This window comes from Vicugna pacos, unplaced genomic scaffold (genome assembly GCF_048564905.1).
Source record: "Vicugna pacos unplaced genomic scaffold, VicPac4 scaffold_20, whole genome shotgun sequence".
Lineage (NCBI taxonomy): Eukaryota > Metazoa > Chordata > Mammalia > Artiodactyla > Camelidae > Vicugna > Vicugna pacos.
The window spans coordinates 95,977,228-96,049,036 of record NW_027328741.1 but is presented as its reverse complement, the minus strand read 5'-3'; the positions used below and the strand labels follow the sequence as shown (position 1 = coordinate 96,049,036).

The following is a 71,809-nucleotide window of genomic DNA, read 5'->3' as shown; positions in this document are numbered from 1 at the left end:
AATGGTACTTCCTTTTCCTTTTACTGTATTTCTTCATCTCTACTGGTCAGGTAATTTCAGGTATCTAATGTAGACTTCTAGGGCTTGGTTAAGTGAAAACTTTAGACACTTGGCTCTACACAATTGCATGGGATTTCTGTGAGGACAAATTTTCCTAGACATTGATGCCATGTCCTGTTCCTGTGTGTGTTGTCTGGTCTATCTCCAATTGCTGGTGTTGCCTTTGTTGTGATGAACCCCCCATACTATTTCGATTAGGATAACCTCATTTTGATTACGCTTATCTCACAAATCTGAAAGAGCACAGGACACTTCCTCTGGTGGAAATGGAGCTTCTAAAGGTTCTCAGCTCTGCATTCTACTCTCTGTTATTTTGGAGTGTTTCCAGAAGAGCAGAGTGTGAGTGCGCTTGTGCTTTGTAGTGCCACGGGAATGTCCCACTGAAACCAGTTCTTCCAAGAGCTTCTCTGTCTACAGAAACACCAGTGGAAGCATATCTATGGATGTCACACATCAGGGCCTGCTGGAATGATCCCGCAGCCCGAACTTGGTGTCCTCGCTGCCGAACCGTGCCGGTGCCATCCAAAATGTAGCATCCGCTTTTGAGAGATAAACTGAAGGAAATCCTTCCTCTTCTCACGCTGTGGTCTTGGACCACACTTCCTTGTCCTCTCATCCTTGTGGCACGGGTGCACGAAGCCAACCACAGAGCTGTTGCACATCCTGTGCCTCAAACCAAACCATAATCACAGCCCAGGTTATGAATGTAGCAGATCCTAAGGCTTTTCATTCTGAATTCAAACCCAAGGCCCCCTGGATCCCTCAGACCCGATGCACAATATCTCTGATTCAGCCCCACACATGCTCTATTGGCAAAATGCCAAATTGGTCTCTGGTCCTGCAGATGCACTGGGTGTGGCCATGGGACATATCGATAATTTCAACTGCGCGCGCCAGGGTGGTTGCTTGCTCATTGGGGCCACAGGTCGGTTTGCTCTCTTGATAGGACCCACCACATCCCACAACGCACTCCAGATCCCTGAGACTCAGCGTGTGCCACCATCCGTAGCCCTATCCCTCCCTGAACGCTGCCTCTGCTACCTCAAATTTGGCAGCTCGGAGCTTGGTCTCAGAATCAACTGTGGGGATGTTTTGCACTGGATTCTTTGAGTTCTGTCAGCCAAGCATCTGCTGTGCACTCTTCTAACACTCAGCGCATCACCTTCAATCCCATGTCTCCTGTCCGCTTGTGAGTGTGCGTCCAAGTTAAAGAGAGTTTCACCTTTACTGCTCCATCAACAGGGCTCAGACCATGCACTGGTATCCATTCCCTGCTTTTCCTTCTCCTGCTTCCAGGTGTTCTGAGGCCTCATCCTGTCTTTGGAAGTAACAGACCTCTCTTCGGCAAGTGTCCTGTGCCAAGGGCTGGGTGAGTGGATGTTTCCATTGCTGTGTTCATGGGAGCGAGTGAGCGCAGGTTGCACTGCTTCTCTGTCAACTGGGCATCGATGAATCAACACTTTCCAGATACATTTCACAGAAATGTGATTTCTTTTTATCTCTTTGTTTCTATACAGCCGTGGTGGGAGGGATTGTCCGAAGACTCCAGTTTTGACATTGTGTTGATATCTCATTTGCAGTCTTTAAAAATTTAATAGAATTGATATAAATGTTTTGGGAGTTATACGAAAGTGAAGTTAGTTTCTGAAACATACTAAATCGACCTAGAAGCCAGACTTGTCAATTTCGGTAACATTTTGTCAGCTCTAAGGAAAACATAGACAGATAGAATGCAAACTAGCAGTCCGAACTGTTAAAGGGGTCATGTCAGCTCTTTACTGTTGAAGCCTCCGAAACCAACAGGAACCATGAAATAACTAATGGAAACATGAAATAACCCCCAAGCTTGGATTCCCTTGTGCATGTGGTGCCCTTTACTCCCGATGACACCTACTGGTCAATGTTGGCATTTCAAGGTGTAACATCCCTCTCAAGGAAAATACAAGAGGAAACGAACTAAATATATACATTTAGCTTTGAATCCAAAGAACCTAGAGGCATTATAGCTATGAGAACCCTGCTGCAGCTATGCTAGGCTACTGAGAACCAGGTGTTCTTCTATCAGTGATGAGAACGCTTAATCATCCGATCATGTTGGGTAAAGCACTTGAATGCAACCAAGTCTGCACCCCCATGATAGATTGCCCCCGGGGGCTTGACTCAATTGAAAGACGGTCCACATAAGCTGTGTCTTTCATGTCATTGGCGACTTTTACAGTTCCGTTCACTATCTGACTTCTAATATTTACCTAGACTGTCTTGAAAAACGGAGGCCTAATACAGATTCAAGTTCAGTCAAAGATTCCCCTCACTTACCACACTCCCTTCACCCCAGAGAGGACATAATCCCAGCATTTGCTGAATCTAGCGGAAGGCCATCGTTTCTTTGTGGGAGCTAAGTATTCAATTCCTATCTATTTCATACGAGAGTATTTGACCTTTATGGGGTTCCCTGTTGTTCACAGAGGATGAAGCTAGAGGAACTCTGATTCTAGGAGGGGCTTGCTCTTCTCTTACTGGCTTCATTGCAGCTCAGGTACTGATCCCTCAAAATGGATGCCTGAGTGGAGGGGAGGGAAGAGCAAGTGCTTGATAGCTAGGCCCAAACCTGGGAAAAGGCATACCTGGGCTTGGTGCACTTTGATCTGAATGGCTTGGAATTGCCCCTTGGGTCGTGTGGATTATCTGACCTCTTTCAAGAACATGAGCGTTTTTATCATCTCTGCCATCTCTTCTCTTTAGACGTCAGGGATCTTGGACCCGTTCTTGGAGCAGAGAATTGAGGAACTTCCTCCAGTCCACGGTGGCCCTCCGTATGTTTCTGCTAGTATCAGCGAGGTTCAATATGTCTCATGAATGCCTTTCGAGCCTGCTATCCTCTACAGCTGTCTCCAGGCCAGTATTCTCTATTGTAGCAGAACATCTCTCATCAATGTGTTCGCATCTCTCCTCAATCCGTGCAGCCATGTTTTCGGCCAGCTTCTCTTCGTGTCTCCCATAAAGTCGACTTCAACAGGACTGGGCAAGTCTGAAAGGACCTCGGAGCCTCTCCAGTAAGCTGAAGACAGGCAGATCTTCCACTGTCTGCCCTTTCAGGTTCTGGAAACTGACCCGTGAACTCAGGTCTTTGGGCAGCAGCAGTATCTCGAACTGACACAGCTTCCCGGACCAAAGACCTAAGCCAAGCTCCACAGAGGGCGGCAGCCCCTCCATCGCACTGATCCACCCACAGAACTCTGCCCGGTTACCTAGGATCCACCAGCCACAACAAGCCTCGCGGTACACACCAACATTCCACCTGGAATCCAACCGCTAACTGCCATCCCCAATGGCTGCTGCATCTTGTCAGTGTTGGGGGAGGGGCTGCATCCGACGAGAGGTTCCTAAGGTAAATGTGATTCTACCCACTAGCGTCCCATGGGCCTTTGTTCTTCCCTCTTTCCTTTTGTTCAGATCTGTATGCACTGTAGCAACGGAGGGAAGTGTGTCCATTTTCAGTTGAATGTTTCACACGTCTTTAAACTTTCTAACAGTTCACAGTACACAGAGACCCACTAAGGGAAACTATTGTTCCTGTAATATGGGCACACCCGCAATACATAGCCGTCGGTTGATTTCTGCTGAAACACCCGCATTCACGGGACATCTATCCATTTGTTTCAAGGGGGCTGAAATTCCTAGGAATGATACAATCCCCAATGTGCACTTTACTGCCTGTCTCTTTTGATCTTAGTACACTTTTGCGGAGCTACTTTTCCTTGTTATAGGCTTGTGCCATTTCTTCTCGACGTAGTGTAGAATATGGCATTCATTCATCCTGTTGGAAGACTTGCAAGTCTATATCACGGACTAGGAATCCATTGGATTCCAAATCGGCATTTGGTTTAGGTCACGATATGCTCATATGAATCAATATTTACGAATATAAATGCACGCCTCTGATTTCCGAATACAGGTGTGCTGAGTACATTCAAGCCGCGATACTGGGTCGATGCGTACTGAATGATCCTTGACATCACCTTGAGTAATTTCTTTTGAATATTCATGTTACCCTACCCTTTTTGTGTTGTTTGTTTGTTTGATTCTTTCTTGGTCTGCTTCTCGTTTGCTTTGCAAACACGTCAGGCCATGCATCTCTCCGTTTGCTTCCAACAGAGAGTCATATAAGCTGACTCCCTTAAGATAGTGCTTCCAATCCCCTATGATTTCCTGCTTCCCTCTCCCATCTTTAGGGTTTTGATGTCCTCCTTGCCTTCTTCTTGTTTCTTCTTTTCCACTCATGCTCTTCTTGCATTTCCAATAAGGGTTTTCTTCTTTCCATTTCATCTTGCTGCTTATCCCTTCAGGGGAGAATCCTCAACCTTTCTTTTAGGATAAGTTTCGAACTGCTGAATTCTTTTAAGATTTGCAGGTCTGTGGCATTCTCTAGCTCTGCTGTTATTAGAAATGGTGGTCATGTGGCATAGGCTACCCTAGATGGCAGCATTTTGCCATTCAAGCTATGGTCTATGTCCTGGCACTCCTCCCTGTCCTGCAATATTGCTGCTGAGATAGCAGCTGAAACCCCTCTGGAGGTTCTCTTGTGACTATGTTGCTTTCCTCCAGGCGCATTTTAAATCACTGGGATGCTCATGAACTTTGTTGATTTGGATCATACAGCTGCTGCTAAGTCTATTGGGATTCCACCTCTTTTGGACGCTGTGTACTTCCTGAATTCGCCTAGATGATTCTATCTTGGCTTTCAGCAAGTTTCAGTCTGATTTTTCTACACATAACTTTTCAAACATTGTTTGTTTCTTTATCTCTTGCTTTTCCATCTGGGACTCTTTCGAATTTTAGTCTTTCATGCCTTGTCTTCAACCAGGATTCAACAGCAATGTTTTCATTGGTTTGCACTTGCTTTCCTATGTGTGCTTCTGACCGAGGGATTTCTGTTCCCCTGTCTTCAAAGTCATTCACGCGTCCCTCTGCAATATCTCGTCTGCTTAGGACGGAATGTTAGCCCTGATATTTTCTCATCCACTGAGTTTTCTGATATTATTTGGCTCGTCTTTAGGCTTTCTCTTCCCCTTTTCTGGTATTCTGCCTTTTGTGATTCTGAGACACTGTTGTTCTTCAGTGTTTCCCTCACCTCCATTTTCAATACTTGCTCTGGAGAGCGTTTTGCAGTCTAGTTGTCTGAAAGCTTATCTTTAGGGCCTTCAATCTCTTTGGAACTGAAAATGGTACTTCCTTTTCCTTTTACTGTATTTCTTCATCTCTACTGGTCAGGTAATTTCAGGTATCTAATGTAGACTTCTAGGGCTTGGTTAAGTGAAAACTTTAGACACTTGGCTCTACACAATTGCATGGGATTTCTGTGAGGACAAATTTTCCTAGACATTGATGCCATGTCCTGTTCCTGTGTGTGTTGTCTGGTCTATCTCCAATTGCTGGTGTTGCCTTTGTTGTGATGAACCCCCCATACTATTTCGATTAGGATAACCTCATTTTGATTACGCTTATCTCACAAATCTGAAAGAGCACAGGACACTTCCTCTGGTGGAAATGGAGCTTCTAAAGGTTCTCAGCTCTGCATTCTACTCTCTGTTATTTTGGAGTGTTTCCAGAAGAGCAGAGTGTGAGTGCGCTTGTGCTTTGTAGTGCCACGGGAATGTCCCACTGAAACCAGTTCTTCCAAGAGCTTCTCTGTCTACAGAAACACCAGTGGAAGCATATCTATGGATGTCACACATCAGGGCCTGCTGGAATGATCCCGCAGCCCGAACTTGGTGTCCTCGCTGCCGAACCGTGCCGGTGCCATCCAAAATGTAGCATCCGCTTTTGAGAGATAAACTGAAGGAAATCCTTCCTCTTCTCACGCTGTGGTCTTGGACCACACTTCCTTGTCCTCTCATCCTTGTGGCACGGGTGCACGAAGCCAACCACAGAGCTGTTGCACATCCTGTGCCTCAAACCAAACCATAATCACAGCCCAGGTTATGAATGTAGCAGATCCTAAGGCTTTTCATTCTGAATTCAAACCCAAGGCCCCCTGGATCCCTCAGACCCGATGCACAATATCTCTGATTCAGCCCCACACATGCTCTATTGGCAAAATGCCAAATTGGTCTCTGGTCCTGCAGATGCACTGGGTGTGGCCATGGGACATATCGATAATTTCAACTGCGCGCGCCAGGGTGGTTGCTTGCTCATTGGGGCCACAGGTCGGTTTGCTCTCTTGATAGGACCCACCACATCCCACAACGCACTCCAGATCCCTGAGACTCAGCGTGTGCCACCATCTGTAGCCCTATCCCTCCCTGAACGCTGCCTCTGCTACCTCAAATTTGGCAGCTCGGAGCTTGGTCTCAGAATCAACTGTGGGGATGTTTTGCACTGGATTCTTTGAGTTCTGTCAGCCAAGCATCTGCTGTGCACTCTTCTAACACTCAGCGCATCACCTTCAATCCCATGTCTCCTGTCCGCTTGTGAGTGTGCGTCCAAGTTAAAGAGAGTTTCACCTTTACTGCTCCATCAACAGGGCTCAGACCATGCACTGGTATCCATTCCCTGCTTTTCCTTCTCCTGCTTCCAGGTGTTCTGAGGCCTCATCCTGTCTTTGGAAGTAACAGACCTCTCTTCGGCAAGTGTCCTGTGCCAAGGGCTGGGTGAGTGGATGTTTCCATTGCTGTGTTCATGGGAGCGAGTGAGCGCAGGTTGCACTGCTTCTCTGTCAACTGGGCATCGATGAATCAACACTTTCCAGATACATTTCACAGAAATGTGATTTCTTTTTATCTCTTTGTTTCTATACAGCCGTGGTGGGAGGGATTGTCCGAAGACTCCAGTTTTGACATTGTGTTGATATCTCATTTGCAGTCTTTAAAAATTTAATAGAATTGATATAAATGTTTTGGGAGTTATACGAAAGTGAAGTTAGTTTCTGAAACATACTAAATCGACCTAGAAGCCAGACTTGTCAATTTCGGTAACATTTTGTCAGCTCTAAGGAAAACATAGACAGATAGAATGCAAACTAGCAGTCCGAACTGTTAAAGGGGTCATGTCAGCTCTTTACTGTTGAAGCCTCCGAAACCAACAGGAACCATGAAATAACTAATGGAAACATGAAATAACCCCCAAGCTTGGATTCCCTTGTGCATGTGGTGCCCTTTAGTCCCGATGACACCTACTGGTCAATGTTGGCATTTCAAGGTGTAACATCCCTCTCAAGGAAAATACAAGAGGAAACGAACTAAATATATACATTTAGCTTTGAATCCAAAGAACCTAGAGGCATTATAGCTATGAGAACCCTGCTGCAGCTATGCTAGGCTACTGAGAACCAGGTGTTCTTCTATCAGTGATGAGAACGCTTAATCATCCGATCATGTTGGGTAAAGCACTTGAATGCAACCAAGTCTGCACCCCCATGATAGATTGCCCCCGGGGGCTTGACTCAATTGAAAGACGGTCCACATAAGCTGTGTCTTTCATGTCATTGGCGACTTTTACAGTTCCGTTCACTATCTGACTTCTAATATTTACCTAGACTGTCTTGAAAAACGGAGGCCTAATACAGATTCAAGTTCAGTCAAAGATTCCCCTCACTTACCACACTCCCTTCACCCCAGAGAGGACATAATCCCAGCATTTGCTGAATCTAGCGGAAGGCCATCGTTTCTTTGTGGGAGCTAAGTATTCAATTCCTATCTATTTCATACGAGAGTATTTGACCTTTATGGGGTTCCCTGTTGTTCACAGAGGATGAAGCTAGAGGAACTCTGATTCTAGGAGGGGCTTGCTCTTCTCTTACTGGCTTCATTGCAGCTCAGGTACTGATCCCTCAAAATGGATGCCTGAGTGGAGGGGAGGGAAGAGCAAGTGCTTGATAGCTAGGCCCAAACCTGGGAAAAGGCTTACCTGGGCTTGGTGCACTTTGATCTGAATGGCTTGGAATTGCCCCTTGGGTCGTGTGGATTATCTGACCTCTTTCAAGAACATGAGCGTTTTTATCATCTCTGCCATCTCTTCTCTTTAGACGTCAGGGATCTTGGACCCGTTCTTGGAGCAGAGAATTGAGGAACTTCCTCCAGTCCACGGTGGCCCTCCGTATGTTTCTGCTAGTATCAGCGAGGTTCAATATGTCTCATGAATGCCTTTCGAGCCTGCTATCCTCTACAGCTGTCTCCAGGCCAGTATTCTCTATTGTAGCAGAACATCTCTCATCAATGTGTTCGCATCTCTCCTCAATCCGTGCAGCCATGTTTTCGGCCAGCTTCTCTTCGTGTCTCCCATAAAGTCGACTTCAACAGGACTGGGCAAGTCTGAAAGGACCTCGGAGCCTCTCCAGTAAGCTGAAGACAGGCAGATCTTCCACTGTCTGCCCTTTCAGGTTCTGGAAACTGACCCGTGAACTCAGGTCTTTGGGCAGCAGCAGTATCTCGAACTGACACAGCTTCCCGGACCAAAGACCTAAGCCAAGCTCCACAGAGGGCAGCAGCCCCTCCATCGCACTGATCCACCCACAGAACTCTGCCCGGTTACCTAGGATCCACCAGCCACAACAAGCCTCGCGGTACACACCAACATTCCACCTGGAATCCAACCGCTAACTGCCATCCCCAATGGCTGCTGCATCTTGTCAGTGTTGGGGGAGGGGCTGCAACCGACGAGAGGTTCCTAAGGTAAATGTGATTCTACCCACTAGCGTCCCATGGGCCTTTGTTCTTCCCTCTTTCCTTTTGTTCAGATCTGTATGCACTGTAGCAACGGAGGGAAGTGTGTCCATTTTCAGTTGAATGTTTCACACGTCTTTAAACTTTCTAACAGTTCACAGTACACAGAGACCCACTAAGGGAAACTATTGTTCCTGTAATATGGGCACACCCGCAATACATAGCCGTCGGTTGATTTCTGCTGAAACACCCGCATTCACGGGACATCTATCCATTTGTTTCAAGGGGGCTGAAATTCCTAGGAATGATACAATCCCCAATGTGCACTTTACTGCCTGTCTCTTTTGATCTTAGTACACTTTTGCGGAGCTACTTTTCCTTGTTATAGGCTTGTGCCATTTCTTCTCGACGTAGTGTAGAATATGGCATTCATTCATCCTGTTGGAAGACTTGCAAGTCTATATCACGGACTAGGAATCCATTGGATTCCAAATCGGCATTTGGTTTAGGTCACGATATGCTCATATGAATCAATATTTATGAATATAAATGCACGCCTCTGATTTCCGAATACAGGTGTGCTGAGTACATTCAAGCCGCGATACTGGGTCGATGCGTACTGAATGATCCTTGACATCACCTTGAGTAATTTCTTTTGAATATTCATGTTACCCTACCCTTTTTGTGTTGTTTGTTTGTTTGATTCTTTCTTGGTCTGCTTCTCGTTTGCTTTGCAAACACGTCAGGCCATGCATCTCTCCGTTTGCTTCCAACAGAGAGTCATATAAGCTGACTCCCTTAAGATAGTGCTTCCAATCCCCTATGATTTCCTGCTTCCCTCTCCCATCTTTAGGGTTTTGATGTCCTCCTTGCCTTCTTCTTGTTTCTTCTTTTCCACTCATGCTCTTCTTGCATTTCCAATAAGGGTTTTCTTCTTTCCATTTCATCTTGCTGCTTATCCCTTCAGGGGAGAATCCTCAACCTTTCTTTTAGGATAAGTTTCGAACTGCTGAATTCTTTTAAGATTTGCAGGTCTGTGGCATTCTCTAGCTCTGCTGTTATTAGAAATGGTGGTCATGTGGCATAGGCTACCCTAGATGGCAGCATTTTGCCATTCAAGCTATGGTCTATGTCCTGGCACTCCTCCCTGTCCTGCAATATTGCTGCTGAGATAGCAGCTGAAACCCCTCTGGAGGTTCTCTTGTGACTATGTTGCTTTCCTCCAGGCGCATTTTAAATCACTGGGATGCTCATGAACTTTGTTGATTTGGATCATACAGCTGCTGCTAAGTCTATTGGGATTCCACCTCTTTTGGACGCTGTGTACTTCCTGAATTCGCCTAGATGATTCTATCTTGGCTTTCAGCAAGTTTCAGTCTGATTTTTCTACACATAACTTTTCAAACATTGTTTGTTTCTTTATCTCTTGCTTTTCCATCTGGGACTCTTTCGAATTTTAGTCTTTCATGCCTTGTCTTCAACCAGGATTCAACAGCAATGTTTTCATTGGTTTGCACTTGCTTTCCTATGTGTGCTTCTGACCGAGGGATTTCTGTTCCCCTGTCTTCAAAGTCATTCACGCGTCCCTCTGCAATATCTCGTCTGCTTAGGACGGAATGTTAGCCCTGATATTTTCTCATCCACTGAGTTTTCTGATATTATTTGGCTCGTCTTTAGGCTTTCTCTTCCCCTTTTCTGGTATTCTGCCTTTTGTGATTCTGAGACACTGTTGTTCTTCAGTGTTTCCCTCACCTCCATTTTCAATACTTGCTCTGGAGAGCGTTTTGCAGTCTAGTTGTCTGAAAGCTTATCTTTAGGGCCTTCAATCTCTTTGGAACTGAAAATGGTACTTCCTTTTCCTTTTACTGTATTTCTTCATCTCTCCTGGTCAGGTAATTTCAGGTATCTAATGTAGACTTCTAGGGCTTGGTTAAGTGAAAACTTTAGACACTTGGCTCTACACAATTGCATGGGATTTCTGTGAGGACAAATTTTCCTAGACATTGATGCCATGTCCTGTTCCTGTGTGTGTTGTCTGGTCTATCTCCAATTGCTGGTGTTGCCTTTGTTGTGATGAACCCCCCATACTATTTCGATTAGGATAACCTCATTTTGATTACGCTTATCTCACAAATCTGAAAGAGCACAGGACACTTCCTCTGGTGGAAATGGAGCTTCTAAAGGTTCTCAGCTCTGCATTCTACTCTCTGTTATTTTGGAGTGTTTCCAGAAGAGCAGAGTGTGAGTGCGCTTGTGCTTTGTAGTGCCACGGGAATGTCCCACTGAAACCAGTTCTTCCAAGAGCTTCTCTGTCTACAGAAACACCAGTGGAAGCATATCTATGGATGTCACACATCAGGGCCTGCTGGAATGATCCCGCAGCCCGAACTTGGTGTCCTCGCTGCCGAACCGTGCCGGTGCCATCCAAAATGTAGCATCCGCTTTTGAGAGATAAACTGAAGGAAATCCTTCCTCTTCTCACGCTGTGGTCTTGGACCACACTTCCTTGTCCTCTCATCCTTGTGGCACGGGTGCACGAAGCCAACCACAGAGCTGTTGCACATCCTGTGCCTCAAACCAAACCATAATCACAGCCCAGGTTATGAATGTAGCAGATCCTAAGGCTTTTCATTCTGAATTCAAACCCAAGGCCCCCTGGATCCCTCAGACCCGATGCACAATATCTCTGATTCAGCCCCACACATGCTCTATTGGCAAAATGCCAAATTGGTCTCTGGTCCTGCAGATGCACTGGGTGTGGCCATGGGACATATCGATAATTTCAACTGCGCGCGCCAGGGTGGTTGCTTGCTCATTGGGGCCACAGGTCGGTTTGCTCTCTTGATAGGACCCACCACATCCCACAACGCACTCCAGATCCCTGAGACTCAGCGTGTGCCACCATCCGTAGCCCTATCCCTCCCTGAACGCTGCCTCTGCTACCTCAAATTTGGCAGCTCGGAGCTTGGTCTCAGAATCAACTGTGGGGATGTTTTGCACTGGATTCTTTGAGTTCTGTCAGCCAAGCATCTGCTGTGCACTCTTCTAACACTCAGCGCATCACCTTCAATCCCATGTCTCCTGTCCGCTTGTGAGTGTGCGTCCAAGTTAAAGAGAGTTTCACCTTTACTGCTCCATCAACAGGGCTCAGACCATGCACTGGTATCCATTCCCTGCTTTTCCTTCTCCTGCTTCCAGGTGTTCTGAGGCCTCATCCTGTCTTTGGAAGTAACAGACCTCTCTTCGGCAAGTGTCCTGTGCCAAGGGCTGGGTGAGTGGATGTTTCCATTGCTGTGTTCATGGGAGCGAGTGAGCGCAGGTTGCACTGCTTCTCTGTCAACTGGGCATCGATGAATCAACACTTTCCAGATACATTTCACAGAAATGTGATTTCTTTTTATCTCTTTGTTTCTATACAGCCGTGGTGGGAGGGATTGTCCGAAGACTCCAGTTTTGACATTGTGTTGATATCTCATTTGCAGTCTTTAAAAATTTAATAGAATTGATATAAATGTTTTGGGAGTTATACGAAAGTGAAGTTAGTTTCTGAAACATACTAAATCGACCTAGAAGCCAGACTTGTCAATTTCGGTAACATTTTGTCAGCTCTAAGGAAAACATAGACAGATAGAATGCAAACTAGCAGTCCGAACTGTTAAAGGGGTCATGTCAGCTCTTTACTGTTGAAGCCTCCGAAACCAACAGGAACCATGAAATAACTAATGGAAACATGAAATAACCCCCAAGCTTGGATTCCCTTGTGCATGTGGTGCCCTTTACTCCCGATGACACCTACTGGTCAATGTTGGCATTTCAAGGTGTAACATCCCTCTCAAGGAAAATACAAGAGGAAACGAACTAAATATATACATTTAGCTTTGAATCCAAAGAACCTAGAGGCATTATAGCTATGAGAACCCTGCTGCAGCTATGCTAGGCTACTGAGAACCAGGTGTTCTTCTATCAGTGATGAGAACGCTTAATCATCCGATCATGTTGGGTAAAGCACTTGAATGCAACCAAGTCTGCACCCCCATGATAGATTGCCCCCGGGGGCTTGACTCAATTGAAAGACGGTCCACATAAGCTGTGTCTTTCATGTCATTGGCGACTTTTACAGTTCCGTTCACTATCTGACTTCTAATATTTACCTAGACTGTCTTGAAAAACGGAGGCCTAATACAGATTCAAGTTCAGTCAAAGATTCCCCTCACTTACCACACTCCCTTCACCCCAGAGAGGACATAATCCCAGCATTTGCTGAATCTAGCGGAAGGCCATCGTTTCTTTGTGGGAGCTAAGTATTCAATTCCTATCTATTTCATACGAGAGTATTTGACCTTTATGGGGTTCCCTGTTGTTCACAGAGGATGAAGCTATAGGAACTCTGATTCTAGGAGGGGCTTGCTCTTCTCTTACTGGCTTCATTGCAGCTCAGGTACTGATCCCTCAAAATGGATGCCTGAGTGGAGGGGAGGGAAGAGCAAGTGCTTGATAGCTAGGCCCAAACCTGGGAAAAGGCATACCTGGGCTTGGTGCACTTTGATCTGAATGGCTTGGAATTGCCCCTTGGGTCGTGTGGATTATCTGACCTCTTTCAAGAACATGAGCGTTTTTATCATCTCTGCCATCTCTTCTCTTTAGACGTCAGGGATCTTGGACCCGTTCTTGGAGCAGAGAATTGAGGAACTTCCTCCAGTCCACGGTGGCCCTCCGTATGTTTCTGCTAGTATCAGCGAGGTTCAATATGTCTCATGAATGCCTTTCGAGCCTGCTATCCTCTACAGCTGTCTCCAGGCCAGTATTCTCTATTGTAGCAGAACATCTCTCATCAATGTGTTCGCATCTCTCCTCAATCCGTGCAGCCATGTTTTCGGCCAGCTTCTCTTCGTGTCTCCCATAAAGTCGACTTCAACAGGACTGGGCAAGTCTGAAAGGACCTCGGAGCCTCTCCAGTAAGCTGAAGACAGGCAGATCTTCCACTGTCTGCCCTTTCAGGTTCTGGAAACTGACCCGTGAACTCAGGTCTTTGGGCAGCAGCAGTATCTCGAACTGACACAGCTTCCCGGACCAAAGACCTAAGCCAAGCTCCACAGAGGGCGGCAGCCCCTCCATCGCACTGATCCACCCACAGAACTCTGCCCGGTTACCTAGGATCCACCAGCCACAACAAGCCTCGCGGTACACACCAACATTCCACCTGGAATCCAACCGCTAACTGCCATCCCCAATGGCTGCTGCATCTTGTCAGTGTTGGGGGAGGGGCTGCATCCGACGAGAGGTTCCTAAGGTAAATGTGATTCTACCCACTAGCGTCCCATGGGCCTTTGTTCTTCCCTCTTTCCTTTTGTTCAGATCTGTATGCACTGTAGCAACGGAGGGAAGTGTGTCCATTTTCAGTTGAATGTTTCACACGTCTTTAAACTTTCTAACAGTTCACAGTACACAGAGACCCACTAAGGGAAACTATTGTTCCTGTAATATGGGCACACCCGCAATACATAGCCGTCGGTTGATTTCTGCTGAAACACCCGCATTCACGGGACATCTATCCATTTGTTTCAAGGGGGCTGAAATTCCTAGGAATGATACAATCCCCAATGTGCACTTTACTGCCTGTCTCTTTTGATCTTAGTACACTTTTGCGGAGCTACTTTTCCTTGTTATAGGCTTGTGCCATTTCTTCTCGACGTAGTGTAGAATATGGCATTCATTCATCCTGTTGGAAGACTTGCAAGTCTATATCACGGACTAGGAATCCATTGGATTCCAAATCGGCATTTGGTTTAGGTCACGATATGCTCATATGAATCAATATTTACGAATATAAATGCACGCCTCTGATTTCCGAATACAGGTGTGCTGAGTACATTCAAGCCGCGATACTGGGTCGATGCGTACTGAATGATCCTTGACATCACCTTGAGTAATTTCTTTTGAATATTCATGTTACCCTACCCTTTTTGTGTTGTTTGTTTGTTTGATTCTTTCTTGGTCTGCTTCTCGTTTGCTTTGCAAACACGTCAGGCCATGCATCTCTCCGTTTGCTTCCAACAGAGAGTCATATAAGCTGACTCCCTTAAGATAGTGCTTCCAATCCCCTATGATTTCCTGCTTCCCTCTCCCATCTTTAGGGTTTTGATGTCCTCCTTGCCTTCTTCTTGTTTCTTCTTTTCCACTCATGCTCTTCTTGCATTTCCAATAAGGGTTTTCTTCTTTCCATTTCATCTTGCTGCTTATCCCTTCAGGGGAGAATCCTCAACCTTTCTTTTAGGATAAGTTTCGAACTGCTGAATTCTTTTAAGATTTGCAGGTCTGTGGCATTCTCTAGCTCTGCTGTTATTAGAAATGGTGGTCATGTGGCATAGGCTACCCTAGATGGCAGCATTTTGCCATTCAAGCTATGGTCTATGTCCTGGCACTCCTCCCTGTCCTGCAATATTGCTGCTGAGATAGCAGCTGAAACCCCTCTGGAGGTTCTCTTGTGACTATGTTGCTTTCCTCCAGGCGCATTTTAAATCACTGGGATGCTCATGAACTTTGTTGATTTGGATCATACAGCTGCTGCTAAGTCTATTGGGATTCCACCTCTTTTGGACGCTGTGTACTTCCTGAATTCGCCTAGATGATTCTATCTTGGCTTTCAGCAAGTTTCAGTCTGATTTTTCTACACATAACTTTTCAAACATTGTTTGTTTCTTTATCTCTTGCTTTTCCATCTGGGACTCTTTCGAATTTTAGTCTTTCATGCCTTGTCTTCAACCAGGATTCAACAGCAATGTTTTCATTGGTTTGCACTTGCTTTCCTATGTGTGCTTCTGACCGAGGGATTTCTGTTCCCCTGTCTTCAAAGTCATTCACGCGTCCCTCTGCAATATCTCGTCTGCTTAGGACGGAATGTTAGCCCTGATATTTTCTCATCCACTGAGTTTTCTGATATTATTTGGCTCGTCTTTAGGCTTTCTCTTCCCCTTTTCTGGTATTCTGCCTTTTGTGATTCTGAGACACTGTTGTTCTTCAGTGTTTCCCTCACCTCCATTTTCAATACTTGCTCTGGAGAGCGTTTTGCAGTCTAGTTGTCTGAAAGCTTATCTTTAGGGCCTTCAATCTCTTTGGAACTGAAAATGGTACTTCCTTTTCCTTTTACTGTATTTCTTCATCTCTACTGGTCAGGTAATTTCAGGTATCTAATGTAGACTTCTAGGGCTTGGTTAAGTGAAAACTTTAGACACTTGGCTCTACACAATTGCATGGGATTTCTGTGAGGACAAATTTTCCTAGACATTGATGCCATGTCCTGTTCCTGTGTGTGTTGTCTGGTCTATCTCCAATTGCTGGTGTTGCCTTTGTTGTGATGAACCCCCCATACTATTTCGATTAGGATAACCTCATTTTGATTACGCTTATCTCACAAATCTGAAAGAGCACAGGACACTTCCTCTGGTGGAAATGGAGCTTCTAAAGGTTCTCAGCTCTGCATTCTACTCTCTGTTATTTTGGAGTGTTTCCAGAAGAGCAGAGTGTGAGTGCGCTTGTGCTTTGTAGTGCCACGGGAATGTCCCACTGAAACCAGTTCTTCCAAGAGCTTCTCTGTCTACAGAAACACCAGTGGAAGCATATCTATGGATGTCACACATCAGGGCCTGCTGGAATGATCCCGCAGCCCGAACTTGGTGTCCTCGCTGCCGAACCGTGCCGGTGCCATCCAAAATGTAGCATCCGCTTTTGAGAGATAAACTGAAGGAAATCCTTCCTCTTCTCACGCTGTGGTCTTGGACCACACTTCCTTGTCCTCTCATCCTTGTGGCACGGGTGCACGAAGCCAACCACAGAGCTGTTGCACATCCTGTGCCTCAAACCAAACCATAATCACAGCCCAGGTTATGAATGTAGCAGATCCTAAGGCTTTTCATTCTGAATTCAAACCCAAGGCCCCCTGGATCCCTCAGACCCGATGCACAATATCTCTGATTCAGCCCCACACATGCTCTATTGGCAAAATGCCAAATTGGTCTCTGGTCCTGCAGATGCACTGGGTGTGGCCATGGGACATATCGATAATTTCAACTGCGCGCGCCAGGGTGGTTGCTTGCTCATTGGGGCCACAGGTCGGTTTGCTCTCTTGATAGGACCCACCACATCCCACAACGCACTCCAGATCCCTGAGACTCAGCGTGTGCCACCATCCGTAGCCCTATCCCTCCCTGAACGCTGCCTCTGCTACCTCAAATTTGGCAGCTCGGAGCTTGGTCTCAGAATCAACTGTGGGGATGTTTTGCACTGGATTCTTTGAGTTCTGTCAGCCAAGCATCTGCTGTGCACTCTTCTAACACTCAGCGCATCACCTTCAATCCCATGTCTCCTGTCCGCTTGTGAGTGTGCGTCCAAGTTAAAGAGAGTTTCACCTTTACTGCTCCATCAACAGGGCTCAGACCATGCACTGGTATCCATTCCCTGCTTTTCCTTCTCCTGCTTCCAGGTGTTCTGAGGCCTCATCCTGTCTTTGGAAGTAACAGACCTCTCTTCGGCAAGTGTCCTGTGCCAAGGGCTGGGTGAGTGGATGTTTCCATTGCTGTGTTCATGGGAGCGAGTGAGCGCAGGTTGCACTGCTTCTCTGTCAACTGGGCATCGATGAATCAACACTTTCCAGATACATTTCACAGAAATGTGATTTCTTTTTATCTCTTTGCTTCTATACAGCCGTGGTGGGAGGGATTGTCCAAAGACTCCAGTTTTGACATTGTGTTGATATCTCATTTGCAGTCTTTAAAAATTTAATAGAATTGATATAAATGTTTTGGGAGTTATACGAAAATGAAGTTAGTTTCTGAAACATACTAAATCGACCTAGAAGCCAGACTTGTCAATTTCGGTAACATTTTGTCAGCTCTAAGGAAAACATAGACAGATAGAATGCAAACTAGCAGTCCGAACTGTTAAAGGGGTCATGTCAGCTCTTTACTGTTGAAGCCTCCGAAACCAACAGGAACCATGAAATAACTAATGGAAACATGAAATAACCCCCAAGCTTGGATTCCCTTGTGCATGTGGTGCCCTTTACTCCCGATGACACCTACTGGTCAATGTTGGCATTTCAAGGTGTAACATCCCTCTCAAGGAAAATACAAGAGGAAACGAACTAAATATATACATTTAGCTTTGAATCCAAAGAACCTAGAGGCATTATAGCTATGAGAACCCTGCTGCAGCTATGCTAGGCTACTGAGAACCAGGTGTTCTTCTATCAGTGATGAGAACGCTTAATCATCCGATCATGTTGGGTAAAGCACTTGAATGCAACTAAGTCTGCACCCCCATGATAGATTGCCCCCGGGGGCTTGACTCAATTGAAAGACGGTCCACATAAGCTGTGTCTTTCATGTCATTGGCGACTTTTACAGTTCCGTTCACTATCTGACTTCTAATATTTACCTAGACTGTCTTGAAAAACGGAGGCCTAATACAGATTCAAGTTCAGTCAAAGATTCCCCTCACTTACCACACTCCCTTCACCCCAGAGAGGACATAATCCCAGCATTTGCTGAATCTAGCGGAAGGCCATCGTTTCTTTGTGGGAGCTAAGTATTCAATTCCTATCTATTTCATACGAGAGTATTTGACCTTTATGGGGTTCCCTGTTGTTCACAGAGGATGAAGCTAGAGGAACTCTGATTCTAGGAGGGGCTTGCTCTTCTCTTACTGGCTTCATTGCAGCTCAGGTACTGATCCCTCAAAATGGATGCCTGAGTGGAGGGGAGGGAAGAGCAAGTGCTTGATAGCTAGGCCCAAACCTGGGAAAAGGCTTACCTGGGCTTGGTGCACTTTGATCTGAGTGGCTTGGAATTGCCCCTTGGGTCGTGTGGATTATCTGACCTCTTTCAAGAACATGAGCGTTTTTATCATCTCTGCCATCTCTTCTCTTTAGACGTCAGGGATCTTGGACCCGTTCTTGGAGCAGAGAATTGAGGAACTTCCTCCAGTCCACGGTGGCCCTCCGTATGTTTCTGCTAGTATCAGCGAGGTTCAATATGTCTCATGAATGCCTTTCGAGCCTGCTATCCTCTACAGCTGTCTCCAGGCCAGTATTCTCTATTGTAGCAGAACATCTCTCATCAATGTGTTCGCATCTCTCCTCAATCCGTGCAGCCATGTTTTCGGCCAGCTTCTCTTCGTGTCTCCCATAAAGTCGACTTCAACAGGACTGGGCAAGTCTGAAAGGACCTCGGAGCCTCTCCAGTAAGCTGAAGACAGGCAGATCTTCCACTGTCTGCCCTTTCAGGTTCTGGAAACTGACCCGTGAACTCAGGTCTTTGGGCAGCAGCAGTATCTCGAACTGACACAGCTTCCCGGACCAAAGACCTAAGCCAAGCTCCACAGAGGGCGGCAGCCCCTCCATCGCACTGATCCACCCACAGAACTCTGCCCGGTTACCTAGGATCCACCAGCCACAACAAGCCTCGCGGTACACACCAACATTCCACCTGGAATCCAACCACTAACTGCCATCCCCAATGGCTGCTGCATCTTGTCAGTGTTGGGGGAGGGGCTGCATCCGACGAGAGGTTCCTAAGGTAAATGTGATTCTACCCACTAGCGTCCCATGGGCCTTTGTTCTTCCCTCTTTCCTTTTGTTCAGATCTGTATGCACTGTAGCAACGGAGGGAAGTGTGTCCATTTTCAGTTGAATGTTTCACACGTCTTTAAACTTTCTAACAGTTCACAGTACACAGAGACCCACTAAGGGAAACTATTGTTCCTGTAATATGGGCACACCCGCAATACATAGCCGTCGGTTGATTTCTGCTGAAACACCCGCATTCACGGGACATCTATCCATTTGTTTCAAGGGGGCTGAAATTCCTAGGAATGATACAATCCCCAATGTGCACTTTACTGCCTGTCTCTTTTGATCTTAGTACGCTTTTGCGGAGCTACTTTTCCTTGTTATAGGCTTGTGCCATTTCTTCTCGACGTAGTGTATAATATGGCATTCATTCATCCTGTTGAAAGACTTGCAAGTCTATATCACGGACTAGGAATCCATTGGATTCCAAATCGGCATTTGGGTTAGGTCACGATATGCTCATATGAATCAATATTTACGAATATAAATGCACGCCTCTGATTTCCGAATACAGGTGTGCTGAGTACATTCAAGCCGCGATACTGGGTCGATGCGTACTGAATGATCCTTGACATCACCTTGAGTAATTTCTTTTGAATATTCATGTTACCCTACCCTTTTTGTGTTGTTTGTTTGTTTGATTCTTTCTTGGTCTGCTTCTCGTTTGCTTTGCAAACACGTCAGGCCATGCATCTCTCCGTTTGCTTCCAACAGAGAGTCATATAAGCTGACTCCCTTAAGATAGTGCTTCCAATCCCCTATGATTTCCTGCTTCCCTCTCCCATCTTTAGGGTTTTGATGTCCTCCTTGCCTTCTTCTTGTTTCTTCTTTTCCACTCATGCTCTTCTTGCATTTCCAATAAGGGTTTTCTTCTTTCCATTTCATCTTGCTGCTTATCCCTTCAGGGGAGAATTCTCAACCTTTCTTTTAGGATAAGTTTCAAACTGCTGAATTCTTTTAAGATTTGCAGGTCTGTGGCATTCTCTAGCTCTGCTGTTATTAGAAATGGTGGTCATGTGGCATAGGCTACCCTAGATGGCAGCATTTTGCCATTCAAGCTATGGTCTATGTCCTGGCACTCCTCCCTGTCCTGCAATATTGCTGCTGAGATAGCAGCTGAAACCCCTCTGGAGGTTCTCTTGTGACTATGTTGCTTTCCTCCAGGCGCATTTTAAATCACTGGGATGCTCATGAACTTTGTTGATTTGGATCATACAGCTGCTGCTAAGTCTATTGGGATTCCACCTCTTTTGGACGCTGTGTACTTCCTGAATTCGCCTAGATGATTCTATCTTGGCTTTCAGCAAGTTTCAGTCTGATTTTTCTACACATAACTTTTCAAACATTGTTTGTTTCTTTATCTCTTGCTTTTCCATCTGGGACTCTTTCGAATTTTAGTCTTTCATGCCTTGTCTTCAACCAGGATTCAACAGCAATGTTTTCATTGGTTTGCACTTGCTTTCCTATGTGTGCTTCTGACCGAGGGATTTCTGTTCCCCTGTCTTCAAAGTCATTCACGCGTCCCTCTGCAATATCTCGTCTGCTTAGGATGGAATGTTAGCCCTGATATTTTCTCATCCACTGAGTTTTCTGATATTATTTGGCTCGTCTTTAGGCTTTCTCTTCCCCTTTTCTGGTATTCTGCCTTTTGTGATTCTGAGACACTGTTGTTCTTCAGTGTTTCCCTCACCTCCATTTTCAATACTTGCTCTGGAGAGCGTTTTGCAGTCTAGTTGTCTGAAAGCTTATCTTTAGGGCCTTCAATCTCTTTGGAACTGAAAATGGTACTTCCTTTTCCTTTTACTGTATTTCTTCATCTCTCCTGGTCAGGTAATTTCAGGTATCTAATGTAGACTTCTAGGGCTTGGTTAAGTGAAAACTTTAGACACTTGGCTCTACACAATTGCATGGGATTTCTGTGAGGACAAATTTTCCTAGACATTGATGCCATGTCCTGTTCCTGTGTGTGTTGTCTGGTCTATCTCCAATTGCTGGTGTTGCCTTTGTTGTGATGAACCCCCCATACTATTTCGATTAGGATAACCTCATTTTGATTACGCTTATCTCACAAATCTGAAAGAGCACAGGACACTTCCTCTGGTGGAAATGGAGCTTCTAAAGGTTCTCAGCTCTGCATTCTACTCTCTGTTATTTTGGAGTGTTTCCAGAAGAGCAGAGTGTGAGTGCGCTTGTGCTTTGTAGTGCCACGGGAATGTCCCACTGAAACCAGTTCTTCCAAGAGCTTCTCTGTCTACAGAAACACCAGTGGAAGCATATCTATGGATGTCACACATCAGGGCCTGCTGGAATGATCCCGCAGCCCGAACTTGGTGTCCTCGCTGCCGAACCGTGCCGGTGCCATCCAAAATGTAGCATCCGCTTTTGAGAGATAAACTGAAGGAAATCCTTCCTCTTCTCACGCTGTGGTCTTGGACCACACTTCCTTGTCCTCTCATCCTTGTGGCACGGGTGCACGAAGCCAACCACAGAGCTGTTGCACATCCTGTGCCTCAAACCAAACCATAATCACAGCCCAGGTTATGAATGTAGCAGATCCTAAGGCTTTTCATTCTGAATTCAAACCCAAGGCCCCCTGGATCCCTCAGACCCGATGCACAATATCTCTGATTCAGCCCCACACATGCTCTATTGGCAAAATGCCAAATTGGTCTCTGGTCCTGCAGATGCACTGGGTGTGGCCATGGGACATATCGATAATTTCAACTGCGCGCGCCATGGTGGTTGCTTGATCATTGGGGCCACAGGTCGGTTTGCTCTCTTGATAGGACCCACCACATCCCACAACGCACTCCAGATCCCTGAGACTCAGCGTGTGCCACCATCCGTAGCCCTATCCCTCCCTGAACGCTGCCTCTGCTACCTCAAATTTTGCAGCTCAGAGATTGGTCTCAGAATCAACTGTGGGGATATTTTGCACTGGATTCTTTGAGATCTGTCAGCCAAGCATCTGCTGTGCACTCTTCTAACACTCAGCGCATCACCTTCAATCCCATGTCTCCTGTCCGCTTGAGAGTGTGCGTCCAAGTTAAAGAGAGTTTCATCTTTACTGCTCCATCAACAGGGCTCAGACCATGCACTGGTATCCATTCCCTGCTTTTCCTTCTCCTGCTTCCAGGTGTTCTGAGGCCTCATCCTGTCTTTGGAAGTAACAGACCTCTATTCGGCAAGTGTCCTGTGCCAAGGGCTGGGTGAGTGGATGTTTCCATTGCTGTGTTCATGGGAGCGAGTGAGCGCAGGTTGCACTGCTTCTCTGTCAACTGGGCATCGATGAATCAACACTTTCCAGATACATTTCACAGAAATGTGATTTCTTTTTATCTCTTTGTTTCTATACAGCCGTGGTGGGAGGGATTGTCCGAAGACTCCAGTTTTGACATTGTGTTGATATCTCATTTGCAGTCTTTAAAAACTTAATAGAATTGATATAAATGTTTTGGGAGTTATACGAAAATAAAGTTAGTTTCTGAAACATACTAAATCGACCTAGAAGCCAGACTTGTCAATTTCGGTAACATTTTGTCAGCTCTAAGGAAAAAATAGACAGATAGAATGCAAACTAGCAGTCCGAACTGTTAAAGGGGTCATGTCAGCTCTTTACTGTTGAAGCCTCCGAAACCAACAGGAACCATGAAATAACTAATGAAAACATGAAATAACCCCCAAGCTTGGATTCCCTTGTGCATGTGATGCCCTTTAGTCCCGATGACATCTACTGGCCAATGTTGGCATTTCAAGGGGTAACATCCCTCTCTAGGAAAATACAAGAGGAAACAAACCAAATATATACATTTAGGTTTGAATCCAAAAGGACCTAGAGGTATTATAGCTAGGAGAACCCTGCTGCAGTTATGCTAGTCTATTGAGAACCAGGTGTTCTTCTATCAGTGATGAGAACGCTTAATCATCCGATCATGTTGGGTAAAGCCATTTAACGCAACCAAGTCTGCAACGCATGATAAAGTGCCCCCGGGGGCTTGACTCAAGTGAAAGACGATCCACATAAGCTGTGTCTTTAATATAATTGGCAAGTTTTACAGTACAGTTCACTTTCTGACTTGTACTATTTACCTATACTGTCTGGAAAAACTGAGGCCTAATACAGATTCAAGTTCAGTCAAAGATTCCCCTCACTTACCACACTCCCTTCACCCCAGGGAAGACATAAACACAATATTTGCTGAATCTAGCGGAAGGACATCGTTTCTAGGTGTGAGCTAAGTATTCAATTCCTATCTAGTTCAGCCGAGACTATTTGACTTTAAGGAGTTCAGTGTTTTTCACAGAGTGTGAAGCGGGAGGAAATCTGATTCTTGGAGGGGCGTGCTCCTCTCATAACGGCTTCATTGCAGCTCAGGTACTGATCCTTCAAAATGGATGCCTGAGGGGGGGGAGGGAAGGGCAAGTGCTTGCTAGCTAGGCCCAAACCTGGGAAAAGGCTTACCTGGTCTTGGTGAATTCTGGTCTGAGTCGCTTGGGAAGGCCCATTTTGACGTGTGGATTCTCACGACCAAGAACAGGAGCGTTTTGATCATCTCTGCCATTTCTTCTCCTTCAGACGTCAGGGACCTTGGACCCGTTATTGGAGAAGAGAATTGAGGAACTTCCTCAAGTCCACGTTGGCACTCCGTATGTTTCTGCCTGTATCAGTGAGTTTCAATATGTCTCATGAATGTCTTTTGAGCCTGGTATCCTCTACAGCTGTCTCCACGCCAGTATTCTCCATTGTAGCAGAACATCTCTCATCCATGTGTTCGCATCTCTCCTCAATCCGTGCAGCCAGCTTATCGGCCAGCTTCTCTTCGTGTCTCCCCTAAAGTCGACTTCACCAGGACTGGGCAAGTCTGAAAGTACCTCGGAGCCTGACCAGTAAGCTGATGACAGGCAGATCTTCCACTGTCTGCCCTTTCAGGTTCTGGAAACTGACCTGTGACCTCAGGTCTTTGGGCAGCAGCAGTATCTCGAACTTACACAGCTTCCCGGACCAAACACCTAAGCCAAGCTCCACAGAGGGCGGCAGCCCCTCCATCACACTGATCCACCCACAGAACTCTGCCCGGTTACCTAGGATCCAATAGCCACAACAAGCCTCGCGGTAAACACCAACATTCCACCTGGAATCCAACCGCTAACTGCCATCCCCAATGGCTGCTGCATCTTGTCAGTGTTGGGGGAGGGGCTGCATCCGACGAGAGGTTCCTAAGGTAAATGTGATTCTACCCACTAGCGTCCCATGGGCCTTTCTTCTTCCCTCTTTCCTTTTGTTCAGAGCTCTATGCACCGTACCAATGGAGGGAAGTGTGTCCCTTTTCAGTTGATGGTTTCACACGTCTTTAAACTTTCTAACAGTTCACAGTACACAGGGACCCACTAAAGGAGACTTATGTTCCTATAATATCCGTACACCCGGAATACATATGCGTCGCCTGATTTCTGCTGAAACACCCACACTCTCAGGACATGGATCCATTGGATTCATGGGGGCTGAAATTCCAAGAAATGAAACCAACCCCAATGTGCACTTTGCTGTCGGTCTCTTTTGCACTTAGTACACTTTGGCAGAGCTACTTGCCTTTGTTATAGGCTTCTTACATTTCTTCTCTACGTAGCCTAGAATATGGCATTCCTTCATCCTGTTGGAAGACATACAAGTCTACATCACGGACTAGGAATCCATTTGATTCCAAATCGGCATTAGTGTTAGGTCACGATATGCTCTTATGAATCAAAATTTACGAATATGAATGCACGCTTCTGATTTCCGAATACAAGTGTGCTGAGTACATGCAAGCCACGATACTGGGTCGATGCGTTCTGAATGACCCTTGACCTCACCTTGAATATTTTCTTTTGAATAATCATGGTTCTCTTTGTATATGTCAGCCAACCATACCATTTTGGTGCTTGTTTGTTGGTTTGATTCTTTGTTGGTCTTCTTCTCGCTTGTTTTGCAAACACGTCAGGCCATGCATCTCTCCTTTCGCTTCAAACAGAGTCAAATAAGCTGATTCACTTAAGAGAGTGCTTCCAATCACCTATGGTTTCCTGCTACCCTCTCCCATCTTTAGGGTTTTGATGTCCTCCTTAAGTTCTTCTTCTTTCTTCTCTGCCACACATGCTCTTCTTGCATTTCCAATAATGGTTTCTTCTTTCCATTCCATCTTGCTGCTTTTCTATTCAGGGGAGTTTTCTCAACCTTTCTTTTAGAAAAACTTTTGAACTGCTGAATTCTTTTAAGATTTGCCGGTCTGTAGAATTCTCTAGCTCTGCCGTTATTTGAAATGGTGTTCATGTGGCATAGGCTACCCTAGGTGGCAGCATTTGGCCATTCAGGATATGGTCTGTGTCCTGGCACTCCTCCCTGTCCTGCAATATTGCTGCCGAGATATCAGCTGAAACCCCTCTGGAGGTTTCCTTGTGACTATGTTGTTTCCTCCAGGTGCATTTTAAATCACTCGGATATTCGTGAACTTTGTTGATTTGAATCATACAGCTGCTGGTAGGTCTATTGGGATTCCACCTCCTTCGGATGCTGTGTAATTCCTGAATTCGCATAGATGATTCTTTCTTGGCTTTCAGCAAGTTTCAGTCTGATTTTTCTACAGATAAATTTTCAGACATTTTTTGTTTCTTTATCTCTTGCTTTTCCATCTGGGACTCATGATTTCTATTCTTTCATGCCCTGTCTTAACCCAGGGTTCAACTGCAATGTTTTCATTTGTTTGCACTTGCTTTCCTATGTCTGCTTCTGACCGAGGTTTTTCTCTTCCCCTGTCTTCACAGTCATTCACGCGTCCCTCTGCATTATCAAGTCTGCTAAGGACTGAATTTTAGCCCTGATATTATCACAACCATTGAGTTTCCTGATATTTTTGGCTCGTGTTGAGACTTTCTCTTCCCCTTTTCTGGTATTCTGCCTTTTGTGATTCTGAGACACTGGTGTTCTTCAGTGTTTTCCTGACCTTCATTTTCAACACTTGTTCTGGATAGCGTTTTGCAGACTAGTTGTTTGAAAGCTTATCTTTTGCGCCTTCAATATCTTTGGAACTGAAAATGGTACTTCCTGTTTCTTTTACTGTTCTTCTTCATCTCTACTGGTCAGGTAATATCAGGTATCTAATGTAGACTTCTAGGGCTTTGTTAATTGAAAAATTTAGACTCTTGTCTCTACGCAATTCCATGGGATTTCTGTGAGGACAATTTCTCCTAGGCATTGATGCCATAACCTGTACCTGTGTGTGTTGTTTGGTATATCTCCAATTGCTGGTGTTGCATTAGTTGTGATGAACAACCCATTCTACTTCGATTAGCATAACTTCATTTTGATTATACTTATCTCACACTTCTGAAAGTGCACAGGACACTTCCTCTTGTGGAAATGAAGCTTCTAAAAGTTCTCAGCTCTGCATTCTTCTCTATGTCATTTTGGAGTGTTTCCAAAACAGCAAACTGAGAGTGCTCTTCTGCTTTTTATTGCCACGGGAATGTCCCAATGAAATCAGTTCTTTCCAGAGCTTCTCTGTCTACAGAAACACCAGTGGAAGCATATCTATGGATGTCACATATCAGGGCCTGCTGGAATGATCCCGCAGACCTTCCTTGTTGTCCTAGGTGCCGTACCGTGCCGGTGCCATCCAAAATGTAGCATCCGCTTTTGGGAGATAGTGCTGAAGGGAATGCTTCCTCTTCTTGCGCTGTGGACTTGGACCACTCTTCCTTGTCCTCTCATCCTTGTGGCACGGGTGCACGAAGGCAACCACAGAGTTGTTGCGCATCCTGTGACTCAAACCAAAACATAATCCCAGCCCAGGTTATGAATGTAGCAGATCCTAAGGCTTTTCATTCTGATTTCAAATTCAAGGCCCCCTGGATCCCTCAGACCAGATGCACGATATCTCTGATTCAGCCCCACATGTGCTCTATTGGCAAAATTCCCAATTGGTCCCTGGTCCTGCAGATGTACTGGGTGTGGCCATGGGACATATCGGTAATCGCAACCGCGCGACCAGTGTGGTTGATTTATTATTGGTACACAGTTCGGTTTGCTCTCTTGATTCGACCCACCACATCCCACAACGCACTCCAGATCCCTGAGACTCAGCGTGTGCCATCATCCCTAGCTCTATGCCTCACTGACCATTGCCTCTGCTACCTCAAATTTGGCAGCTGGGATCTTGGTCTCAGAATTAACTGTGGGGATATTTTGCGCTGGTTTCTTTGAGTTCTCTCAGCCAAGCATCTGCTGTGCACTCTTGTAAATCTCAGCACATCACCTTCAAACCCATGTCTCCTGTCCGCTTGAGAGTGTGCGTCCAAGTTAAACAGAGTTTCACCCTTGTTGCTCCATCACCAGGGGTCCGAACCTGCACTGGTTTCCATTCCCTGCTTTGCATTCTCCTGCTTCCAGGTGTCCTGAGGCCTCATCCTGTCTTTGGGAGTAACAGACCTCTCTTCGGACAGTGTCCTATGCTAAGGGCTGGGTGAGTGGATGTTTCCATTGCTCTGTACATGGGAGCGAGTGAGTGCAGGTTGCACTTCTTCTCTGCCAACTGGGCATCGATGAATCAACACTATCCAGATACATTTCACAGAAATGTGATATTTGCTTAGCTCTTGGTTTCTATACAGCCGTGGTGGGAGGGATTGTCCGAAGACAACTATTTTGACATTGTGTTGATATCCCATTTGCAGTCTTTAAGAAGTTTAACAGAACTCATTTACATGTTTTGGGAGTTATACGAAAATGGAGTTATTTTTTGAAACACACTCAATCGACCTAGAAGCCAGACTTGTCAATTTTGGTAACATTGTGTCAGCTCGACAGAAAAGCTAGACAGATAGAATGCAAACTAGCAGTCCAAACTGTTCAAGGGGTCATGTCAGCTCTTTAAGGTTGAAGCCTCCGAAACCAACAGGAACCATGAAATAACTTTTGGAAACATGGAATAACCCCCAACCTTGGATACACTTGTGCATGTGGTGCCCTGTATCCCAATGACACCTACTGGCCAATGTTGGCATTTCAAGGGGTAACATCCCTCTCTAGGAAAATACAAGAGGAAACAAACCAAATATATACATTTAGGTTTGAATCCAAAAGCACCTAGAGGCATTCTAGCTAGGAGAATCCTGCTGCAGTTATGCTAGTCTATTGAGAACCAGGTGTTTTTCTATCAGTGTTGAGAACGCTTAATCATCCGATCCTGTAGTTTAAAGCCATTTAACGCAACCAAGTCTGCACCCCCATGATATAGTGCCCCCGGGGGCTTGACTCAAGTGAAAGACGATCCACATAAGCTGTGTCTTTAATGTCATTGGCGACTTTTACAGTTCAGTTCACTTTCTGACTTGTACTATTTACCTTCACTGTCTTGAAAAACTGAAGACTAATACAGATTCATGTTCAGTCAAAGATTCCCCTCACTTACCACACTCCCTTCACCCCAGGGAAGACATAAACACAACATTTGCTGAATCTAGCGGAAGGACATCGTTTCTAGGTGTGAGCTAAGTATTCAATTTTATCTATTTCAGCCGAGACTATTTGACCTTTAAGGTGTTCACTGTTGTTCACAGAGAGTGAAGCTGGAGGAACTCTGATTCTAGGAGGGGCTTGCTCTTCTCGTAATGGCTTCATTGCAGCTCAGGTACTGATCCTTCAAAATGGATGCCTGAGTGGAGGGGAGGCAAGGGCAAGTGCTCACTAGCTAGGCCCAAACCTGGGAAAAGGCTTACCTGGGCTTGTTGAATTTTGGTCTGAATGGCTTGGGAATGCCCCTTGGGACGTGTGGATTCTCACGACCTCTTCCAAGAACAGGAGCGTTTTGATCATCTCTGCCATTTCTTCTCCTTCAGACGTCAGGGACCTTGGACCCGTTATTGGAGAAGAGAATTGAGGAACTTCCTCAAGTCCACGTTGGCACTCCGTATGTTTCTGCCTGTATCAGTGAGTTTCAATATGTCTCATGAATGTCTTTTGAGCCTGGTATCCTCTACAGCTGTCTCCACGCCAGTATTCTCCATTGTAGCAGAACATCTCTCATCCATGTGTTCGCATCTCTCCTCAATCCGTGCAGCCAGCTTATCGGCCAGCTTCTCTTCGTGTCTCCCCTAAAGTCGACTTCACCAGGACTGGGCAAGTCTGAAAGTACCTCGGAGCCTCTCCAGTAAGCTGATGACAGGCAGATCTTCCACTGTCTGCCCTTTCAGGTTCTGGAAACTGACCTGTGACCTCAGGTCTTTGGGCAGCAGCAGTATCTCGAACTTACACAGCTTCCCGGACCAAACACCTAAGCCAAGCTCCACAGAGGGCGGCAGCCCCTCCATCACACTGATCCACCCACAGAACTCTGCCCGGTTACCTAGGATCCAATAGCCACAACAAGCCTCGCGGTAAACACCAACATTCCACCTGGAATCCAACCGCTAACTGCCATCCCCAATGGCTGCTGCATCTTGTCAGTGTTGGGGGAGGGGCTGCATCCGACGAGAGGTTCCTAAGGTAAATGTGATTCTACCCACTAGCGTCCCATGGGCCTTTCTTCTTCCCTCTTTCCTTTTGTTCAGAGCTCTATGCACCGTACCAATGGAGGGAAGTGTGTCCCTTTTCAGTTGATGGTTTCACACGTCTTTAAACTTTCTAACAGTTCACAGTACACAGGGACCCACTAAAGGAGACTTATGTTCCTATAATATCCGTACACCCGGAATACATATGCGTCGCCTGATTTCTGCTGAAACACCCACACTCTCAGGACATGGATCCATTGGATTCATGGGGGCTGAAATTCCAAGAAATGAAACCAACCCCAATGTGCACTTTGCTGTCGGTCTCTTTTGCACTTAGTACACTTTGGCAGAGCTACTTGCCTTTGTTATAGGCTTCTTACATTTCTTCTCTACGTAGCCTAGAATATGGCATTCCTTCATCCTGTTGGAAGACATACAAGTCTACATCACGGACTAGGAATCCATTTGATTCCAAATCGGCATTAGTGTTAGGTCACGATATGCTCTTATGAATCAAAATTTACGAATATGAATGCACGCTTCTGATTTCCGAATACAAGTGTGCTGAGTACATGCAAGCCACGATACTGGGTCGATGCGTTCTGAATGACCCTTGACCTCACCTTGAGTATTTTCTTTTGAATAATCATGGTTCTCTTTGTATATGTCAGCCAACCATACCATTTTGGTGCTTGTTTGTTGGTTTGATTCTTTGTTGGTCTTCTTCTCGCTTGTTTTGCAAACACGTCAGGCCATGCATCTCTCCTTTCGCTTCAAACAGAGTCAAATAAGCTGATTCACTTAAGAGAGTGCTTCCAATCACCTATGGTTTCCTGCTACCCTCTCCCATCTTTAGGGTTTTGATGTCCTCCTTAAGTTCTTCTTCTTTCTTCTCTGCCACACATGCTCTTCTTGCATTTCCAATAATGGTTTCTTCTTTCCATTCCATCTTGCTGCTTTTCTATTCAGGGGAGTTTTCTCAACCTTTCTTTTAGAAAAACTTTTGAACTGCTGAATTCTTTTAAGATTTGCCGGTCTGTAGAATTCTCTAGCTCTGCCGTTATTTGAAATGGTGTTCATGTGGCATAGGCTACCCTAGGTGGCAGCATTTGGCCATTCAGGATATGGTCTGTGTCCTGGCACTCCTCCCTGTCCTGCAATATTGCTGCCGAGATATCAGCTGAAACCCCTCTGGAGGTTTCCTTGTGACTATGTTGTTTCCTCCAGGTGCATTTTAAATCACTCGGATATTCGTGAACTTTGTTGATTTGAATCATACAGCTGCTGGTAGGTCTATTGGGATTCCACCTCCTTCGGATGCTGTGTAATTCCTGAATTCGCATAGATGATTCTTTCTTGGCTTTCAGCAAGTTTCAGTCTGATTTTTCTACAGATAAATTTTCAGACATTTTTTGTTTCTTTATCTCTTGCTTTTCCATCTGGGACTCATGATTTCTATTCTTTCATGCCCTGTCTTAACCCAGGGTTCAACTGCAATGTTTTCATTTGTTTGCACTTGCTTTCCTATGTCTGCTTCTGACCGAGGTTTTTCTCTTCCCCTGTCTTCACAGTCATTCACGCGTCCCTCTGCATTATCTAGTCTGCTAAGGACTGAATTTTAGCCCTGATATTATCACAACCATTGAGTTTCCTGATATTTTTGGCTCGTGTTGAGACTTTCTCTTCCCCTTTTCTGGTATTCTGCCTTTTGTGATTCTGAGACACTGGTGTTCTTCAGTGTTTTCCTGACCTTCATTTTCAACACTTGTTCTGGATAGCGTTTTGCAGACTAGTTGTTTGAAAGCTTATCTTTTGCGCCTTCAATATCTTTGGAACTGAAAATGGTACTTCCTGTTTCTTTTACTGTTCTTCTTCATCTCTACTGGTCAGGTAATATCAGGTATCTAATGTAGACTTCTAGGGCTTTGTTAATTGAAAAATTTAGACTCTTGTCTCTACGCAATTCCATGGGATTTCTGTGAGGACAATTTCTCCTAGGCATTGATGCCATAACCTGTACCTGTGTGTGTTGTTTGGTATATCTCCAATTGCTGGTGTTGCATTAGTTGTGATGAACAACCCATTCTACTTCGATTAGCATAACTTCATTTTGATTATACTTATCTCACACTTCTGAAAGTGCACAGGACACTTCCTCTTGTGGAAATGAAGCTTCTAAAAGTTCTCAGCTCTGCATTCTTCTCTATGTCATTTTGGAGTGTTTCCAAAACAGCAAACTGAGAGTGCTCTTCTGCTTTTTATTGCCACGGGAATGTCCCAATGAAATCAGTTCTTTCCAGAGCTTCTCTGTCTACAGAAACACCAGTGGAAGCATATCTATGGATGTCACATATCAGGGCCTGCTGGAATGATCCCGCAGACCTTCCTTGTTGTCCTAGGTGCCGTACCGTGCCGGTGCCATCCAAAATGTAGCATCCGCTTTTGGGAGATAGTGCTGAAGGGAATGCTTCCTCTTCTTGCGCTGTGGACTTGGACCACTCTTCCTTGTCCTCTCATCCTTGTGGCACGGGTGCACGAAGGCAACCACAGAGTTGTTGCGCATCCTGTGACTCAAACCAAAACATAATCCCAGCCCAGGTTATGAATGTAGCAGATCCTAAGGCTTTTCATTCTGATTTCAAATTCAAGGCCCCCTGGATCCCTCAGACCAGATGCACGATATCTCTGATTCAGCCCCACATGTGCTCTATTGGCAAAATTCCCAATTGGTCCCTGGTCCTGCAGATGTACTGGGTGTGGCCATGGGACATATCGGTAATCGCAACCGCGCGACCAGTGTGGTTGATTTATTATTGGTACACAGTTCGGTTTGCTCTCTTGATTCGACCCACCACATCCCACAACGCACTCCAGATCCCTGAGACTCAGCGTGTGCCATCATCCCTAGCTCTATGCCTCACTGACCATTGCCTCTGTTACCTCAAATTTGGCAGCTGGGATCTTGGTCTCAGAATTAACTGTGGGGATATTTTGCGCTGGTTTCTTTGAGTTCTCTCAGCCAAGCATCTGCTGTGCACTCTTGTAAATCTCAGCACATCACCTTCAAACCCATGTCTCCTGTCCGCTTGAGAGTGTGCGTCCAAGTTAAACAGAGTTTCACCCTTGTTGCTCCATCACCAGGGGTCCGAACCTGCACTGGTTTCCATTCCCTGCTTTGCATTCTCCTGCTTCCAGGTGTCCTGAGGCCTCATCCTGTCTTTGGGAGTAACAGACCTCTCTTCGGCCAGTGTCCTATGCTAAGGGCTGGGTGAGTGGATGTTTCCATTGCTCTGTACATGGGAGCGAGTGAGTGCAGGTTGCACTTCTTCTCTGCCAACTGGGCATCGATGAATCAACACTATCCAGATACATTTCACAGAAATGTGATATTTGCTTAGCTCTTGGTTTCTATACAGCCGTGGTGGGAGGGATTGTCCGAAGACAACTATTTTGACATTGTGTTGATATCCCATTTGCAGTCTTTAAGAAGTTTAACAGAACTCATTTACATGTTTTGGGAGTTATACGAAAATGGAGTTATTTTTTGAAACACACTCAATCGACCTAGAAGCCAGACTTGTCAATTTTGGTAACATTGTGTCAGCTCGACGGAAAAGCTAGACAGATAGAATGCAAACTAGCAGTCCAAACTGTTCAAGGGGTCATGTCAGCTCTTTAAGGTTGAAGCCTCCGAAACCAACAGGAACCATGAAATAACTTTTGGAAACATGGAATAACCCCCAACCTTGGATACACTTGTGCATGTGGTGCCCTGTATCCCAATGACACCTACTGGCCAATGTTGGCATTTCAAGGGGTAACATCCCTCTCTAGGAAAATACAAGAGGAAACAAACCAAATATATACATTTAGGTTTGAATCCAAAAGCACCTAGAGGCATTCTAGCTAGGAGAATCCTGCTGCAGTTATGCTAGTCTATTGAGAACCAGGTGTTTTTCTATCAGTGTTGAGAACGCTTAATCATCCGATCCTGTAGTTTAAAGCCATTTAACGCAACCAAGTCTGCACCCCCATGATATAGTGCCCCCGGGGGCTTGACTCAAGTGAAAGACGATCCACATAAGCTGTGTCTTTAATGTCATTGGCGACTTTTACAGTTCAGTTCACTTTCTGACTTGTACTATTTACCTTCACTGTCTTGAAAAACTGAAGCCTAATACAGGTTCATGTTCAGTCAAAGATTCCCCTCACTTACCACACTCCCTTCACCCCAGGGAAGACATAAACACAACATTTGCTGAATCTAGCGGAAGGACATCGTTTCTAGGTGTGAGCTAAGTATTCAATTTTATCTATTTCAGCCGAGACTATTTGACCTTTAAGGTGTTCACTGTTGTTCACAGAGAGTGAAGCTGGAGGAACTCTGATTCTAGGAGGGGCTTGCTCTTCTCGTAATGGCTTCATTGCAGCTCAGGTACTGATCCTTCAAAATGGATGCCTGAGTGGAGGGGAGGCAAGGGCAAGTGCTCACTAGCTAGGCCCAAACCTGGGAAAAGGCTTACCTGGGCTTGTTGAATTTTGGTCTGAATGGCTTGGGAATGCCCCTTGGGACGTGTGGATTCTCACGACCTCTTCCAAGAACAGGAGCGTTTTGATCATCTCTGCCATTTCTTCTCCTTCAGACGTCAGGGACCTTGGACCCGTTATTGGAGAAGAGAATTGAGGAACTTCCTCAAGTCCACGTTGGCACTCCGTATGTTTCTGCCTGTATCAGTGAGTTTCAATATGTCTCATGAATGTCTTTTGAGCCTGGTATCCTCTACAGCTGTCTCCACGCCAGTATTCTCCATTGTAGCAGAACATCTCTCATCCATGTGTTCGCATCTCTCCTCAATCCGTGCAGCCAGCTTATCGGCCAGCTTCTCTTCGTGTCTCCCCTAAAGTCGACTTCACCAGGACTGGGCAAGTCTGAAAGTACCTCGGAGCCTGACCAGTAAGCTGATGACAGGCAGATCTTCCACTGTCTGCCCTTTCAGGTTCTGGAAACTGACCTGTGACCTCAGGTCTTTGGGCAGCAGCAGTATCTCGAACTTACACAGCTTCCCGGACCAAACACCTAAGCCAAGCTCCACAGAGGGCGGCAGCCCCTCCATCACACTGATCCACCCACAGAACTCTGCCCGGTTACCTAGGATCCAATAGCCACAACAAGCCTCGCGGTAAACACCAACATTCCACCTGGAATCCAACCGCTAACTGCCATCCCCAATGGCTGCTGCATCTTGTCAGTGTTGGGGGAGGGGCTGCATCCGACGAGAGGTTCCTAAGGTAAATGTGATTCTACCCACTAGCGTCCCATGGGCCTTTCTTCTTCCCTCTTTCCTTTTGTTCAGAGCTCTATGCACCGTACCAATGGAGGGAAGTGTGTCCCTTTTCAGTTGATGGTTTCACACGTCTTTAAACTTTCTAACAGTTCACAGTACACAGGGACCCACTAAAGGAGACTTATGTTCCTATAATATCCGTACACCCGGAATACATATGCGTCGCCTGATTTCTGCTGAAACACCCACACTCTCAGGACATGGATCCATTGGATTCATGGGGGCTGAAATTCCAAGAAATGAAACCAACCCCAATGTGCACTTTGCTGTCGGTCTCTTTTGCACTTAGTACACTTTGGCAGAGCTACTTGCCTTTGTTATAGGCTTCTTACATTTCTTCTCTACGTAGCCTAGAATATGGCATTCCTTCATCCTGTTGGAAGACATACAAGTCTACATCACGGACTAGGAATCCATTTGATTCCAAATCGGCATTAGTGTTAGGTCACGATATGCTCTTATGAATCAAAATTTACGAATATGAATGCACGCTTCTGATTTCCGAATACAAGTGTGCTGAGTACATGCAAGCCACGATACTGGGTCGATGCGTTCTGAATGACCCTTGACCTCACCTTGAGTATTTTCTTTTGAATAATCATGGTTCTCTTTGTATATGTCAGCCAACCATACCATTTTGGTGCTTGTTTGTTGGTTTGATTCTTTGTTGGTCTTCTTCTCGCTTGTTTTGCAAACACGTCAGGCCATGCATCTCTCCTTTCGCTTCAAACAGAGTCAAATAAGCTGATTCACTTAAGAGAGTGCTTCCAATCACCTATGATTTCCTGCTTCCCTCTCCCATCTTTAGGGTTTTGATGTCCTCCTTAAGTTCTTCTTCTTTCTTCTCTGCCACACATGCTCTTCTTGCATTTCCAATAATGGTTTCTTCTTTCCATTCCATCTTGCTGCTTTTCTATTCAGGGGAGTTTTCTCAACCTTTCTTTTAGAAAAACTTTTGAACTGCTGAATTCTTTTAAGATTTGCCGGTCTGTAGAATTCTCTAGCTCTGCCGTTATTTGAAATGGTGTTCATGAGGCATAGGCTACCCTAGGTGGCAGCATTTGGCCATTCAGGATATGGTCTGTGTCCTGGCACTCCTCCCTGTCCTGCAATATTGCTGCCGAGATATCAGCTGAAACCCCTCTGGAGGTTTCCTTGTGACTATGTTGTTTCCTCCAGGTGCATTTTAAATCACTCGGATATTCGTGAACTTTGTTGATTTGAATCATACAGCTGCTGGTAGGTCTATTGGGATTCCACCTCCTTCGGATGCTGTGTAATTCCTGAATTCGCATAGATGATTCTTTCTTGGCTTTCAGCAAGTTTCAGTCTGATTTTTCTACAGATAAATTTTCAGACACTTTTTGTTTCTTTATCTCTTGCTTTTCCATCTGGGACTCATGATTTCTATTCTTTCATGCCCTGTCTTAACCCAGGGTTCAACTGCAATTTTTTCATTTGTTTGCACTTGCTTTCCTATGTCTGCTTCTGACCGAGGTTTTTCTCTTCCCCTGTCTTCACAGTCATTCACGCGTCCCTCTGCATTATCTAGTCTGCTAAGGACTGAATTTTAGCCCTGATATTATCACAACCATTGAGTTTCCTGATATTTTTGGCTCGTGTTGAGACTTTCTCTTCCCCTTTTCTGGTATTCTGCCTTTTGTGATTCTGAGACACTGGTGTTCTTCAGTGTTTTCCTGACCTTCATTTTCAACACTTGTTCTGGATAGCGTTTTGCAGACTAGTTGTTTGAAAGCTTATCTTTTGCGCCTTCAATATCTTTGGAACTGAAAATGGTACTTCCTGTTTCTTTTACTGTTCTTCTTCATCTCTACTGGTCAGGTAATATCAGGTATCTAATGTAGACTTCTAGGGCTTTGTTAATTGAAAAATTTAGACTCTTGTCTCTACGCAATTCCATGGGATTTCTGTGAGGACAATTTCTCCTAGGCATTGATGCCATAACCTGTACCTGTGTGTGTTGTTTGGTATATCTCCAATTGCTGGTGTTGCATTAGTTGTGATGAACAACCCATTCTACTTCGATTAGCATAACTTCATTTTGATTATACTTATCTCACACTTCTGAAAGTGCACAGGACACTTCCTCTTGTGGAAATGAAGCTTCTAAAAGTTCTCAGCTCTGCATTCTTCTCTATGTCATTTTGGAGTGTTTCCAAAACAGCAAACTGAGAGTGCTCTTCTGCTTTTTATTGCCACGGGAATGTCCCAATGAAATCAGTTCTTTCCAGAGCTTCTCTGTCTACAGAAACACCAGTGGAAGCATATCTATGGATGTCACATATCAGGGCCTGCTGGAATGATCCCGCAGACCTTCCTTGTTGTCCTAGGTGCCGTACCGTGCCGGTGCCATCCAAAATGTAGCATCCGCTTTTGGGAGATAGTGCTGAAGGGAATGCTTCCTCTTCTCGCGCTGTGGACTTGGACCACTCTTCCTTGTCCTCTCATCCTTGTGGCACGGGTGCACGAAGGCAACCACAGAGTTGTTGCGCATCCTGTGACTCAAACCAAAACATAATCCCAGCCCAGGTTATGAATGTAGCAGATCCTAAGGCTTTTCATTCTGATTTCAAATTCAAGGCCCCCTGGATCCCTCAGACCAGATGCACGATATCTCTGATTCAGCCCCACATGTGCTCTATTGGCAAAATTCCCAATTGGTCCCTGGTCCTGCAGATGTACTGGGTGTGGCCATGGGACATATCGGTAATCGCAACCGCGCGACCAGTGTGGTTGATTTATTATTGGTACACAGTTCGGTTTGCTCTCTTGATTCGACCCACCACATCCCACAACGCACTCCAGATCCCTGAGACTCAGCGTGTGCCATCATCCCTAGCTCTATGCCTCACTGACCATTGCCTCTGCTACCTCAAATTTGGCAGCTGGGATCTTGGTCTCAGAATTAACTGTGGGGATATTTTGCGCTGGTTTCTTTGAGTTCTCTCAGCCAAGCATCTGCTGTGCACTCTTGTAAATCTCAGCACATCACCTTCAAACCCATGTCTCCTGTCCGCTTGAGAGTGTGCGTCCAAGTTAAACAGAGTTTCACCCTTGTTGCTCCATCACCAGGGGTCCGAACCTGCACTGGTTTCCATTCCCTGCTTTGCATTCTCCTGCTTCCAGGTGTCCTGAGGCCTCATCCTGTCTTTGGGAGTAACAGACCTCTCTTCGGCCAGTGTCCTATGCTAAGGGCTGGGTGAGTGGATGTTTCCATTGCTCTGTACATGGGAGCGAGTGAGTGCAGGTTGCACTTCTTCTCTGCCAACTGGGCATCGATGAATCAACACTATCCAGATACATTTCACAGAAATGTGATATTTGCTTAGCTCTTGGTTTCTATACAGCCGTGGTGGGAGGGATTGTCCGAAGACAACTATTTTGACATTGTGTTGATATCCCATTTGCAGTCTTTAAGAAGTTTAACAGAACTCATTTACATGTTTTGGGAGTTATATGAAAATGGAGTTATTTTTTGAAACACACTCAATCGACCTAGAAGCCAGACTTGTCAATTTTGGTAACATTGTGTCAGCTCGATGGAAAAGCTAGACAGATAGAATGCAAACTAGCAGTCCAAACTGTTCAAGGGGTCATGTCAGCTCTTTAAGGTTGAAGCCTCCGAAACCAACAGGAACCATGAAATAACTTTTGGAAACATGGAATAACCCCCAACCTTGGATACACTTGTGCATGTGGTGCCCTGTATCCCAATGACACCTACTGGCCAATGTTGGCATTTCAAGGGGTAACATCCCTCTCTAGGAAAATACAAGAGGAAACAAACCAAATATATACATTTAGGTTTGAATCCAAAAGCACCTAGAGGCATTCTAGCTAGGAGAATCCTGCTGCAGTTATGCTAGTCTATTGAGAACCAGGTGTTTTTCTATCAGTGTTGAGAACGCTTAATCATCCGATCCTGTAGTTTAAAGCCATTTAACGCAACCAAGTCTGCACCCCCATGATATAGTGCCCCCGGGGGCTTGACTCAAGTGAAAGACGATCCACATAAGCTGTGTCTTTAATGTCATTGGCGACTTTTACAGTTCAGTTCACTTTCTGACTTGTACTATTTACCTTCACTGTCTTGAAAAACTGAAGCCTAATACAGATTCATGTTCAGTCAAAGATTCCCCTCACTTACCACACTCCCTTCACCCCAGGGAAGACATAAACACAACATTTGCTGAATCTAGCGGAAGGACATCGTTTCTAGGTGTGAGCTAAGTATTCAATTTTATCTATTTCAGCCGAGACTATTTGACCTTTAAGGTGTTCACTGTTGTTCACAGAGAGTGAAGCTGGAGGAACTCTGATTCTAGGAGGGGCTTGCTCTTCTCGTAATGGCTTCATTGCAGCTCAGGTACTGATCCTTCAAAATGGATGCCTGAGTGGAGGGGAGGCAAGGGCAAGTGCTCACTAGCTAGGCCCAAACCTGGGAAAAGGCTTACCTGGGCTTGTTGAATTTTGGTCTGAATGGCTTGGGAATGCCCCTTGGGACGTGTGGATTCTCACGACCTCTTCCAAGAACAGGAGCGTTTTGATCATCTCTGCCATTTCTTCTCCTTCAGACGTCAGGGACCTTGGACCCGTTATTGGAGAAGAGAATTGAGGAACTTCCTCAAGTCCACGTTGGCACTCCGTATGTTTCTGCCTGTATCAGTGAGTTTCAATATGTCTCATGAATGTCTTTTGAGCCTGGTATCCTCTACAGCTGTCTCCACGCCAGTATTCTCCATTGTAGCAGAACATCTCTCATCCATGTGTTCGCATCTCTCCTCAATCCGTGCAGCCAGCTTATCGGCCAGCTTCTCTTCGTGTCTCCCCTAAAGTCGACTTCACCAGGACTGGGCAAGTCTGAAAGTACCTCGGAGCCTGACCAGTAAGCTGATGACAGGCAGATCTTCCACTGTCTGCCCTTTCAGGTTCTGGAAACTGACCTGTGACCTCAGGTCTTTGGGCAGCAGCAGTATCTCGAACTTACACAGCTTCCCGGACCAAACACCTAAGCCAAGCTCCACAGAGGGCGGCAGCCCCTCCATCACACTGATCCACCCACAGAACTCTGCCCGGTTACCTAGGATCCAACAGCCACAACAAGCCTCGCGGTACACACCAACATTCCACCTGGAATCCAACCGCTAACTGCCATCCCCAATGGCTGCTGCATCTTGTCAGTGTTGGGGGAGGGGCTGCATCCGACGAGAGGTTCCTAAGGTAAATGTGATTCTACCCACTAGCGTCCCATGGGCCTTTCTTCTTCCCTCTTTCCTTTTGTTCAGAGCTCTATGCACCGTACCAATGGAGGGAAGTGTGTCCCTTTTCAGTTGATGGTTTCACACGTCTTTAAACTTTCTAACAGTTCACAGTACACAGGGACCCACTAAAGGAGACTTATGTTCCTATAATATCCGTACACCCGGAATACATATGCGTCGCCTGATTTCTGCTGAAACACCCACACTCTCAGGACATGGATCCATTGGATTCATGGGGGCTGAAATTCCAAGAAATGAAACCAACCCCAATGTGCACTTTGCTGTCGGTCTCTTTTGCACTTAGTACACTTTGGCAGAGCTACTTGCCTTTGTTATAGGCTTCTTACATTTCTTCTCTACGTAGCCTAGAATATGGCATTCCTTCATCCTGTTGGAAGACATACAAGTCTACATCACGGACTAGGAATCCATTTGATTCCAAATCGGCATTAGTGTTAGGTCACGATATGCTCTTATGAATCAAAATTTACGAATATGAATGCACGCTTCTGATTTCCGAATACAAGTGTGCTGAGTACATGCAAGCCACGATACTGGGTCGATGCGTTCTGAATGACCCTTGACCTCACCTTGAGTATTTTCTTTTGAATAATCATGGTTCCCTTTGTATATGTCAGCCAACCATACCATTTTGGTGCTTGTTTGTTGGTTTGATTCTTTGTTGGTCTTCTTCTCGCTTGTTTTGCAAACACGTCAGGCCATGCATCTCTCCTTTCGCTTCAAACAGAGTCAAATAAGCTGATTCACTTAAGAGAGTGCTTCCAATCACCTATGGTTTCCTGCTTCCCTCTCCCATCTTTAGGGTTTTGATGTCCTCCTTAAGTTCTTCTTCTTTCTTCTCTGCCACACATGCTCTTCTTGCATTTCCAATAATGGTTTCTTCTTTCCATTCCATCTTGCTGCTTTTCTATTCAGGGGAGTTTTCTCAACCTTTCTTTTAGAAAAACTTTTGAACTGCTGAATTCTTTTAAGATTTGCCGGTCTGTAGAATTCTCTAGCTCTGCCGTTATTTGAAATGGTGTTCATGAGGCATAGGCTACCCTAGGTGGCAGCATTTGGCCATTCAGGATATGGTCTGTGTCCTGGCACTCCTCCCTGTCCTGCAATATTGCTGCCGAGATATCAGCTGAAACCCCTCTGGAGGTTTCCTTGTGACTATGTTGTTTCCTCCAGGTGCATTTTAAATCACTCGGATATTCGTGAACTTTGTTGATTTGAATCATACAGCTGCTGGTAGGTCTATTGGGATTCCACCTCCTTCGGATGCTGTGTAATTCCTGAATTCGCATAGATGATTCTTTCTTGGCTTTCAGCAAGTTTCAGTCTGATTTTTCTACAGATAAATTTTCAGACACTTTTTGTTTCTTTATCTCTTGCTTTTCCATCTGGAACTCATGATTTCTATTCTTTCATGCCCTGTCTTAACCCAGGGTTCAACTGCAATTTTTTCATTTGTTTGCACTTGCTTTCCTATGTCTGCTTCTGACCGAGGTTTTTCTCTTCCCCTGTCTTCACAGTCATTCACGCGTCCCTCTGCATTATCTAGTCTGCTAAGGACTGAATTTTAGCCCTGATATTATCACAACCATTGAGTTTCCTGATATTTTTGGCTCGTGTTGAGACTTTCTCTTCCCCTTTTCTGGTATTCTGCCTTTTGTGATTCTGAGACACTGGTGTTCTTCAGTGTTTTCCTGACCTTCATTTTCAACACTTGTTCTGGATAGCGTTTTGCAGACTAGTTGTTTGAAAGCTTATCTTTTGCGCCTTCAATATCTTTGGAACTGAAAATGGTACTTCCTGTTTCTTTTACTGTTCTTCTTCATCTCTACTGGTCAGGTAATATCAGGTATCTAATGTAGACTTCTAGGGCTTTGTTAATTGAAAAATTTAGACTCTTGTCTCTACGCAATTCCATGGGATTTCTGTGAGGACAATTTCTCCTAGGCATTGATGCCATAACCTGTACCTGTGTGTGTTGTTTGGTATATCTCCAATTGCTGGTGTTGCATTAGTTGTGATGAACAACCCATTCTACTTCGATTAGCATAACTTCATTTTGATTATACTTATCTCACACTTCTGAAAGTGCACAGGACACTTCCTCTTGTGGAAATGAAGCTTCTAAAAGTTCTCAGCTCTGCATTCTTCTCTATGTCATTTTGGAGTGTTTCCAAAACAGCAAACTGAGAGTGCTCTTCTGCTTTTTATTGCCACGGGAATGTCCCAATGAAATCAGTTCTTTCCAGAGCTTCTCTGTCTACAGAAACACCAGTGGAAGCATATCTATGGATGTCACATATCAGGGCCTGCTGGAATGATCCCGCAGACCTTCCTTGTTGTCCTAGGTGCCGTACCGTGCCGGTGCCATCCAAAATGTAGCATCCGCTTTTGGGAGATAGTGCTGAAGGGAATGCTTCCTCTTCTCGCGCTGTGGACTTGGACCACTCTTCCTTGTCCTCTCATCCTTGTGGCACGGGTGCACGAAGGCAACCACAGAGTTGTTGCGCATCCTGTGATTCAAACCAAACCATAATCCCAGCCCAGGTTATGAATGTAGCATATCCTAAGGCTTTTCATTCTGATTTCAAATTCAAGGCCCCCTGGATCCCTCAGACCAGATGCACGATATCTCTGATTCAGCCCCACACGTGCTCTATTGGCAAAATTCCCAATTGGTCCCTGGTCCTGCAGATGTACTGGGTGTGGCCATGGGACATATCGGTAATCGCAACCGCGCGACCAGTGTGGTTGATTTATTATTGGTACACAGTTCGGTTTGCTCTCTTGATTCGACCCACCACATCCCACAACGCACTCCAGATCCCTGAGACTCAGCGTGTGCCATCATCCCTAGCTCTATGCCTCACTGACCATTGCCTCTGCTACCTCAAATTTGGCAGCTGGGATCTTGGTCTCAGAATTAACTGTGGGGATATTTTGCGCTGGTTTCTTTGAGTTCTCTCAGCCAAGCATCTGCTGTGCACTCTTGTAAATCTCAGCACATCACCTTCAAACCCATGTCTCCTGTCCGCTTGGGAGTGTGCGTCCACGTTAAACAGAGTTTCACCCTTGTTGCTCCATCACCAGGGGTCCGAACCTGCACTGGTTTCCATTCCCTGCTTTGCATTCTCCTGCTTCCAGGTGTCCTGAGGCCTCATCCTGTCTTTGGGAGTAACAGACCTCTCTTCGGCCAGTGTCCTATGCTAAGGGCTGGGTGAGTGGATGTTTCCATTGCTCTGTACATGGGAGCGAGTGAGTGCAGGTTGCACTTCTTCTCTGCCAACTGGGCATCGATGAATCAACACTATCCAGATACATTTCACAGAAATGTGATATTTGCTTAGCTCTTGGTTTCTATACAGCCGTGGTGGGAGGGATTGTCCGAAGACAACTATTTTGACATTGTGTTGATATCCCATTTGCAGTCTTTAAGAAGTTTAACAGAACTCATTTACATGTTTTGGGAGTTATACGAAAATGGAGTTATTTTTTGAAACACACTCAATCGACCTAGAAGCCAGACTTGTCAATTTTGGTAACATTGTGTCAGCTCGACGGAAAAGCTAGACAGATAGAATGCAAACTAGCAGTCCAAACTGTTCAAGGGGTCATGTCAGCTCTTTAAGGTTGAAGCCTCCGAAACCAACAGGAACCATGAAATAACTTTTGGAAACATGGAATAACCCCCAACCTTGGATACACTTGTGCATGTGGTGCCCTGTATCCCAATGACACCTACTGGCCAATGTTGGCATTTCAAGGGGTAACATCCCTCTCTAGGAAAATACAAGAGGAAACAAACCAAATATATACATTTAGGTTTGAATCCAAAAGCACCTAGAGGCATTCTAGCTAGGAGAATCCTGCTGCAGTTATGCTAGTCTATTGAGAACCAGGTGTTTTTCTATCAGTGTTGAGAACGCTTAATCATCCGATCCTGTAGTTTAAAGCCATTTAACGCAACCAAGTCTGCACCCCCATGATATAGTGCCCCCGGGGGCTTGACTCAAGTGAAAGACGATCCACATAAGCTGTGTCTTTAATGTCATTGGCGACTTTTACAGTTCAGTTCACTTTCTGACTTGTACTATTTACCTTCACTGTCTTGAAAAACTGAAGCCTAATACAGATTCATGTTCAGTCAAAGATTCCCCTCACTTACCACACTCCCTTCACCCCAGGGAAGACATAAACACAACATTTGCTGAATCTAGCGGAAGGACATCGTTTCTAGGTGTGAGCTAAGTATTCAATTTTATCTATTTCAGCCGAGACTATTTGACCTTTAAGGTGTTCACTGTTGTTCACAGAGAGTGAAGCTGGAGGAACTCTGATTCTAGGAGGGGCTTGCTCTTCTCGTAATGGCTTCATTGCAGCTCAGGTACTGATCCTTCAAAATGGATGCCTGAGTGGAGGGGAGGCAAGGGCAAGTGCTCACTAGCTAGGCCCAAACCTGGGAAAAGGCTTACCTGGGCTTGTTGAATTTTGGTCTGAATGGCTTGGGAATGCCCCTTGGGACGTGTGGATTCTCACGACCTCTTCCAAGAACAGGAGCGTTTTGATCATCTCTGCCATTTCTTCTCCTTCAGACGTCAGGGACCTTGGACCCGTTATTGGAGAAGAGAATTGAGGAACTTCCTCAAGTCCACGTTGGCACTCCGTATGTTTCTGCCTGTATCAGTGAGTTTCAATATGTCTCATGAATGTCTTTTGAGTCTGGTATCCTCTACAGCTGTCTCCACGCCAGTATTCTCCATTGTAGCAGAACATCTCTCATCCATGTGTTCGCATCTCTCCTCAATCCGTGCAGCCAGCTTATCGGCCAGCTTCTCTTCGTGTCTCCCCTAAAGTCGACTTCACCAGGACTGGGCAAGTCTGAAAGTACCTCGGAGCCTGACCAGTAAGCTGATGACAGGCAGATCTTCCACTGTCTGCCCTTTCAGGTTCTGGAAACTGACCTGTGACCTCAGGTCTTTGGGCAGCAGCAGTATCTCGAACTTACACAGCTTCCCGGACCAAACACCTAAGCCAAGCTCCACAGAGGGCGGCAGCCCCTCCATCACACTGATCCACCCACAGAACTCTGCCCGGTTACCTAGGATCCAACAGCCACAACAAGCCTCGCGGTAAACACCAACATTCCACCTGGAATCCAACCGCTAACTGCCATCCCCAATGGCTGCTGCATCTTGTCAGTGTTGGGGGAGGGGCTGCATCCGACGAGAGGTTCCTAAGGTAAATGTGATTCTACCCACTAGCGTCCCATGGGCCTTTCTTCTTCCCTCTTTCCTTTTGTTCAGAGCTCTATGCACCGTACCAATGGAGGGAAGTGTGTCCCTTTTCAGTTGATGGTTTCACACGTCTTTAAACTTTCTAACAGTTCACAGTACACAGGGACCCACTAAAGGAGACTTATGTTCCTATAAGATCCGTACACCCGGAATACATATGCGTCGCCTGATTTCTGCTGAAACACCCACACTCTCAGGACATGGATCCATTGGATTCATGGGGGCTGAAATTCCAAGAAATGAAACCAACCCCAATGTGCACTTTGCTGTCGGTCTCTTTTGCACTTAGTACACTTTGGCAGAGCTACTTGCCTTTGTTATAGGCTTCTTACATTTCTTCTCTACGTAGCCTAGAATATGGCATTCCTTCATCCTGTTGGAAGACATACAAGTCTACATCACGGACTAGGAATCCATTTGATTCCAAATCGGCATTAGTGTTAGGTCACGATATGCTCTTATGAATCAAAACTTACGAATATGAATGCACGCTTCTGATTTCCGAATACAAGTGTGCTGAGTACATGCAAGCCACGATACTGGGTCGATGCGTTCTGAATGACCCTTGACCTCACCTTGAGTATTTTCTTTTGAATAATCATGGTTCCCTTTGTATATGTCAGCCAACCATACCATTTTGGTGCTTGTTTGTTGGTTTGATTCTTTGTTGGTCTTCTTCTCGCTTGTTTTGCAAACACGTCAGGCCATGCATCTCTCCTTTCGCTTCAAACAGAGTCAAATAAGCTGATTCACTTAAGAGAGTGCTTCCAATCACCTATGATTTCCTGCTTCCCTCTCCCATCTTTAGGGTTTTGATGTCCTCCTTAAGTTCTTCTTCTTTCTTCTCTGCCACACATGCTCTTCTTGCATTTCCAATAATGGTTTCTTCTTTCCATTCCATCTTGCTGCTTTTCTATTCAGGGGAGTTTTCTCAACCTTTCTTTTAGAAAAACTTTTGAACTGCTGAATTCTTTTAAGATTTGCCGGTCTGTAGAATTCTCTAGCTCTGCCGTTATTTGAAATGGTGTTCATGTGGCATAGGCTACCCTAGGTGGCAGCATTTGGCCATTCAGGTTATGGTCTGTGTCCTGGCACTCCTCCCTGTCCTGCAATATTGCTGCCGAGATATCAGCTGAAACCCCTCTGGAGGTTTCCTTGTGACTATGTTGTTTCCTCCAGGTGCATTTTAAATCACTCGGATATTCGTGAACTTTGTTGATTTGAATCATACAGCTGCTGGTAGGTCTATTGGGATTCCACCTCCTTTGGATGCTGTGTAATTCCTGAATTCGCATAGATGATTCTTTCTTGGCTTTCAGCAAGTTTCAGTCTGATTTTTCTACAGATAAATTTTCAGACATTTTTTGTTTCTTTATCTCTTGCTTTTCCATCTGGGACTCATGATTTCTATTCTTTCATGCCCTGTCTTAACCCAGGGTTCAACTGCAATGTTTTCATTTGTTTGCACTTGCTTTCCTATGTCTGCTTCTGACCGAGGTTTTTCTCTTCCCCTGTCTTCACAGTCATTCACGCGTCCCTCTGCATTATCTAGTCTGCTAAGGACTGAATTTTAGCCCTGATATTATCACAACCATTGAGTTTCCTGATATTTTTGGCTCGTGTTGAGACTTTCTCTTCCCCTTTTCTGGTATTCTGCCTTTTGTGATTCTGAGACACTGGTGTTCTTCAGTGTTTTCCTGACCTTCATTTTCAACACTTGTTCTGGATAGCGTTTTGCAGACTAGTTGTTTGAAAGCTTATCTTTTGCGCCTTCAATATCTTTGGAACTGAAAATGGTACTTCCTGTTTCTTTTACTGTTCTTCTTCATCTCTACCGGTCAGGTAATATCAGGTATCTAATGTAGACTTCTAGGGCTTTGTTAATTGAAAAATTTAGACTCTTGTCTCTACGCAATTCCATGGGATTTCTGTGAGGACAATTTCTCCTAGGCATTGATGCCATAACCTGTACCTGTGTGTGTTGTTTGGTATATCTCCAATTGCTGGTGTTGCATTAGTTGTGATGAACAACCCATTCTACTTCGATTAGCATAACTTCATTTTGATTATACTTATCTCACACTTCTGAAAGTGCACAGGACACTTCCTCTTGTGGAAATGAAGCTTCTAAAAGTTCTCAGCTCTGCATTCTTCTCTATGTCATTTTGGAGTGTTTCCAAAACAGCAAACTGAGAGTGCTCTTCTGCTTTTTATTGCCACGGGAATGTCCCAATGAAATCAGTTCTTTCCAGAGCTTCTCTGTCTACAGAAACACCAGTGGAAGCATATCTATGGATGTCACATATCAGGGCCTGCTGGAATGATCCCGCAGACCTTCCTTGTTGTCCTAGGTGCCGTACCGTGCCGGTGCCATCTAAAATGTAGCATCCGCTTTTGGGAGATAGTGCTGAAGGGAATGCTTCCTCTTCTCACGCTGTGGACTTGGACCACTCTTCCTTGTCCTCTCATCCTTGTGGCACGGGTGCACGAAGGCAACCACAGAGTTGTTGCGCATCCTGTGACTCAAACCAAACCATAATCCCAGCCCAGGTTATGAATGTAGCATATCCTAAGGCTTTTCATTCTGATTTCAAATTCAAGGCCCCCTGGATCCCTCAGACCAGATGCACGATATCTCTGATTCAGCCCCACACGTGCTCTATTGGCAAAATTCCCAATTGGTCCCTGGTCCTGCAGATGTACTGGGTGTGGCCATGGGACATATCGGTAATCGCAACCGCGCGACCAGTGTGGTTGATTTATTATTGGTACACAGTTCGGTTTGCTCTCTTGATTCGACCCACCACATCCCACAACGCACTCCAGATCCCTGAGACTCAGCGTGTGCCATCATCCGTAGCTCTATGCCTCACTGACCATTGCCTCTGCTACCTCAAATTTGGCAGCTGGGATCTTGGTCTCAGAATTAACTGTGGGGATATTTTGCGCTGGTTTCTTTGAGTTCTCTCAGCCAAGCATCTGCTGTGCACTCTTGTAAATCTCAGCACATCACCTTCAAACCCATGTCTCCTGTCCGCTTGGGAGTGTGCGTCCACGTTAAACAGAGTTTCACCCTTGTTGCTCCATCACCAGGGGTCCGAACCTGCACTGGTTTCCATTCCCTGCTTTGCATTCTCCTGCTTCCAGGTGTCCTGAGGCCTCATCCTGTCTTTGGGAGTAACAGACTTCTCTTCGGCCAGTGTCCTATGCTAAGGGCTGGGTGAGTGGATGTTTCCATTGCTCTGTACATGGGAGCGAGTGAGTGCAGGTTGCACTTCTTCTCTGCCAACTGGGCATCGATGAATCAACACTATCCAGATACATTTCACAGAAATGTGATATTTGCTTAGCTCTTGGTTTCTATACAGCCGTGGTGGGAGGGATTGTCCGAAGACAACTATTTTGACATTGTGTTGATATCCCATTTGCAGTCTTTAAGAAGTTTAACAGAACTCATTTACATGTTTTGGGAGTTATACGAAAATGGAGTTATTTTTTGAAACACACTCAATCGACCTAGAAGCCAGACTTGTCAATTTTGGTAACATTGTGTCAGCTCGACGGAAAAGCTAGATAGATAGAATGCAAACTAGCAGTCCAAACTGTTCAAGGGGTCATGTCAGCTCTTTAAGGTTGAAGCCTCCGAAACCAACAGGAACCATGAAATAACTTTTGGAAACATGGAATAACCCCCAACCTTGGATACACTTGTGCATGTGGTGCCCTGTATCCCAATGACACCTACTGGCCAATGTTGGCATTTCAAGGGGTAACATCCCTCTCTAGGAAAATACAAGAGGAAACAAACCAAATATATACATTTAGGTTTGAATCCAAAAGCACCTAGAGGCATTCTAGCTAGGAGAATCCTGCTGCAGTTATGCTAGTCTATTGAGAACCAGGTGTTTTTCTATCAGTGTTGAGAACGCTTAATCATCCGATCCTGTAGTTTAAAGCCATTTAACGCAACCAAGTCTGCACCCCCATGATATAGTGCCCCCGGGGGCTTGACTCAAGTGAAAGACGATCCACATAAGCTGTGTCTTTAATGTCATTGGCGACTTTTACAGTTCAGTTCACTTTCTGACTTGTACTATTTACCTTCACTGTCTTGAAAAACTGAAGCCTAATACAGATTCATGTTCAGTCAAAGATTCCCCTCACTTACCACACTCCCTTCACCCCAGGGAAGACATAAACACAACATTTGCTGAATCTAGCGGAAGGACATCGTTTCTAGGTGTGAGCTAAGTATTCAATTTTATCTATTTCAGCCGAGACTATTTGACCTTTAAGGTGTTCACTGTTGTTCACAGAGAGTGAAGCTGGAGGAACTCTGATTCTAGGAGGGGCTTGCTCTTCTCGTAATGGCTTCATTGCAGCTCAGGTACTGATCCTTCAAAATGGATGCCTGAGTGGAGGGGAGGCAAGGGCAAGTGCTCACTAGCTAGGCCCAAACCTGGGAAAAGGCTTACCTGGGCTTGTTGAATTTTGGTCTGAATGGCTTGGGAATGCCCCTTTGGGACGTGTGGATTCTCACGACCTCTTCCAAGAACAGGAGCGTTTTGATCATCTCTGCCATTTCTTCTCCTTCAGACGTCAGGGACCTTGGACCCGTTATTGGAGAAGAGAATTGAGGAACTTCCTCAAGTCCACGTTGGCACTCCGTATGTTTCTGCCTGTATCAGTGAGTTTCAATATGTCTCACGAATGTCTTTTGAGCCTGGTATCCTCTACAGCTGTCTCCACGCCAGTATTCTCCATTGTAGCAGAACATCTCTCATCCATGTGTTCGCATCTCTCCTCAATCCGTGCAGCCAGCTTATCGGCCAGCTTCTCTTCGTGTCTCCCCTAAAGTCGACTTCACCAGGACTGGGCAAGTCTGAAAGTACCTCGGAGCCTGACCAGTAAGCTGATGACAGGCAGATCTTCCACTGTCTGCCCTTTCAGGTTCTGGAAACTGACCTGTGACCTCAGGTCTTTGGGCAGCAGCAGTATCTCGAACTTACACAGCTTCCCGGACCAAACACCTAAGCCAAGCTCCACAGAGGGCGGCAGCCCCTCCATCACACTGATCCACCCACAGAACTCTGCCCGGTTACCTAGGATCCAACAGCCACAACAAGCCTCGCGGTACACACCAACATTCCACCTGGAATCCAACCGCTAACTGCCATCCCCAATGGCTGCTGCATCTTGTCAGTGTTGGGGGAGGGGCTGCATCCGACGAGAGGTTCCTAAGGTAAATGTGATTCTACCCACTAGCGTCCCATGGGCCTTTCTTCTTCCCTCTTTCCTTTTGTTCAGAGCTCTATGCACCGTACCAATGGAGGGAAGTGTGTCCCTTTTCAGTTGATGGTTTCACACGTCTTTAAACTTTCTAACAGTTCACAGTACACAGGGACCCACTAAAGGAGACTTATGTTCCTATAAGATCCGTACACCCGGAATACATATGCGTCGCCTGATTTCTGCTGAAACACCCACACTCTCAGGACATGGATCCATTGGATTCATGGGGGCTGAAATTCCAAGAAATGAAACCAACCCCAATGTGCACTTTGCTGTCGGTCTCTTTTGCACTTAGTACACTTTGGCAGAGCTACTTGCCTTTGTTATAGGCTTCTTACATTTCTTCTCTACGTAGCCTAGAATATGGCATTCCTTCATCCTGTTGGAAGACATACAAGTCTACATCACGGACTAGGAATCCATTTGATTCCAAATCGGCATTAGTGTTAGGTCACGATATGCTCTTATGAATCAAAACTTACGAATATGAATGCACGCTTCTGATTTCCGAATACAAGTGTGCTGAGTACATGCAAGCCACGATACTGGGTCGATGCGTTCTGAATGACCCTTGACCTCACCTTGAGTATTTTCTTTTGAATAATCATGGTTCCCTTTGTATATGTCAGCCAACCATACCATTTTGGTGCTTGTTTGTTGGTTTGATTCTTTGTTGGTCTTCTTCTCGCTTGTTTTGCAAACACGTCAGGCCATGCATCTCTCCTTTCGCTTCAAACAGAGTCAAATAAGCTGATTCACTTAAGAGAGTGCTTCCAATCACCTATGATTTCCTGCTTCCCTCTCCCATCTTTAGGGTTTTGATGTCCTCCTTAAGTTCTTCTTCTTTCTTCTCTGCCACACATGCTCTTCTTGCATTTCCAATAATGGTTTCTTCTTTCCATTCCATCTTGCTGCTTTTCTATTCAGGGGAGTTTTCTCAACCTTTCTTTTAGAAAAACTTTTGAACTGCTGAATTCTTTTAAGATTTGCCGGTCTGTAGAATTCTCTAGCTCTGCCGTTATTTGAAATGGTGTTCATGTGGCATAGGCTACCCTAGGTGGCAGCATTTGGCCATTCAGGATATGGTCTGTGTCCTGGCACTCCTCCCTGTCCTGCAATATTGCTGCCGAGATATCAGCTGAAACCCCTCTGGAGGTTTCCTTGTGACTATGTTGTTTCCTCCAGGTGCATTTTAAATCACTCGGATATTCGTGAACTTTGTTGATTTGAATCATACAGCTGCTGGTAGGTCTATTGGGATTCCACCTCCTTCGGATGCTGTGTAATTCCTGAATTCGCATAGATGATTCTTTCTTGGCTTTCAGCAAGTTTCAGTCTGATTTTTCTACAGATAAATTTTCAGACATTTTTTGTTTCTTTATCTCTTGCTTTTCCATCTGGGACTCATGATTTCTATTCTTTCATGCCCTGTCTTAACCCAGGGTTCAACTGCAATGTTTTCATTTGTTTGCACTTGCTTTCCTATGTCTGCTTCTGACCGAGGTTTTTCTCTTCCCCTGTCTTCACAGTCATTCACGCGTCCCTCTGCATTATCTAGTCTGCTAAGGACTGAATTTTAGCCCTGATATTATCACAACCATTGAGTTTCCTGATATTTTTGGCTCGTGTTGAGACTTTCTCTTCCCCTTTTCTGGTATTCTGCCTTTTGTGATTCTGAGACACTGGTGTTCTTCAGTGTTTTCCTGACCTTCATTTTCAACACTTGTTCTGGATAGCGTTTTGCAGACTAGTTGTTTGAAAGCTTATCTTTTGCGCCTTCAATATCTTTGGAACTGAAAATGGTACTTCCTGTTTCTTTTACTGTTCTTCTTCATCTCTACCGGTCAGGTAATATCAGGTATCTAATGTAGACTTCTAGGGCTTTGTTAATTGAAAAATTTAGACTCTTGTCTCTACGCAATTCCATGGGATTTCTGTGAGGACAATTTCTCCTAGGCATTGATGCCATAACCTGTACCTGTGTGTGTTGTTTGGTATATCTCCAATTGCTGGTGTTGCATTAGTTGTGATGAACAACCCATTCTACTTCGATTAGCATAACTTCATTTTGATTATACTTATCTCACACTTCTGAAAGTGCACAGGACACTTCCTCTTGTGGAAATGAAGCTTCTAAAAGTTCTCAGCTCTGCATTCTTCTCTATGTCATTTTGGAGTGTTTCCAAAACAGCAAACTGAGAGTGCTCTTCTGCTTTTTATTGCCACGGGAATGTCCCAATGAAATCAGTTCTTTCCAGAGCTTCTCTGTCTACAGAAACACCAGTGGAAGCATATCTATGGATGTCACATATCAGGGCCTGCTGGAATGATCCCGCAGACCTTCCTTGTTGTCCTAGGTGCCGTACCGTGCCGGTGCCATCCAAAATGTAGCATCCGCTTTTGGGAGATAGTGCTGAAGGGAATGCTTCCTCTTCTCACGCTGTGGACTTGGACCACTCTTCCTTGTCCTCTCATCCTTGTGGCACGGGTGCACGAAGGCAACCACAGAGTTGTTGCGCATCCTGTGACTCAAACCAAACCATAATCCCAGCCCAGGTTATGAATGTAGCATATCCTAAGGCTTTTCATTCTGATTTCAAATTCAAGGCCCCCTGGATCCCTCAGACCAGATGCACGATATCTCTGATTCAGCCCCACACGTGCTCTATTGGCAAAATTCCCAATTGGTCCCTGGTCCTGCAGATGTACTGGGTGTGGCCATGGGACATATCGGTAATCGCAACCGCGCGACCAGTGTGGTTGATTTATTATTGGTACACAGTTCGGTTTGCTCTCTTGATTCGACCCACCACATCCCACAACGCACTCCAGATCCCTGAGACTCAGCGTGTGCCATCATCCGTAGCTCTATGCCTCACTGACCATTGCCTCTGCTACCTCAAATTTGGCAGCTGGGATCTTGGTCTCAGAATTAACTGTGGGGATATTTTGCGCTGGTTTCTTTGAGTTCTCTCAGCCAAGCATCTGCTGTGCACTCTTGTAAATCTCAGCACATCACCTTCAAACCCATGTCTCCTGTCCGCTTGGGAGTGTGCGTCCACGTTAAACAGAGTTTCACCCTTGTTGCTCCATCACCAGGGGTCCGAACCTGCACTGGTTTCCATTCCCTGCTTTGCATTCTCCTGCTTCCAGGTGTCCTGAGGCCTCATCCTGTCTTTGGGAGTAACAGACCTCTCTTCGGCCAGTGTCCTATGCTAAGGGCTGGGTGAGTGGATGTTTCCATTGCTCTGTACATGGGAGCGAGTGAGTGCAGGTTGCACTTCTTCTCTGCCAACTGGGCATCGATGAATCAACACTATCCAGATACATTTCACAGAAATGTGATATTTGCTTAGCTCTTGGTTTCTATACAGCCGTGGTGGGAGGGATTGTCCGAAGACAACTATTTTGACATTGTGTTGATATCCCATTTGCAGTCTTTAAGAAGTTTAACAGAACTCATTTACATGTTTTGGGAGTTATACGAAAATGGAGTTATTTTTTGAAACACACTCAATCGACCTAGAAGCCAGACTTGTCAATTTTGGTAACATTGTGTCAGCTCGACGGAAAAGCTAGACAGATAGAATGCAAACTAGCAGTCCAAACTGTTCAAGGGGTCATGTCAGCTCTTTAAGGTTGAAGCCTCCGAAACCAACAGGAACCATGAAATAACTTTTGGAAACATGGAATAACCCCCAACCTTGGATACACTTGTGCATGTGGTGCCCTGTATCCCAATGACACCTACTGGCCAATGTTGGCATTTCAAGGGGTAACATCCCTCTCTAGGAAAATACAAGAGGAAACAAACCAAATATATACATTTAGGTTTGAATCCAAAAGCACCTAGAGGCATTCTAGCTAGGAGAATCCTGCTGCAGTTATGCTAGTCTATTGAGAACCAGGTGTTTTTCTATCAGTGTTGAGAACGCTTAATCATCCGATCCTGTAGTTTAAAGCCATTTAACGCAACCAAGTCTGCACCCCCATGATATAGTGCCCCCGGGGGCTTGACTCAAGTGAAAGACGATCCACATAAGCTGTGTCTTTAATGTCATTGGCGACTTTTACAGTTCAGTTCACTTTCTGACTTGTACTATTTACCTTCACTGTCTTGAAAAACTGAAGCCTAATACAGATTCATGTTCAGTCAAAGATTCCCCTCACTTACCACACTCCCTTCACCCCAGGGAAGACATAAACACAACATTTGCTGAATCTAGCGGAAGGACATCGTTTCTAGGTGTGAGCTAAGTATTCAATTTTATCTATTTCAGCCGAGACTATTTGACCTTTAAGGTGTTCACTGTTGTTCACAGAGAGTGAAGCTGGAGGAACTCTGATTCTAGGAGGGGCTTGCTCTTCTCGTAATGGCTTCATTGCAGCTCAGGTACTGATCCTTCAAAATGGATGCCTGAGTGGAGGGGAGGCAAGGGCAAGTGCTCACTAGCTAGGCCCAAACCTGGGAAAAGGCTTACCTGGGCTTGTTGAATTTTGGTCTGAATGGCTTGGGAATGCCCCTTGGGACGTGTGGATTCTCACGACCTCTTCCAAGAACAGGAGCGTTTTGATCATCTCTGCCATTTCTTCTCCTTCAGACGTCAGGGACCTTGGACCCGTTATTGGAGAAGAGAATTGAGGAACTTCCTCAAGTCCACGTTGGCACTCCGTATGTTTCTGCCTGTATCAGTGAGTTTCAATATGTCTCATGAATGTCTTTTGAGCCTGGTATCCTCTACAGCTGTCTCCACGCCAGTATTCTCCATTGTAGCAGAACATCTCTCATCCATGTGTTCGCATCTCTCCTCAATCCGTGCAGCCAGCTTATCGGCCAGCTTCTCTTCGTGTCTCCCCTAAAGTCGACTTCACCAGGACTGGGCAAGTCTGAAAGTACCTCGGAGCCTGACCAGTAAGCTGATGACAGGCAGATCTTCCACTGTCTGCCCTTTCAGGTTCTGGAAACTGACCTGTGACCTCAGGTCTTTGGGCAGCAGCAGTATCTCGAACTTACACAGCTTCCCGGACCAAACACCTAAGCCAAGCTCCACAGAGGGCGGCAGCCCCTCCATCACACTGATCCACCCACAGAACTCTGCCCGGTTACCTAGGATCCAACAGCCACAACAAGCCTCGCGGTAAACACCAACATTCCACCTGGAATCCAACCGCTAACTGCCATCCCCAATGGCTGCTGCATCTTGTCAGTGTTGGGGGAGGGGCTGCATCCGACGAGAGGTTCCTAAGGTAAATGTGATTCTACCCACTAGCGTCCCATGGGCCTTTCTTCTTCCCTCTTTCCTTTTGTTCAGAGCTCTATGCACCGTACCAATGGAGGGAAGTGTGTCCCTTTTCAGTTGATGGTTTCACACGTCTTTAAACTTTCTAACAGTTCACAGTACACAGGGACCCACTAAAGGAGACTTATGTTCCTATAAGATCCGTACACCCGGAATACATATGCGTCGCCTGATTTCTGCTGAAACACCCACACTCTCAGGACATGGATCCATTGGATTCATGGGGGCTGAAATTCCAAGAAATGAAACCAACCCCAATGTGCACTTTGCTGTCGGTCTCTTTTGCACTTAGTACACTTTGGCAGAGCTACTTGCCTTTGTTATAGGCTTCTTACATTTCTTCTCTACGTAGCCTAGAATATGGCATTCCTTCATCCTGTTGGAAGACATACAAGTCTACATCACGGACTAGGAATCCATTTGATTCCAAATCGGCATTAGTGTTAGGTCACGATATGCTCTTATGAATCAAAACTTACGAATATGAATGCACGCTTCTGATTTCCGAATACAAGTGTGCTGAGTACATGCAAGCCACGATACTGGGTCGATGCGTTCTGAATGACCCTTGACCTCACCTTGAGTATTTTCTTTTGAATAATCATGGTTCCCTTTGTATATGTCAGCCAACCATACCATTTTGGTGCTTGTTTGTTGGTTTGATTCTTTGTTGGTCTTCTTCTCGCTTGTTTTGCAAACACATCAGGCCATGCATCTCTCCTTTCGCTTCAAACAGAGTCAAATAAGCTGATTCACTTAAGAGAGTGCTTCCAATCACCTATGGTTTCCTGCTTCCCTCTCCCATCTTTAGGGTTTTGATGTCCTCCTTAAGTTCTTCTTCTTTCTTCTCTGCCACACATGCTCTTCTTGCATTTCCAATAATGGTTTCTTCTTTCCATTCCATCTTGCTGCTTTTCTATTCAGGGGAGTTTTCTCAACCTTTCTTTTAGAAAAACTTTTGAACTGCTGAATTCTTTTAAGATTTGCCGGTCTGTAGAATTCTCTAGCTCTGCCGTTATTTGAAATGGTGTTCATGTGGCATAGGCTACCCTAGGTGGCAGCATTTGGCCATTCAGGATATGGTCTGTGTCCTGGCACTCCTCCCTGTCCTGCAATATTGCTGCCGAGATATCAGCTGAAACCCCTCTGGAGGTTTCCTTGTGACTATGTTGTTTCCTCCAGGTGCATTTTAAATCACTCGGATATTCGTGAACTTTGTTGATTTGAATCATACAGCTGCTGGTAGGTCTATTGGGATTCCACCTCCTTCGGATGCTGTGTAATTCCTGAATTCGCATAGATGATTCTTTCTTGGCTTTCAGCAAGTTTCAGTCTGATTTTTCTACAGATAAATTTTCAGATATTTTTTGTTTCTTTATCTCTTGCTTTTCCATCTGGGACTCATGATTTCTATTCTTTCATGCCCTGTCTTAACCCAGGGTTCAACTGCAATGTTTTCATTTGTTTGCACTTGCTTTCCTATGTCTGCTTCTGACCGAGGTTTTTCTCTTCCCCTGTCTTCACAGTCATTCACGCGTCCCTCTGCATTATCTAGTCTGCTAAGGACTGAATTTTAGCCCTGATATTATCACAACCATTGAGTTTCCTGATATTTTTGGCTCGTGTTGAGACTTTCTCTTCCCCTTTTCTGGTATTCTGCCTTTTGTGATTCTGAGACACTGGTGTTCTTCAGTGTTTTCCTGACCTTCATTTTCAACACTTGTTCTGGATAGCGTTTTGCAGACTAGTTGTTTGAAAGCTTATCTTTTGCGCCTTCAATATCTTTGGAACTGAAAATGGTACTTCCTGTTTCTTTTACTGTTCTTCTTCATCTCTACCGGTCAGGTAATATCAGGTATCTAATGTAGACTTCTAGGGCTTTGTTAATTGAAAAATTTAGACTCTTGTCTCTACGCAATTCCATGGGATTTCTGTGAGGACAATTTCTCCTAGGCATTGATGCCATAACCTGTACCTGTGTGTGTTGTTTGGTATATCTCCAATTGCTGGTGTTGCATTAGTTGTGATGAACAACCCATTCTACTTCGATTAGCATAACTTCATTTTGATTATACTTATCTCACACTTCTGAAAGTGCACAGGACACTTCCTCTTGTGGAAATGAAGCTTCTAAAAGTTCTCAGCTCTGCATTCTTCTCTATGTCATTTTGGAGTGTTTCCAAAACAGCAAACTGAGAGTGCTCTTCTGCTTTTTATTGCCACGGGAATGTCCCAATGAAATCAGTTCTTTCCAGAGCTTCTCTGTCTACAGAAACACCAGTGGAAGCATATCTATGGATGTCACATATCAGGGCCTGCTGGAATGATCCCGCAGACCTTCCTTGTTGTCCTAGGTGCCGTACAGTGCCGGTGCCATCCAAAATGTAGCATCCGCTTTTGGGAGATAGTGCTGAAGGGAATGCTTCCTCTTCTCACGCTGTGGACTTGGACCACTCTTCCTTGTCCTCTCATCCTTGTGGCACGGGTGCACGAAGGCAACCACAGAGTTGTTGCGCATCCTGTGACTCAAACCAAACCATAATCCCAGCCCAGGTTATGAATGTAGCATATCCTAAGGCTTTTCATTCTGATTTCAAATTCAAGGCCCCCTGGATCCCTCAGACCAGATGCACGATATCTCTGATTCAGCCCCACACGTGCTCTATTGGCAAAATTCCCAATTGGTCCCTGGTCCTGCAGATGTACTGGGTGTGGCCATGGGACATATCGGTAATCGCAACCGCGCGACCAGTGTGGTTGATTTATTATTGGTACACAGTTCGGTTTGCTCTCTTGATTCGACCCACCACATCCCACAACGCACTCCAGATCCCTGAGACTCAGCGTGTGCCATCATCCGTAGCTCTATGCCTCACTGACCATTGCCTCTGCTACCTCAAATTTGGCAGCTGGGATCTTGGTCTCAGAATTAACTGTGGGGATATTTTGCGCTGGTTTCTTTGAGTTCTCTCAGCCAAGCATCTGCTGTGCACTCTTGTAAATCTCAGCACATCACCTTCAAACCCATGTCTCCTGTACGCTTGGGAGTGTGCGTCCACGTTAAACAGAGTTTCACCCTTGTTGCTCCATCACCAGGGGTCCGAACCTGCACTGGTTTCCATTCCCTGCTTTGCATTCTCCTGCTTCCAGGTGTCCTGAGGCCTCATCCTGTCTTTGGGAGTAACAGACCTCTCTTCGGCCAGTGTCCTATGCTAAGGGCTGGGTTAGTGGATGTTTCCATTGCTCTGTACATGGGAGCGAGTGAGTGCAGGTTGCACTTCTTCTCTGCCAACTGGGCATCGATGAATCAACACTATCCAGATACATTTCACAGAAATGTGATATTTGCTTTGCTCTTGGTTTCTATACAGCCGTGGTGGGAGGGATTGTCCGAAGACAACTATTTTGACATTGTGTTGATATCCCATTTGCAGTCTTTAAGAAGTTGAACAGAACTCATTTACATGTTTTGGGAGTTATACGAAAATGGAGTTATTTTTTGAAACACACTCAATCGACCTAGAAGCCAGACTTGTCAATTTTGGTAACATTGTGTCAGCTCGACGGAAAAGCTAGACAGATAGAATGCAAACTAGCAGTCCAAACTGTTCAAGGGGTCATGTCAGCTCTTTAAGGTTGAAGCCTCCGAAACCAACAGGAACCATGAAATAACTTTTGGAAACATGGAATAACCCCCAACCTTGGATACACTTGTGCATGTGGTGCCCTGTATCCCAATGACACCTACTGGCCAATGTTGGCATTTCAAGGGGTAACATCCCTCTCTAGGAAAATACAAGAGGAAACAAACCAAATATATACATTTAGGTTTGAATCCAAAAGCACCTAGAGGCATTCTAGCTAGGAGAATCCTGCTGCAGTTATGCTAGTCTATTGAGAACCAGGTGTTTTTCTATCAGTGTTGAGAATGCTTAATCATCCGATCCTGTAGTTTAAAGCCATTTAACGCAACCAAGTCTGCACCCCCATGATATAGTGCCCCCGGGGGCTTGACTCAAGTGAAAGACGACCCACATAAGCTGTGTCTTTAATGTCATTGGCGACTTTTACAGTTCAGTTCACTTTCTGACTTGTACTATTTACCTTCACTGTCTTGAAAAACTGAAGCCTAATACAGATTCATGTTCAGTCAAAGATTCCCCTCACTTACCACACTCCCTTCACCCCAGGGAAGACATAAACACAACATTTGCTGAATCTAGCGGAAGGACATCGTTTCTAGGTGTGAGCTAAGTATTCAATTTTATCTATTTCAGCCGAGACTATTTGACCTTTAAGGTGTTCACTGTTGTTCACAGAGAGTGAAGCTGGAGGAACTCTGATTCTAGGAGGGGCTTGCTCTTCTCGTAATGGCTTCATTGCAGCTCAGGTACTGATCCTTCAAAATGGATGCCTGAGTGGAGGGGAGGCAAGGGCAAGTGCTCACTAGCTAGGCCCAAACCTGGGAAAAGGCTTACCTGGGCTTGTTGAATTTTGGTCTGAATGGCTTGGGAATGCCCCTTGGGACGTGTGGATTCTCACGACCTCTTCCAAGAACAGGAGCGTTTTGATCATCTCTGCCATTTCTTCTCCTTCAGACGTCAGGGACCTTGGACCCGTTATTGGAGAAGAGAATTGAGGAACTTCCTCAAGTCCACGTTGGCACTCCGTATGTTTCTGCCTGTATCAGTGAGTTTCAATATGTCTCATGAATGTCTTTTGAGCCTGGTATCCTCTACAGCTGTCTCCACGCCAGTATTCTCCATTGTAGCAGAACATCTCTCATCCATGTGTTCGCATCTCTCCTCAATCCGTGCAGCCAGCTTATCGGCCAGCTTCTCTTCGTGTCTCCCCTAAAGTCGACTTCACCAGGACTGGGCAAGTCTGAAAGTACCTCGGAGCCTGACCAGTAAGCTGATGACAGGCAGATCTTCCACTGTCTGCCCTTTCAGGTTCTGGAAACTGACCTGTGACCTCAGGTCTTTGGGCAGCAGCAGTATCTCGAACTTACACAGCTTCCCGGACCAAACACCTAAGCCAAGCTCCACAGAGGGCGGCAGCCCCTCCATCACACTGATCCACCCACAGAACTCTGCCCGGTTACCTAGGATCCAACAGCCACAACAAGCCTCGCGGTAAACACCAACATTCCACCTGGAATCCAACCGCTAACTGCCATCCCCAATGGCTGCTGCATCTTGTCAGTGTTGGGGGAGGGGCTGCATCCGACGAGAGGTTCCTAAGGTAAATGTGATTCTACCCACTAGCGTCCCATGGGCCTTTCTTCTTCCCTCTTTCCTTTTGTTCAGAGCTCTATGCACCGTACCAATGGAGGGAAGTGTGTCCCTTTTCAGTTGATGGTTTCACACGTCTTTAAACTTTCTAACAGTTCACAGTACACAGGGACCCACTAAAGGAGACTTATGTTCCTATAAGATCCATACACCCGGAATACATATGCGTCGCCTGATTTCTGCTGAAACACCCACACTCTCAGGACATGGATCCATTGGATTCATGGGGGCTGAAATTCCAAGAAATGAAACCAACCCCAATGTGCACTTTGCTGTCGGTCTCTTTTGCACTTAGTACACTTTGGCAGAGCTACTTGCCTTTGTTATAGGCTTCTTACATTTCTTCTCTACGTAGCCTAGAATATGGCATTCCTTCATCCTGTTGGAAGACATACAAGTCTACATCACGGACTAGGAATCCATTTGATTCCAAATCGGCATTAGTGTTAGGTCACGATATGCTCTTATGAATCAAAACTTACGAATATGAATGCACGCTTCTGATTTCCGAATACAAGTGTGCTGAGTACATGCAAGCCACGATACTGGGTCGATGCGTTCTGAATGACCCTTGACCTCACCTTGAGTATTTTCTTTTGAATAATCATGGTTCCCTTTGTATATGTCAGCCAACCATACCATTTTGGTGCTTGTTTGTTGGTTTGATTCTTTGTTGGTCTTCTTCTCGCTTGTTTTGCAAACACGTCAGGCCATGCATCTCTCCTTTCGCTTCAAACAGAGTCAAAAAAGCTGATTCACTTAAGAGAGTGCTTCCAATCACCTATGGTTTCCTGCTTCCCTCTCCCATCTTTAGGGTTTTGATGTCCTCCTTAAGTTCTTCTTCTTTCTTCTCTGCCACACATGCTCTTCTTGCATTTCCAATAATGGTTTCTTCTTTCCATTCCATCTTGCTGCTTTTCTATTCAGGGGAGTTTTCTCAACCTTTCTTTTAGAAAAACTTTTGAACTGCTGAATTCTTTTAAGATTTGCCGGTCTGTAGAATTCTCTAGCTCTGCCGTTATTTGAAATGGTGTTCATGTGGCATAGGCTACCCTAGGTGGCAGCATTTGGCCATTCAGGATATGGTCTGTGTCCTGGCACTCCTCCCTGTCCTGCAATATTGCTGCCGAGATATCAGCTGAAACCCCTCTGGAGGTTTCCTTGTGACTATGTTGTTTCCTCCAGGTGCATTTTAAATCACTCGGATATTCGTGAACTTTGTTGATTTGAATCATACAGCTGCTGGTAGGTCTATTGGGATTCCACCTCCTTCGGATGCTGTGTAATTCCTGAATTCGCATAGATGATTCTTTCTTGGCTTTCAGCAAGTTTCAGTCTGATTTTTCTACAGATAAATTTTCAGACATTTTTTGTTTCTTTATCTCTTGCTTTTCCATCTGGGACTCATGATTTCTATTCTTTCATGCCCTGTCTTAACCCAGGGTTCAACTGCAATGTTTTCATTTGTTTGCACTTGCTTTCCTATGTCTGCTTCTGACCGAGGTTTTTCTCTTCCCCTGTCTTCACAGTCATTCACGCGTCCCTCTGCATTATCTAGTCTGCTAAGGACTGAATTTTAGCCCTGATATTATCACAACCATTGAGTTTCCTGATATTTTTGGCTCGTGTTGAGACTTTCTCTTCCCCTTTTCTGGTATTCTGCCTTTTGTGATTCTGAGACACTGGTGTTCTTCAGTGTTTTCCTGACCTTCATTTTCAACACTTGTTCTGGATAGCGTTTTGCAGACTAGTTGTTTGAAAGCTTATCTTTTGCGCCTTCAATATCTTTGGAACTGAAAATGGTACTTCCTGTTTCTTTTACTGTTCTTCTTCATCTCTACCGGTCAGGTAATATCAGGTATCTAATGTAGACTTCTAGGGCTTTGTTAATTGAAAAATTTAGACTCTTGTCTCTACGCAATTCCATGGGATTTCTGTGAGGACAATTTCTCCTAGGCATTGATGCCATAACCTGTACCTGTGTGTGTTGTTTGGTATATCTCCAATTGCTGGTGTTGCATTAGTTGTGATGAACAACCCATTCTACTTCGATTAGCATAACTTCATTTTGATTATACTTATCTCACACTTCTGAAAGTGCACAGGACACTTCCTCTTGTGGAAATGAAGCTTCTAAAAGTTCTCAGCTCTGCATTCTTCTCTATGTCATTTTGGAGTGTTTCCAAAACAGCAAACTGAGAGTGCTCTTCTGCTTTTTATTGCCACGGGAATGTCCCAATGAAATCAGTTCTTTCCAGAGCTTCTCTGTCTACAGAAACACCAGTGGAAGCATATCTATGGATGTCACATATCAGGGCCTGCTGGAATGATCCCGCAGACCTTCCTTGTTGTCCTAGGTGCCGTACAGTGCCGGTGCCATCCAAAATGTAGCATCCGCTTTTGGGAGATAGTGCTGAAGGGAATGCTTCCTCTTCTCACGCTGTGGACTTGGACCACTCTTCCTTGTCCTCTCATCCTTGTGGCACGGGTGCACGAAGGCAACCACAGAGTTGTTGCGCATCCTGTGACTCAAACCAAACCATAATCCCAGCCCAGGTTATGAATGTAGCATATCCTAAGGCTTTTCATTCTGATTTCAAATTCAAGGCCCCCTGGATCCCTCAGACCAGATGCACGATATCTCTGATTCAGCCCCACACGTGCTCTATTGGCAAAATTCCCAATTGGTCCCTGGTCCTGCAGATGTACTGGGTGTGGCCATGGGACATATCGGTAATCGCAACCGCGCGACCAGTGTGGTTGATTTATTATTGGTACACAGTTCGGTTTGCTCTCTTGATTCGACCCACCACATCCCACAACGCACTCCAGATCCCTGAGACTCAGCGTGTGCCATCATCCGTAGCTCTATGCCTCACTGACCATTGCCTCTGCTACCTCAAATTTGGCAGCTGGGATCTTGGTCTCAGAATTAACTGTGGGGATATTTTGCGCTGGTTTCTTTGAGTTCTCTCAGCCAAGCATCTGCTGTGCACTCTTGTAAATCTCAGCACATCACCTTCAAACCCATGTCTCCTGTCCGCTTGGGAGTGTGCGTCCACATTAAACAGAGTTCCACCCTTGTTGCTCCATCACCAGGGGTCCGAACCTGCACTGGTTTCCATTCCCTGCTTTGCATTCTCCTGCTTCCAGGTGTCCTGAGGCCTCATCCTGTCTTTGGGAGTAACAGACCTCTCTTCGGCCAGTGTCCTATGCTAAGGGCTGGGTGAGTGGATGTTTCCATTGCTCTGTACATGGGAGCGAGTGAGTGCAGGTTGCACTTCTTCTCTGCCAACTGGGCATCGATGAATCAACACTATCCAGATACATTTCACAGAAATGTGATATTTGCTTAGCTCTTGGTTTCTATACAGCCGTGGTGGGAGGGATTGTCCGAAGACAACTATTTTGACATTGTGTTGATATCCCATTTGCAGTCTTTAAGAAGTTTAACAGAACTCATTTACATGTTTTGGGAGTTATACGAAAATGGAGTTATTTTTTGAAACACACTCAATCGACCTAGAAGCCAGACTTGTCAATTTTGGTAACATTGTGTCAGCTCGACGGAAAAGCTAGACAGATAGAATGCAAACTAGCAGTCCAAACTGTTCAAGGGGTCATGTCAGCTCTTTAAGGTTGAAGCCTCCGAAACCAACAGGAACCATGAAATAACTTTTGGAAACATGGAATAACCCCCAACCTTGGATACACTTGTGCATGTGGTGCCCTGTATCCCAATGACACCTACTGGCCAATGTTGGCATTTCAAGGGGTAACATCCCTCTCTAGGAAAATACAAGAGGAAACAAACCAAATATATACATTTAGGTTTGAATCCAAAAGCACCTAGAGGCATTCTAGCTAGGAGAATCCTGCTGCAGTTATGCTAGTCTATTGAGAACCAGGTGTTTTTCTATCAGTGTTGAGAACGCTTAATCATCCGATCCTGTAGTTTAAAGCCATTTAACGCAACCAAGTCTGCACCCCCATGATATAGTGCCCCCGGGGGCTTGACTCAAGTGAAAGACGATCCACATAAGCTGTGTCTTTAATGTCATTGGCGACTTTTACAGTTCAGTTCACTTTCTGACTTGTACTATTTACCTTCACTGTCTTGAAAAACTGAAGCCTAATACAGGTTCATGTTCAGTCAAAGATTCCCCTCACTTACCACACTCCCTTCACCCCAGGGAAGACATAAACACAACATTTGCTGAATCTAGCGGAAGGACATCGTTTCTAGGTGTGAGCTAAGTATTCAATTTTATCTATTTCAGCCGAGACTATTTGACCTTTAAGGTGTTCACTGTTGTTCACAGAGAGTGAAGCTGGAGGAACTCTGATTCTAGGAGGGGCTTGCTCTTCTCGTAATGGCTTCATTGCAGCTCAGGTACTGATCCTTCAAAATGGATGCCTGAGTGGAGGGGAGGCAAGGGCAAGTGCTCACTAGCTAGGCCCAAACCTGGGAAAAGGCTTACCTGGGCTTGTTGAATTTTGGTCTGAATGGCTTGGGAATGCCCCTTGGGACGTGTGGATTCTCACGACCTCTTCCAAGAACAGGAGCGTTTTGATCATCTCTGCCATTTCTTCTCCTTCAGACGTCAGGGACCTTGGACCCGTTATTGGAGAAGAGAATTGAGGAACTTCCTCAAGTCCACGTTGGCACTCCGTATGTTTCTGCCTGTATCAGTGAGTTTCAATATGTCTCATGAATGTCTTTTGAGCCTGGTATCCTCTACAGCTGTCTCCACGCCAGTATTCTCCATTGTAGCAGAACATCTCTCATCCATGTGTTCGCATCTCTCCTCAATCCGTGCAGCCAGCTTATCGGCCAGCTTCTCTTCGTGTCTCCCCTAAAGTCGACTTCACCAGGACTGGGCAAGTCTGAAAGTACCTCGGAGCCTGACCAGTAAGCTGATGACAGGCAGATCTTCCACTGTCTGCCCTTTCAGGTTCTGGAAACTGACCTGTGACCTCAGGTCTTTGGGCAGCAGCAGTATCTCGAACTTACACAGCTTCCCGGACCAAACACCTAAGCCAAGCTCCACAGAGGGCGGCAGCCCCTCCATCACACTGATCCACCCACAGAACTCTGCCCGGTTACCTAGGATCCAACAGCCACAACAAGCCTCGCGGTACACACCAACATTCCACCTGGAATCCAACCGCTAACTGCCATCCCCAATGGCTGCTGCATCTTGTCAGTGTTGGGGGAGGGGCTGCATCCGACAAGAGGTTCCTAAGGTAAATGTGATTCTACCCACTAGCGTCCCATGGGCCTTTCTTCTTCCCTCTTTCCTTTTGTTCAGAGCTCTATGCACCGTACCAATGGAGGGAAGTGTGTCCCTTTTCAGTTGATGGTTTCACACGTCTTTAAACTTTCTAACAGTTCACAGTACACAGGGACCCACTAAAGGAGACTTATGTTCCTATAAGATCCATACACCCGGAATACATATGCGTCGCCTGATTTCTGCTGAAACACCCACACTCTCAGGACATGGATCCATTGGATTCATGGGGGCTGAAATTCCAAGAAATGAAACCAACCCCAATGTGCACTTTGCTGTCGGTCTCTTTTGCACTTAGTACACTTTGGCAGAGCTACTTGCCTTTGTTATAGGCTTCTTACATTTCTTCTCTACGTAGCCTAGAATATGGCATTCCTTCATCCTGTTGGAAGACATACAAGTCTACATCACGGACTAGGAATCCATTTGATTCCAAATCGGCATTAGTGTTAGGTCACGATATGCTCTTATGAATCAAAACTTACGAATATGAATGCACGCTTCTGATTTCCGAATACAAGTGTGCTGAGTACATGCAAGCCACGATACTGGGTCGATGCGTTCTGAATGACCCTTGACCTCACCTTGAGTATTTTCTTTTGAATAATCATGGTTCCCTTTGTATATGTCAGCCAACCATACCATTTTGGTGCTTGTTTGTTGGTTTGATTCTTTGTTGGTCTTCTTCTCGCTTGTTTTGCAAACACGTCAGGCCATGCATCTCTCCTTTCGCTTCAAACAGAGTCAAATAAGCTGATTCACTTAAGAGAGTGCTTCCAATCACCTATGGTTTCCTGCTTCCCTCTCCCATCTTTAGGGTTTTGATGTCCTCCTTAAGTTCTTCTTCTTTCTTCTCTGCCACACATGCTCTTCTTGCATTTCCAATAATGGTTTCTTCTTTCCATTCCATCTTGCTGCTTTTCTATTCAGGGGAGTTTTCTCAACCTTTCTTTTAGAAAAACTTTTGAACTGCTGAATTCTTTTAAGATTTGCCGGTCTGTAGAATTCTCTAGCTCTGCCGTTATTTGAAATGGTGTTCATGTGGCATAGGCTACCCTAGGTGGCAGCATTTGGCCATTCAGGTTATGGTCTGTGTCCTGGCACTCCTCCCTGTCCTGCAATATTGCTGCCGAGATATCAGCTGAAACCCCTCTGGAGGTTTCCTTGTGACTATGTTGTTTCCTCCAGGTGCATTTTAAATCACTCGGATATTCGTGAACTTTGTTGATTTGAATCATACAGCTGCTGGTAGGTCTATTGGGATTCCACCTCCTTCGGATGCTGTGTAATTCCTGAATTCGCATAGATGATTCTTTCTTGGCTTTCAGCAAGTTTCAGTCTGATTTTTCTACAGATAAATTTTCAGACATTTTTTGTTTCTTTATCTCTTGCTTTTCCATCTGGGACTCATGATTTCTATTCTTTCATGCCCTGTCTTAACCCAGGGTTCAACTGCAATGTTTTCATTTGTTTGCACTTGCTTTCCTATGTCTGCTTCTGACCGAGGTTTTTCTCTTCCCCTGTCTTCACAGTCATTCACGCGTCCCTCTGCATTATCTAGTCTGCTAAGGACTGAATTTTAGCCCTGATATTATCACAACCATTGAGTTTCCTGATATTTTTGGCTCGTGTTGAGACTTTCTCTTCCCCTTTTCTGGTATTCTGCCTTTTGTGATTCTGAGACACTGGTGTTCTTCAGTGTTTTCCTGACCTTCATTTTCAACACTTGTTCTGGATAGCGTTTTGCAGACTAGTTGTTTGAAAGCTTATCTTTTGCGCCTTCAATATCTTTGGAACTGAAAATGGTACTTCCTGTTTCTTTTACTGTTCTTCTTCATCTCTACTGGTCAGGTAATATCAGGTATCTAATGTAGACTTCTAGGGCTTTGTTAATTGAAAAATTTAGACTCTTGTCTCTACGCAATTCCATGGGATTTCTGTGAGGACAATTTCTCCTAGGCATTGATGCCATAACCTGTACCTGTGTGTGTTGTTTGGTATATCTCCAATTGCTGGTGTTGCATTAGTTGTGATGAACAACCCATTCTACTTCGATTAGCATAACTTCATTTTGATTATACTTATCTCACACTTCTGAAAGTGCACAGGACACTTCCTCTTGTGGAAATGAAGCTTCTAAAAGTTCTCAGCTCTGCATTCTTCTCTATGTCATTTTGGAGTGTTTCCAAAACAGCAAACTGAGAGTGCTCTTCTGCTTTTTATTGCCACGGGAATGTCCCAATGAAATCAGTTCTTTCCAGAGCTTCTCTGTCTACAGAAACACCAGTGGAAGCATATCTATGGATGTCACATATCAGGGCCTGCTGGAATGATCCCGCAGACCTTCCTTGTTGTCCTAGGTGCCGTACCGTGCCGGTGCCATCCAAAATGTAGCATCCGCTTTTGGGAGATAGTGCTGAAGGGAATGCTTCCTCTTCTCACGCTGTGGGCTTGGACCACTCTCCCTTGTCCTCTCATCCTTGTGGCACGGGTGCACGAAGGCAACCACAGAGTTGTTGCGCATCCTGTGACTCAAACCAAACCATAATCCCAGCCCAGGTTATGAATGCAGCATATCCTAAGGCTTTTCATTCTGATTTCAAATTCAAAGCCCCCTGGATCCCTCAGACCAGATGCAAGATATCTCTGATTCAGCCCCACACGTGCTCTATTGGCAAAATTCCCAATTGGTCCCTGGTCCTGCAGATGTACTGGGTGTGGCCATGGGACATATCGGTAATCGCAACCGCGCGACCAGTGTGGTTGATTTATTATTGGTACACAGTTCGGTTTGCTCTCTTGATTCGACCCACCACATCCCACAACGCACTCCAGATCCCTGAGACTCAGCGTGTGCCATCATCCGTAGCTCTATGCCTCACTGACCGTTGCCTCTGCTACCTCAAACTTGGCAGCTGGGATCTTGGTCTCAGAATTAACTGTGGGGATATTTTGCGCTGGTTTCTTTGAGTTCTCTCAGCCAAGCATCTGCTGTGCACTCTTGTAAATCTTAGCACATCACCTTCAAACCCATGTCTCCTGTCCGCTTGAGAGTGTGCGTCCAAGTTAAACAGAGTTTCACCCTTGTTGCTCCATCACCAGGGGTCCGAACCTGCACTGGTTTCCATTCCCTGCTTTGCATTCTCCTGCTTCCAGGTGTCCTGAGGCCTCATCCTGTCTTTGGGAGTAACAGACCTCTCTTCGGCCAGTGTCCTATGCTAAGGGCTGGGTGAGTGGATGTTTCCATTGCTCTGTACATGGGAGCGAGTGAGTGCAGGTTGCACTTCTTCTCTGCCAACTGGGCATCGATGAATCAACACTATCCAGATACATTTCACAGAAATGTGATATTTGCTTAGCTCTTTGTTTCTATACAGCCGTGGTGGGAGGGATTGTCCGAAGACAACTATTTTGACATTGTGTTGATATCCCATTTGCAGTCTTTAAGAAGTTTAACAGAACTCATTTACATGTTTTGGGAGTTATACGAAAATGGAGTTATTTTTTGAAACACACTCAATCGACCTAGAAGCCAGACTTGTCAATTTTGGTAACATTGTGTCAGCTCGACGGAAAAGCTAGACAGATAGAATGCAAACTAGCAGTCCAAACTGTTCAAGGGGTCATGTCAGCTCTTTAAGGTTGAAGCCTCCGAAACCAACAGGAACCATGAAATAACTTTTGGAAACATGGAATAACCCCCAACCTTGGATACACTTGTGCATGTGGTGCCCTGTATCCCAATGACACCTACTGGCCAATGTTGGCATTTCAAGGGGTAACATCCCTCTCTAGGAAAATACAAGAGGAAACAAACCAAATATATACATTTAGGTTTGAATCCAAAAGCACCTAGAGGCATTCTAGCTAGGAGAATCCTGCTGCAGTTATGCTAGTCTATTGAGAACCAGGTGTTTTTCTATCAGTGTTGAGAACGCTTAATCATCCGATCCTGTAGTTTAAAGCCATTTAACGCAACCAAGTCTGCACCCCCATGATATAGTGCCCCCGGGGGCTTGACTCAAGTGAAAGACGATCCACATAAGCTGTGTCTTTAATGTCATTGGCGACTTTTACAGTTCAGTTCACTTTCTGACTTGTACTATTTACCTTCACTGTCTTGAAAAACTGAAGCCTAATACAGATTCATGTTCAGTCAAAGATTCCCCTCACTTACCACACTCCCTTCACCCCAGGGAAGACATAAACACAACATTTCCTGAATCTAGCGGAAGGACATCGTTTCTAGGTGTGAGCTAAGTATTCAATTTTATCTATTTCAGCCGAGACTATTTGACCTTTAAGGTGTTCACTGTTGTTCACAGAGAGTGAAGCTGGAGGAACTCTGATTCTAGGAGGGGCTTGCTCTTCTCGTAATGGCTTCATTGCAGCTCAGGTACTGATCCTTCAAAATGGATGCCTGAGTGGAGGGGAGGCAAGGGCAAGTGCTCACTAGCTAGGCCCAAACCTGGGAAAAGGCTTACCTGGGCTTGGTGAATTCTGGTCTGAATGGCTTGGGAAGGCCCCTGGGGAAGTGTGGATTCCCATGACCTCTTCCAAGAACAGGAGCGTTTTGATCATCTCGGCCATCTCTTCTCTTGCAGACGTCAGGGACCTTGGACCCGTTCTTGGAGAAGAGAATTGAGGAACTTCCTCAAGTCCACGTTGGCACTCCGTATGTTTCTGCCAGTATCAGCGAGGTTCAATATGTCTCATGAATGTCTTTTGAGCCTGGTATCCTCTACAGCTGTCTCCACGCCAGTATTCTCCATTGTAGCAGAACATCTCTCATCCATGTGTTCGCATCTCTCCTCAATCC

The 71,809-nt window shown here is 45.4% G+C and overlaps 5 long non-coding RNA genes across 7 annotated transcripts; all 5 read left to right on the top strand.

The window, feature by feature from the left end:
• Positions 1-19,061: 19,061 nt before the first annotated feature.
• On the top strand, positions 19,062-24,201 carry LOC140693867 (uncharacterized). Of its 2 annotated transcripts, XR_012069571.1 has the most exons (4): positions 19,062-19,291; positions 22,481-22,553; positions 23,921-24,011; positions 24,094-24,201. It is a non-coding gene; the product is annotated as an uncharacterized lncRNA (long non-coding RNA). The 2 variants fall into 2 exon arrangements; XR_012069570.1 differs by lacking the exon at positions 24,094-24,201 and having other exon boundaries at positions 23,921-24,057.
• Positions 24,202-24,426: 225 nt separating this feature from the next.
• On the top strand, positions 24,427-29,392 carry LOC140693868 (uncharacterized). 2 transcript variants are annotated; one of them, XR_012069573.1, is made up of 4 exons: positions 24,427-24,566; positions 27,770-27,842; positions 28,939-29,009; positions 29,218-29,392. It is a non-coding gene; the product is annotated as an uncharacterized lncRNA (long non-coding RNA). The 2 variants fall into 2 exon arrangements; XR_012069574.1 differs by lacking the exon at positions 24,427-24,566 and having other exon boundaries at positions 27,725-27,842.
• A 4,667-nt stretch (positions 29,393-34,059) lies between these two features.
• LOC140693869 (uncharacterized) lies at positions 34,060-34,890 on the top strand. Its single transcript, XR_012069575.1, has 3 exons — positions 34,060-34,306; positions 34,515-34,605; positions 34,688-34,890. It is a non-coding gene; the product is annotated as an uncharacterized lncRNA (long non-coding RNA).
• Positions 34,891-56,167: 21,277 nt separating this feature from the next.
• LOC140693865 (uncharacterized) lies at positions 56,168-61,117 on the top strand. Its single transcript, XR_012069568.1, has 3 exons — positions 56,168-56,349; positions 60,722-60,792; positions 61,001-61,117. It is a non-coding gene; the product is annotated as an uncharacterized lncRNA (long non-coding RNA).
• Positions 61,118-61,473: 356 nt separating this feature from the next.
• LOC140693866 (uncharacterized) lies at positions 61,474-66,393 on the top strand. Its single transcript, XR_012069569.1, has 3 exons — positions 61,474-61,646; positions 66,019-66,089; positions 66,298-66,393. It is a non-coding gene; the product is annotated as an uncharacterized lncRNA (long non-coding RNA).
• Positions 66,394-71,809: the final 5,416 nt, after the last annotated feature.